Consider the following 69,127-nt stretch of genomic DNA (forward strand, 5'->3'; position numbering starts at 1 on the left):
AAGATGGGGACAAAATCCCCATGCAGACCATAGCTTATGTAGGACCCACTCCGATTGCTGACTCCTCTTATCCCAGATATTCGTCCGGAATACGAAACTCCACCCAGCAGAAAGGTAACTGGTACGATCCTATATCTTTAGATACTAACCGTGTTCCCATGCAGGATTCAGGTATCAACCAGGCCATGGCCAAGGAGCTACAGAAGCTGAAGGATATGATATCCAGTGTCCCGGGAGTGATACGTCCAATTCCTGAGATACCGGAGGGGAGTCACAAATTATCCAGATTCGCTCCGCCCATATGTGATGCAGAAATTCCGAAGAGGTTCCAAACTCCCAACATGAAGACTTATGACGGGAGCACTGATCCTGAGGAACACGTTGCCCAATATAGGGAAAGGATGGAAATTAATCATGTTCCTGAAAGACTCAAGGAGGCTTGCCTTTGCAAAGGATTTGGAGCCACACTAACGGGAACTGCACTGAAATGGCTGCTAAGTCTCCCCCCTTTCTTGATTACATCTTTCTCTCATTTAGTTAATTTGTTTAACACTCAATTTTCATGTAGTCGGAAATTTGAGAGGTTAACCAGTGATTTATATCGTGTTATCCAGCCTAGTGATGAATCCCTTAGGGATTTCGTTACCAGGTTTAGCAAGGAAGCTCTAGAAATCCCAAACCTTGATATGACTACTGTTGTTGAAGCATTCAATATGGGAATTCAAAAGAGCTCCCCTTTTTATGATGATTTAGTGATGACTCCGTGCAGGACATTAGATGAAGTCAGAAACAGGGCATTAAGATACATCCAATTAGAGGAAGATAAAAAGATCCAGGATCATCTCGGGGGACAAACGAAACAAGAAACTCCCGAAAAGAATAAAGGATCCTGGAATAGGAACAACAATTCGAGGCCTTACACCAAGTTCAACAATCAGAACGTACGGGCAGTTGAAGAAGGAGATGACGATGAAGACTGTCCTTGCATCTCCGACTATTGTTTCTCTGTGGATACTCATGGCTTGATCTGTGCCATGAAGGATCTGGGAGAAAAAGCAAGGTGGCCCCGAAAGAATGAGAGGGTTGTCGGCTTCAAGGACAAGTCCAAGTGGTGCGCCATCCACGAAGATTTTGGCCACGCGACAGACGAGTGCATCGGCTTAAGGAAAGAAATTGGATACCTCCTGAGCAAGGGTCACTTTAAAGAACTCTTGGGAAGGAAGAAATCCAAGATCCAGGATCCTGAAGATCTTCCACAGAAAGCAACACTACCACCGCCAGATGCTCATGTGATCAACTTTGTCTCCAGAGACTACGAATAATTTAGAGATTCTTGTGCCATAGGAGAAAGTCCCATGGAAGAATTCAAGTTGGATAATGAGAGAAGACCGCTCATCCCCACTACTCGAGTGACTGATCAGAAAATCTTTTTTAATTCAAGGATCCAGGATCCTCATCAAGACAAGCTAGATGTGCAAGCGGTCAATTTCATCTCTGGAGGTTCAGACATATGTGGAAATTCTTTCTCCGCGGCGAAAAGACTTGCCAAAGAGATCAAGATGAATAACGGGGATCATCCAATAGTGTCAACCACATTAACAACAGACAAGAGAATCTTCTTCGATGAGGAGGACAAGCTGAACATTCAGGATCCTCATCATGACGGTTTGATTATTACTTTATTTATCTCTAACCATTATGTACGCAAGATCCTAGAGGACGGTGGCAGCTCGGTCAACATTATCCAACATGATGTCCTCAAGAAGATGAACATCCCGGATTCAGAAATCATTCCTAGAACATCGGTGCTAGTCGGTTTCAGTGGTGAAAACAAGAAAACATTGGGGGACATCAACCTCCCAAATTACATCGAAGGGTTAATTCATACCAAAAATTTTGTGTTATAGATAACCTTTCCTATTGCAATGTTATTTTAGGTAGGCCCTGGCTCCATGGGATGAAGCAGTAGCTTCAACTTATCACCAATGCATCAAGCTACCTACTCCTTAGGGAGTTGTAAAGATAGTTGGTGATCAAGCGGAGGCCAAGAATTATTATTCTTCATCAATGAAGCCAACAGCCAAGCAAACTATAGCATAGCAACTACAGCAACATCCTAGGGACGTGCTGGAAGCTCGGGAGTAAGACCTCAAAGAAGTATCATTGGACCCCGAGGATCCAGAGATAAAGGTGTTCCTAGGATCCACTATCCCCAGTAAGATTGAGGAGGATATAATATCCTTCTTAGGGCGAAGAATATCTACTTTTGCCTTCAAGCATTCTGACATGACAGGTATTTCAAAAGAGGTAATCACTCATAAACTCGACCTTGATTTATCTGTTAAACCTGTCCATCAGAAGCGAAGGAAATTTGCTCCTGAGAGGAACAAGATCATACAAGAAGAAGTGGAAAAACTCTTATGGCCAGTATGATAAGAGAGGTTCAGTATCCTCGATGGCTAGCTAATGTGGTCGTTGTTTCAAAAAAGAATGGAAAGTGGAGGGTGTGTGTCGATTTTACCGATTTAAACAAGGCATGCCCCAAGGATCCTTTCCCATTACCACATATAGACTCCATGGTGGATGCAACGGCAGGACATGAATGCTTACCTTTATGGATGCTTCCTCTGGATTTCAACAAATTCAGATGGAACCATATGATCAAGAAGATACAACATTTATGACTCCTACCGGCATATACTGTTATACTGCTATGCCGTTTGGACTAAAAAATGCAGGGGCAACATACCAAAGACTGGTCAACATGATGTTCAAGGATCAGTTGGGCAAGACTATGGAAGTATATATAGACGATATGGTGGTAAAGTCAAAGAAAGCTGAGGATCACCTCAGAGATCTCGAGGAAGCATTCAATATCCTTGACCATTATAACATGAAATTGAATCCGTCAAAATGCCACTTTGGTGTTAAGGCTGGAAAATTTCTGGGATATATGGTGACTAAAATAGGAATTGAAGCAAGCCCCGAGCATATTGAAGCCATCCTCAACCTGAAATCTCCGGCAAACGCGAAGGTTGTCCAAAGGCTTACAGGAAGGATAGCCGCTCTTAATAGGTTCATCTCAAGATCATCCGAGAAGTGCAAGGACTTCTATGATATTCTTAGAAAGAACAAGAAATTTGAGTGGACTGAAAGGCATGAGGTTGCACTCAAGGCCTTGAAGGATTACTTATCCTCAGCACCAGCCTTGATGAAACCTATAGATGGAGAACCTTTATTTCTCTACATTGCAGTGTCAGGTAATGCGGTAAGTGTCGTCTTGGTAAAGGACCATGAAGGTGAACAACACCCTGTGTATTATGTAAGTAAGAGTCTTTTTGGATGCAGAATCCAGGTACTCCCATTTAGAGAAATTAATTCTTGCATTAATTATGGCCTCCACTAAGTTAAGGCATTATTTTGAAACTCACACTATTATCTTAAGAACTAATTACCCTGTTAAGAATGTACTCAGAAAACCAGAGTTATCAGGGAGAATGGCTAAGTGGACTGTTAAATTAAGTGCATATGATATCTAGTACGAGCCAAGAACAGCAATCAAGTCTCAAGCACTAGCAGACTTTGTGGCTGATTTCACTAGTGATCTACAAAAAGAAGCTGACTTGGAAGTCCAGCAACTGAAAAAGACCAAGGATCCTTGGATACTCTTCACAGATGGAGCATCCAACGTGAGAGGAACAAGATTATGGATCCTACTGAAAACGCCAAAGGGGGACATACTACCCCCGTCCATAGCTTGTGAATTCCAAGCAACAAACAATAAAGCAGAGTACGAGGCTCTAATCGCAGGTTTGCAATTAGCCAAAAGCATGAGGATCAGGTATTTTCAAGTTTATGTAGATTCTTTATTGATAACTAACCACTTTAATGGATCGTATGCTGTTAAAGGTGAGAAACTAATGAAATATTTAGATGTTGTGAAGGAGTTATTGAAATCCTTCAAAATATTTAGTATTACACAGGTACCGAGGGAAGAAAACGCTAGGGCAGACGCCTTGGCAAACTTAGCCTCATCTCTGAAGATTCCTGAGAATTTGAAAATCCCAATAATCCACATTCTCTCGCCAGCAATAGGAGAACAGGAAGTTGGAGAGATAACGAATGATAAAGAAATCGTGCTCTGGGATCCTTTATCCTCGAATAACAAGGGATCATGAATCCATCCTATCAAGAACTACATTCAGACTGGAGAAATTCTAGCCACAGAAAATCCCAAGTCCTTCAAACTCAAGGTATCCCAATATATTTTGTTAAATGATATGGTATATAGAAAATCTCTTGTAGGTCCATATTTGAGATGCATTGAGGATCCTGAGATCCAAGAAGTACTCAAGGATTTTCATGAAGGAGATTGCGGCAATCACACTGGTGGAAGAGCATTATTTTCCAAGATACTTAGAACTGAATACTTCTAGCCAACAATGAAGAAGGATGCAGTGGAGTATTCAAGGAAATGTGATGCTTGTCAAAGACACGTGAACATCCTTCATCAGCCAGCGGAGCCTCTATATCCTATATCCTCCTCATGGTCTTTCATGTGATGGGGTATGGATATTGTAGGCAAGCTACCAAAAGCACCCGGTGGAAAGGTTTTTATGCTTGCTATAACTAACTACTTCTCCAAATGGATTGAGGCGGAAGCATTCGTACAAGTCCGAGAAAGGGAAATAATATCATTTATTAAACGAAATATTATAACTAGATTTGGTATTCCCGCTGAAATTGTTTGTGACAATGGTTCCCAGTTTATCGGGAATAGAACCACTAACTTTTGTGATAGTTTGGGGATCAAAATGATTACTTCCACTCTGGTTCACCCTCAAGCCAATGGTCAATCAGAGTCTAGTAACAAGATCATCATCAACAATCAAAAGAAGAAGTTAGGATCCAAGAAGGGAAAATGGGCCGAAGAACTTCCTTATGTTCTTTGGGCAGACAAAACTACACCCAAAAACGCAACATGCCAGACACCATTCTCTTTGGTGTTTGGATCAGAAGCAGTAATTCCCACAGAAATGGTGGTTCCTACATCAAGAACGAGCATCCATGATCCTGAAGCCAATAAAGAAATCCTTCTTGAAGACTTGGATACTAGCAAAAATCAGAATGGCAGCTTATCAACAAAGGGTAGCTGGGGCATATAACAAAAATATCAGAATCCGAAGGTTTCAGGAAAGAGACCTAGTATTGAGGAAAGCCTTCCAAAACACAACAAATCCGGCCGATGGGAAGCTAGCGCCCAAATGGGAAGGACCTTATCAAATTGATTCGGAAGCAGGAAAGGGGGCATATCATTTGCTCACAATGGAAGGCAACTAGTTACCAAGAGCATGGAATGCCATCCACCTCAAGAAATATTTTTTCTGATCAGGATCCACTATCCTGAGAGGATATATTATCCAGAAAAAAGGATCTAGGATCCTTAAATCGGTAACATCTTTCTGATCAGTTATTCTATTTAAATTGTTGTTAATTTAAGGATAATATATTCTTAACATTTTATTTTTTCCAAGTTTTGAGTAACCATGCAGGATTATAATAAATCATTTGATGCTCAAGAGGTTGGTCACATCTCCTATACATTTGAGGTATTATCTTATTTCTCTTGTCCTAGCCCACGTTTGGATATGACCCCCGATGGTCATATCCCCTACGGTTTAAAGGTTTTCACCTTTCTCACGATCGCCAGTTGCGCACGCTATCCGACGTATAGTTCGGGGTAGCGGGACCAGTACACGCTTAGTGGCTGACAATTTCGTTGTCTCCGAGGATCCTACAATTTATGGTAGACGTACCATACCACCGGTTTATAACGTTTTCACGTAATCTCACGTTTGGGCTAAATCCCGGTTTGGGCGAGTCCCCAGTTAACATCCGTATCTTTGGGCCAGTCCCCAGTTTGGGCTTGTCCCCAGTTTGTTGGGCTTGTCCCCAGTTACACGGGCTTGTCCCCAGAATATTTATTGGGCTTGTCCCCAGTTTAATGGGTTTGATCCCAGTTAATAATATGAATTATTTGCAGCGGAATTCCTGAGTTCTTTCTGAAGATCGAGAAGCTAAGGATCCCGGATCCTAAAGCTATTCCTTTAAGGATCATTAAGAGTTCGATACTTCTGGTAACTTAGGTCTATTTAGATCTTCTGGTATGATCTTTGCTAGTTAACTTATGTATGATATTTGTTGCAATAAATTTAGGTATTTCAGTTTAAAAGGCTATTTGCTTAAAGTTATTTGATTACTTAAATTTTTATCTATTTTTAAGGATACTTTATCCTAAAATTTGCCCTTTGAGGGAATTCTCTTATATAAATTTTATCAACTAATAAAGATGTTTTATCCTAATATTTGTTATTTAAGGATATCTTATCCTGAGTTATTTTCTTAAGGATCTTTTATCTTGTAAATCTTTTACTTGAAATTATTTTTCGAAACTAGTAAAAATGCTAAAGTTATATCTAACAAATATTTGAAAATAAACGACAAGTAAATAGTCAAAAGTTTTCAATTATTATTAATCATAAGTCACCTGGACTTAACCAAAAGTTTTAACCCGAACTTCACCGTTCAAGATATGAACCATCCACCCGGGTTAAACAAATGTTACTAGCTATTCATGATTTGCAGGGAGAATAAGAAGTTTTGGATATATAACTTGAAGGGAAGTTCTCGAAATCTATAGATATATGATAATTATATCTAGCTTGTCAATCTCATCTGTTTTTGCAGGAAGTCTGAATTCAAAGGCAAAATGACAGCTGTGATCTTATTACAACCGCCATTTTGGGGGCAATTTTTAGGGCACGGAAATTTGACTCTGTGGATACGTTATCCTGACATATGTTCTAGGATCAGTTATCCTTAGACAGATCCTGTTAGGATCAAGGATCCTCAGTAGTTGGTATTACTAACGATTGTTTCTCATGTGTAGGTTAATATTTGATAGGTATAACGGCTATAGGACGTGGTCTACCTAATATTTCGCTACAAGGCACCTGCAACACGTGGTCAAATGGTTGTAACACGTTTAGTGGGGATAATGGCGGATTTATAGGATTTCTTGTTGACTCACAAATAGCTGAGTACTGAGGATATGTTATTCTTGAAGACATGTCTGGATCAATTATCCTTCTGAAGAGTTCCAGAGCTATGTATAACGGCTGTATGACCAAGTCTGCCTAAACTTTCGCTACAAGACTCCTTTATGCACGTGGTCAAAGTTATGGGAGCAGCTAGTGGAGTAGTTCCTTAAAAATAGGACTTATAGTTATTATTTCTTTTCTTTATATACTGAGATTATGATCGAGTAGGTTATCATTCATCACATGTACTATCACACACACTAAGAGCAGAAACAAGCATTCTCTCTACACACTAGCTTACTTTGTAATCTCGATCATATATTCCACAACACTTGTAACCACCTTTTATCATCAATATAATCGACGGTGATAGTTTTCACCGTCCGGGGTTTTTTGTGCCGAGACCACGATAATCACATACTCATCGACCAAAGGTTACCTTGTTGATCATTGACTAAAGTAATTCGACCAAAGATTATCTTATTAATCGTTGACCGAAGTTATTTTACCAAAGATTACCTTGATAAGTTTTGACCGAAGTAAGACTATCTTGCTTAAGGGCTTTTTCCCTCGTGATCAAACCTTTGTGTTCACCAATATTACGCTTATACACTTGCCATTATCGAGTTAGCACCTTACCTCACATAACAGATTTGGATACTTGATCCTTAGCTGATTTTTGTCCAAAACAAGATTGATGATTAGTTGCATGTTTGAACCTTGGGTGTGGCTTACTTTTATTACTGTTTACAATTTTGTTAAGTACTCGCTTATTATAAAACTGTAGCTAGTGTGATCAACACTTTAAATTGCATCCTCATAAATTGATAAACTTCATAATGTTTAGAATCAGTTATACTGCACGCTGACCACTTACTCCTCGTGGTTCAACACCTTACTAACCTGTGCTTGTATATATAGGTATTTAAGACTCCTTGTTACTTTATTTTTATTAGACCACGACATCTAGATCAATATATTATACCAAGCGTAGGAACGATATTGGTATCGTGGTGAGTCGAATCGATATGAACCGATAAACATACATATTGACGTTGATATTATTGGGACCAGTGTAAGTATTTGCTTTGGTAGTTTTCTATCAATGTAAAACATGTATAAAATTTTTATTTGTTTACTACTGGTACCGGAGCGGTAACTCGCAACCGCATTTTTGTAATTTTTATTTATTATGTATGATATTACTGTAAGTATTATTTTACATTTTATACATATACTAAGTACCCTCGGAAATCTCACTAGTTATTCATAATAATGAACTAATTATTATTTATATTTTGATAAATTACAAACCTAAATATTTATGGTTTAATCCACTAATTATTTAAAATAACATAAAAAGATAAAAATAATAGAAATTTTCTTATTGGCTACGGTTTCCCACCAACCCCATTCGTTGAATTGTTAGTGTTACCCTTCTTTCTCCTGGTTTCTTTTCGATTTTCCTATTTGTTTTCGTCTTCAATTTATTCACAAACCAAAACAAATAAAATAAAACCCCAGATAACCCACCCCATCCATCCAAGCTCGTCCCTTGCCACGAGTGCGAGCCTCACGAATATTGATAGATCCCTCACAACCACCAACCCCCAATGCAGGCGAACACCCACAACCCTAAAAGGACATCATGAATGCCCTTCACGACTCCATTGAAAATGTTCTTGTGCATATATATTTGCATATGCAATACCATGTAACATGATATTGAGATGATTACTCATGATTATGGGTTTGTTGAGTGTCTCGCGTATATCTTTTTTAGTTTTTCAAACTCTGTATATTTTACCAACACACTATTCTATTAAGACATAAACATGAAGCTGGTTATTTTTGTAGTGTTGTTTATCGTGTAAAATATAAAAGTTCACTTGAAATTAAATCTCAAATCTCTCAACATGCTATAAAATATTAATATTTTAAAAGTATACGGTGAGCACTGCGCACAAAACTATTTTTAGTTTTTTACAAACTCAAACTTAAATTTCATTTTCGTTTATAACAATATTCAGAATTTTAAATTTAAATCTTTGAATGTTATAATAGATTAATAGTAGGAAAAAATGGAAAAAACATTTGAGGATGTACGTGAAAATTAATACCGTACACAAGTGTCTATTTGAAGTTACGTTAAGTATGATAAAACGCATGACACAAGTAATTTATTGATGGTGTATCATATGTTTATTTACTATCAGTTGACTTGGTATAAAACTTATATGCGGACTTTTGTTTGGTAAAACATGAGCGTATTCATACAAAGTTATTTTAACATGACCATATAAATATATATCACGTATTTTCTCAAACAATAACACATAAATCAATTAATAAAATATTCTCTTTAAATCTGGTCTATGGTGAGTGAAAACCAACATTTAAAAACTTGTTTTTATACCGTATCTATTCGGGTTCAAAAATGGTATAATTGATTATACCAGCCGGTTAGAATCGGGTTTTTTTTTCTTAAACACACTTCAACTCAAAAAATAAATCAAAACTACATGATTCCAATAATCAATTTCCAACAAAAAATTTTCTTAATATAAAAGTCTAAAATAAGTTTATGGCATTTGAGTGTTGACTGTATCCAGTTTATGATCGCTTAAAAGATGAATTTCTTTGTCATTGTCATCCTTAATAACAATAATATAGAAACATGATCAAATACATTTTACTCTTAACATGAAAACGGTGAGAACCAATTTGCTGTTATTATTAAGTTTACTTTTATAGGTGTTTGTTGTTATTTTTTGTTCGTATTTGCTAATTTTCGATTATAAGACGTTATAAGTATTTGCTTATTTATATTTTGTTGTTATTATTAGATGTTTTATTTTGCTGTTATTTGTTGTTATTATTTTGTTCTTGATTTTGATTCTTTTGTTGTAATTTTTAGGTTCTTTTCTATGTTATTATAAATCATTGAGTTGGTATTAGGGGTGTACACGGACCGGACCGGACGAGAGCATGTCCGTGTCCGTCCGTTAAGCTTTTGACGGACAAGCGGACGGTTCACGAACACTCTACCGAACAAAAATTCATGTCTGTGTCCGTCCATTAAGAAATTGAGTTTGTCCGTGTCCGTCCATGTCCGTCCATTAATATTTTAAACGGACGTTAACGGACAATAATGTACAATCAGACACTAATGGACAAACAAACATGTGAACATTAATGGACAACGAACACTAATGGACAAATATAAATGGTTACATATTAACACCAAGCGTAAATCTAAACAACTTCACATACAAATTAGGAATTACACCATATAACATCCAAATTTACTTAACACTTAATATATTAACATAAAGTAGATCACTATAATATAAGAGACATCAAACATGTGTAATAATATAAAAGTGTTATTAATAACACTAGAAATTCCACAGTTAAATTACAATACTGGATAGATATAAACACTAACGATACCGGACGGACATTACCGAACGTAATCAGACGAACGTTACCGGACGTTCACGAACACTATCGAACGGACTTGGCCCTTGTCCGTGTTCGTCCGTTAAGCTTACCGAACGAAATTTTTGTGTCCATGTCCGGTTCGTTTATTAAACGGCCGAACATAAACGAACTTCTTGCCGAACGGACGCCCGGACGTCCGCCGAACGTCCGGTTCGCTTACAGCCCTAGTTGGTATTGTTTCTTACGTTCTCATTTTTTAATAAATTTGTATTATTTCTTACGTTCTCATGTTAAGATTAAAATGTACATGAACCTTCCCTCGTAATTATTTTTGTTTCCTATAATATAAAATAAGAAGTTTTACTTACTAAGAATTATATTATACTTGATTTTAGCGATAAAAATTGAAAAGCAACTAGGTTATAATGAGAGTTTAAAAATTAAAACTCAAAATTGAACATTAGTATAAACCTGTTCATCGTTATCCATTGGTAATACCGATTTTCTGACAGATGTACTGGTGACGTCTTCGATAAATTAGAAGCAGTTATACCGGTCGGTTTGAACTAACTTTAAAAACATTAAGTGAAACCACCCTTGGATATATTCCAAAGTCCAAACTACTTCCTACCACCAACCAACCATGATCATGGGTACGTCACATGTGTCTTACTTGCCATTCCTATTATTCACTCCCACACGCTCTCCCAACCCATAATTGTAACTCCTTATTTTTTTAATTTCCACTATATGCTCCGGGATAAAAATTATTAAACTAGTCCTTCACTATTCACCCATCAGACAATGATAACCGGACATCGTATAAGTCTATACAACGGCATGACTCATATAGGTGTTATACGTGTTTGACTGTCTGAAAAATATGCGACTCATATAAACTGCATACATCTCGTTTTGGCATACAAACTCGTATTGGTTATATATACATTTCTTTTAAAATTATCAAATTGTATAATATTTATAATTATTTTTTTTGGTCATACTATACCCCCAAGCAAATGCAAGCATTTTTTTGTATCTAATAATAATTATATTTTATATGTAAAACTCGTAGGTGCTGACGTAGATGAATTGCCAACAACTTTTTTTTTTATACTGTCGACATTAATACTCCATTACATTTGGCATTCAAATTGTAAAAAAAAATACATGAAAAGTTTTTGAATGGTTGGTCAATTATCATGTTGCTTACTTTGTTTTTGATAATGTGATTGATATGAAAATTTTACTACTTACAACGCTTATACCTCGATTTTCTTATGTATCCAAGTTAAAATAATATGTCACATGTGTATGTATTTAGAGGATTCTTCTCTATATATAAATTTAATTTTGTACAAATTGATCTAATAATAAGGAGAGAAAAAAAATATTTTACTTTGAATCAAACGAAAGATATATTATAAGTAGATTTTGAGAAGAAAAACTACACATTTGAAGTAAAAACTTAATAATCACTTGTATAACTAAAAAAAACTTATAATCACTTATATAACCACACGATTCCTATATAACTCACTATAGAGTAATAAAACTATTAAGATATAACAAAAAGGAAAAAGTGAAAAGTGAAAGGGAAAATAACTAAAATGAATGAAGGGAAAAAGTCAAAATCAGAGGATTCTTGGATTTAACCTAGGTTCTTTGGCACATTTACCAATAGCTTATGCTTCTAGATTCTTTAAACCTTTTATAGTTTCTATTTTACAATCACTTATACGATTAGTAGTCAAAACTCTTTTGAGTGTCTTATAATGTGTGCGTCCCAATTAATAATTGAGCATTTGACAAAATATGATGTAGTGATAAAATAACCACAACCTCCTTTCAAGCATTACACAATTTTATGATTGTTAATATACATAAAAATATAAATGTGAAGACAGAAAAGTTTAACTGGCCAAACTATCCCCACCCAACGTTTTGTAAGAAACGTTCTAGACTAAAAATAAATAAATAAATAAATCGATTGGCCAGACTATTCCCCCACCATTTGAACGAACACACAACACATTAGTGCCACTAGTCGGAGAATAAGGTCATATGAGACTTGAACCACGTTAAATAGAAAAACCATTAACCAAGTCCATCGATTCAAGTCTAAGATAGTGCATTATAGTTCACCTTGTCTAAATCTTTTACGTGCCCTGCACGAGCTTGCAAGAGAAGCGGACAATGTTATATAGGTGGCAATCATTAAAAAAAACCTTTTATGCTGATTAAACGAACTTTTTTGGTGATTAAACAAAATTTCATATCTTAATATTGTGGTGGTAATCACCAATGCCTCTCACTAAAATAGTCCATTATAATTTTTCGCATCTCTGTTGTCAAAACAAAATAATATTATCTTATGAGGAATTCAAGACAAGAAATAAATTAGCCACATTGTTTATTGTGTATCACTTTAAAAGCGACTTGTTGCTAAATGCAGTTGAGTGTGGGACCCACAGAGATTGATTGGATAAGGAATCATCCAGCTCCGTTCCAGCGCGTCTTCACCTTAATTCTTTCGGTGGAATGCCCTACACAGAATCTTTTATTTATTTATATATTTACTTACATATTTTAACCCTTGTCTTTCGGGTTCTTTTACTTTTAAACAACATTTTAACCAACCATTTTATACCAAGTCACAATCAAATCTTTTTTCATCACAATATCCTAACATCCTTGGGAGAGAAGACCATGGAGCACATGGCTGTCACATGCTCAGATTTTGTGATATAAGCATGCACTAGTTATTATTTATTATATATAAAACAATTCTAAAGTACAATATCATGATATATTATAAAGTTATAAACTATAAGCTCGTTTATTTAAATAGGAAAGAATAGCAATTACCAAGATTCATACCCTGCCATGTTTTGATGGATATACCCTATAATATAATATGCATCTATATATGATTATGAACAACATCAACATGATGGCTGTTTAAAGTTTATTATTATGTGTTAGAGCATTTACAATGTTGTACATCAGTTTCTGTTTCAAACCGCCAACTTAGCATGTCACATCAGATTTTAAACAAACATACAAAAAACCTTTATTTCTTCTCCGGTGGTTATTACCTAGTTTGTATTTCAAACCGCCAACTCATCACCTACTTTTCTCTTTATTTAAACTAAATCAATCTATATCTTTCATAATTAATAATTTTATATTTCATATATATTAAATCATTAAATAAATAAAAACAATTACTAAAAAAAACAACACTTTAAAATTAAACTTAAAACATACAATATTTTTAGAAAACACACCTTAAAAACATACTTGAACCTAAATGTGGTTGAAAAAGGGTCCATTGAATTACTGCATTGAATTATTGTATGCATATAAACATGCATAAATGTGGTTATTGTGGTGGTTGGGCCCATATTCAAATAGATGAATCAGTTTGTGAATCCAATACCCATACATTCTGACACACTCATACAATGCTTTAACTCATAAGTTTGTAATTCAAAACTACTCCATGTGGCATTCCAATACACCCATTGGAGATGCCCTTAGGAGGAGAACATATGGCTTTGCCCGTGAGAAGGTGTCTCATGATCGGTGCGGAGGTGCCCTCAAAACCATCCTTTGACAACATGTTTGTATTAGAGTTATAGAGTGGTCGGGTGTGAGGGGAGATGATTGTAGTCTTTTTATGAAAATAAGATAAGAGCTTTCATAGAGGGTTGTTGTCACACCCCGACCAAAGGCGGCGGAACATGCCGGGGTGCAACGATTGCTCATAAGCGCATGACACTATTTAAAGCGACAATATTTAACAAACTCATTTCATTTCACAACATCGAAAATGTCACATAACCAAATATTCATAAGTCAAATACAACAAAATATAACAAAATATAGCAAATCAAATATTGCTCATTTTATATCCTAACGGTATTTGTGACGTTTTCTTCACCGAACTCCAAAATCAACCTAGATGCAAACCTGTAACATTTCATAAAATAAAGTTTATCAACACAAAGGTTGGTGAGCAATTCATAAGTTTGAACAATAGATATATAGTATGAAAAGCCACAAAACTAGTATACAAAACCATAAATAATAGCTATAAACTTGGATAAATAGTTATCGCTAACAAGTTAGCGACACCCAACTATAAGGGGTTGCCAAATAGTTTAGGATTTTATAGTTATCGTTAATTGCATTACGTTAACGACACCTTGCCATGAGGGGTTGCCAAATGGTCTAGGATTTATAGTTCCACCATCCAAAACCGATAAACAAATAGGCAAATAAGCATAGAACACCAAATCGAGCAATTATTCAAGTAAAGTATACAACAAAGTTTGTGGTTTAAGACCCAAGTATAAAACATTTAGTTTAGATAAGATGAAATGTCACCCCCAAAATAAAAGATAGAAAACGGGGTATGAAGTTACTCACGTTCAAGTATAAAACTTGATCGGTAAAAGATGAATAACCGGATGGATGAAGTTTAACGAGCAATGCCTAAATGACAATAAAATCTTGGATTTAGAATTGTTGTCTTGAAGATCTTTAAATAAAATAATTGTTGCAAAAAGTAAACAATTAAAGTTCAAGGTTTAAAATGTAACTATTTAAGAATTTATAATAACAATCATTTAAAAACGGAAGTTTGCTCGAAACCGGGTTAAAGTATCTAACCTTAATATTTACTTAACCAATGTTAAGTAATAAGGTGAGAAAAATGCTAAAATGCAAGTTCCTTTGGGACAAAGATACTAAAACGGGTCTTTAACGAGTGTTCGGGTTGTCGGTTCGGGTCTTGACAAATGGTCAAACCCAAAGTCAACTTTCCAACATATTAATTGTTATGAGATAACTCATTAAAATATACTAACACTTAACCAAGTATGTAGATCTATTGTTTAGAACTAATAACGCACGTTAAGCGAGTGTTCGGTTTTGTCGGTCCAAACTACGTGATGAGATCAAGTTGGATCCAACAATCCAAGTACTTAAGAAAATAATTAAAATCAGTTTGTAACTATTTTAAAAGAAATATACAAGTCTTGATAAGCTAAAAACATACTTGTGTGTCTTAAGCGAGTAAAAGTCGGTATAGTTCGGTTTGGTTCGGTCTCCATCTCACAAATAGTTCAAAGATGGTTTCTACATGCCCAAATATCATAGAACTTGTATATTGGTTTATAAATGAAGAAAACTTAAATTTTACAACTAAAAAGTTAACTACAAGTCTTTTAAGCAAAAGTTTCGGTTTAGTTCGGTTTCCATCTCCCAACGAGTTCATAGATGGATTCCATATGCTTAATATCAAAGAACTTGTAAAAATGATTTTTGAAACTCAAATCTAGCAATAAACATGTTTAAACAACTATTTTAACAAAACTAGTAAACAAAAGTTCGGTTTCCGGTTTGGACTAGTTTCGGTTAAACCGAGGTTAGTCTTATACAAACCCACACCATGGAACTTGTAAATAAGATGAACAAACTAAAAAGGGTTAGAAGTTAGTCATAAGTGATATGTATAATAAGTTATGTGTGTGTAAATATATATCAAGAACACGAAGTCCTCCATGAAGCCTTGCCTTATGACATTCGAAACTTAACCAACCGGAGTCGGTGAAGTAACAAATAAAGGAAACGATGGGTGTGTATTATATATATGTCGTACCACCATATTCAAGTGTTAGTAATATTAGATGAACAAATTAAAATGAAAGACTATAGTTAGTTGACCTTAAGAAATCAAAATAACAAAATGTTGAAGATGAATACTTGGATTTGAGAGAGATTTGGAGAAGATGAACAACCAAAATGGTGTATGGAGCCTTGCTTTTATAATGGTAAGAGTATGGTTCATACAAATAGGGTAAAGATGCATGTGATGGTTGAAATGGTCAAACAAGTTTTTGGTAAATGGCAATAATGGTCCCCAAAGTTTGGTTTAAGTCATTTTTAAAGAGTTTTAAGGACCAAAAAGAATGTTTTCAAGACCCAACAAGTGTAAAACAATATTGTAACATAAAATCCATCATTTTGATTATATCATAAGCTTTGGTTTACAAAATGGGTCGGTTTACATGATAAACGAATACAAACGAGATCTGAAATTGACGAATGTCACAGTATATCTACTACTTTAGGAAATTTCGTCCCGAAATTAAGATGAAGATGATGATGCAAACAAATGTGGATACTTCTCTTTCATTGCGTCTTCTCGTTCCCAAGTAAACTTTGCGCCACGCCGTGATTCCCATCGAATTTTTACTAACCGAATACGACTACGCTTGGTTTTCTTCTCGTTGCGATGCAAAATCTCAACGGGTCATTCAACCATAATCATAGACTTATCAACATGAACTTCGTCGAGAGGTATATGGAGATTACCCTCGGCTAGGCACTTTTTAAGATTCGAAACATGAAATGTCGGATGAACACCGGTAAGTTCTTGCGGTAGTTCAAGTCGATATGCTACTTTCTCAACACGCTCAAGAATTTTGAAAGGACCAACGAAACGAGGAGCTAGTTTACCCTTTTTTTTCCAAAACGGACTACCCCCTTCCTAGGGGATACTTTTAGAAGGACAAGATCGTCAACATTAAATTCGATCGGTTTTCGCCGTTTGTCGGCTTAACTCTTCTGACGTTCTCTAGCGGCTAGGAGATTCTTACGGATTTGATTAATGACATCGGTGGCTTCTTGGACCATCTCGGGTCCCGTGATTTGAGCTTCACCGATTTCGTTCCAACAAATCGGGGAACGACATTTACGACCGTAAAGAGCTTGAAAAGGAGCCACATCAATGCTAGAGTGGTAGCTATTGTTGTAGGAGAACTCGATGAACGGAAGATGAGAATCCCAATTCCCACCGAAATCAAGAACACATGCTCGTAGCATATCCTCGAGTGTTTGGATTGTACGTTCGGATTGACCGTCCGTTTGAGGATGATAAGCGGTGCTAAGATCGAGACGTGTTCCCAAAGCTTCTTGAAGTGAACACCAAAAATGAGAGGTAAAACGGGCATCGCGGTTGAAGATGATAGACAATGGCAACCGTGTCAGCATAAGAATTTCCCGAACATAGATTTGAGCAAGCTGCTCGACAGAATACTTCTCGCAGATCGGAATGAAATGAGCAGATTTGGTTAATCGATCGATGATCACCCAAATGCTATCGTTGCCTTTTTTGGTTTTGGGTAATTTGGTAATAAAGTCCATAGCAATGTCTTCCCATTTCCAAACGGGAATCGGTGGTTGCTCGAGTAGACCAAAAGGTCTTTGATGTTCGGCTTTGACTTTCGAGCAAGTAAGACATTTAGATACAAACAACGCTACGTCGTTTTTCATACCCGGCCACCAAAAGGTAGCACGAAGATCGAAATACATCTTATCCGCACCGGGATGAATGGAATAATGCGAATTATGACCTTCGTCGAGAATACAAGTACGAAGGTCATCGCGATCGGGAACCCACAAACGATTGAGAAAATACAAAAGTCCATCGGGTTTGGTTTCGAGTTGAAGTTCGGCTCCACATGACATTTCATCGTACATATTACCTTCTTCGACGGAGGTGTGTTGAGCTTGAAAGATACGAATTTGAAGATCGGTTTGAACAATGACGCTTAGAAGCAGAACGGATTTAACATTAACCTTTCGACTTAGGGCATCGGCGACAACATTCGCTTTACCGGGGTGGTAGCGAATCTCGCAATGGTAATCACTAAGTAATTCGGCCCATCGTCGTTGTCTCATGTTGAGATCTTTTTGGTCAAAAATGTGTTGAAGGCTTTTATGATCGGTAAAACCCACACATTTTGTTCCATAAAGGTAATGTCTCCATATTTTGACAGCGAAAACGACGGCACCAAGTTCGAGATCGTGAGTCGTATAGTTCTTCTCGTTGACCTTAAGTTGCCTTGATGCGTATGCGATTACCTGACCTCGTTGCATGAGAACACAACCAAGGCCTTGATGGGAGGCATCGCAAAATACAACAAAATCGTCGTTTCCATCGGAAGGGTTAGAACGGGAGCATTGCAAAGCATGTCCTTGAGAGTACAAAAGGCTTCATATTGCTTTGAACCCCAATCGAAGGGTTGTCCCTTATGGGTGAGAGAGGTAAGAGGCAAAGAGATTTTGGAAAAATTCCGAATGAAACGACGATAATATCCGGTCAAACCGAGGAAGGATAGAATTTCCGTGGGAGTCGTTGGAGTTTTCCAATCCTTAACGGCCTCAATTTTAGCGGGATCAACATGAATACCTTTGTCGTTTACGATATGTCCCAAAAATTGAACTTCCTCGAGCCAAAATTCACATTTGGAGAATTTGGCATAGAGTTGTTCGTTTCTAAGGAGCTCGAGAATGGAACGCAAATGATGTTCATGTTCGGCTTTGGATTTAGAAAAGATAAGGATGTCATCAATTAAGACAATAACGAATTTATCAAGGAATGGTTTGCAAACGCGGTTCATGAGGTCCATAAATACCGCGGGTGCATTTGTTAACCCGAAGGGCATAACCAAATATTCGAAATGTCCATATCGAGTACGGAAAGCGGTTTTAGGAATGTCTTCTTCGCGAACACGCAATTGATGATAACCCGATCGAAGATCAATTTTGGAGAAACACGTTGCGCCTTGAAGTTGATCGAATAAGTCGTCAATACGTGGCAATGGATAACGATTTTTAATAGTAAGCTTGTTAAGTTCACGATAATCAATGCACATACAAAACGAACCATCCTTATTTATCACGAAGAGAACCGGAGCACCCCAAGGAGAAGAGCTTGGATGAATGAAGCCTTTATCGGAAAGTTCTTCGAGTTGGTTTGATAGTTTTTGCATTTTCGACGGGGCTAGACGATAAGGAGCCTTGGCCACGGGCATCGCGCCGGGCACAAGATCGATTTGGAATTCAATCGGACCAACGGGAGGAAGAACGGTAACATCATCGGGAAAGACATCAAGGAAATCACGAACAATAGGAATATCTTGGATCTTCCTTTCCTTTTTGTCCTTTGTCACCGAGAGAGCTAGAAATGGAACGTACTTTTGGCGTAACTACTTTTGCGATTGAGCACACGACATAAGGTTTAGCCTTCGTGACGTTGTGTTTCCAAAGACCTTAAGAATTTTACCGTTGATGAGCGGGATGCGAATGAATTTATCAAAACAAACGACTTCGGCACGGAGCAAAGATAACCAATCTATGCCTACTATGACATCGAAGCTACCCATTTGTATCGGGATGAGATCGATGGATAATTTATGCTTAGAAAGAATAAGAGAACAATCGCGGATGACGGAATTGATGGTAATAGAATTGTCATTGGCGACTTCAACAGAGAACGATCGGGAAAGCTTAGTTCGAGGCATCGCAAGTTTTGACTCAAATTTCAAAGAAATAAAACTTCTATCGGCACCGGTATTAAATAAAATAGAAGCCAAATGATAATTCACAAAAAACATACCGTTCACAACATCGTTTGCCACTTGAGCTTGATTTGCATTCATCATAAAAGCTCGCCCTTGATTACCATGGTTGACTTAAGGTGCTTGTTGTGGAGGTGGAGGTGGTGCTTGGATTGCTTGGATGGGTTGGATGAGTGGTGCATTGAGTTGGGAATTTGGGGTTGATAGGTTTGGACTTGGTGAGCTTGGGTTTGGTAGTAAGGTACGGTAATGGTTTGGTTAGCAAAGGTGAGGCGAGGGCAATTGTTGTGGAAATGGTTTGGATCTCCACAATTGTAACAAGCTCGGGGTGGTTGGGGTTGGTTTGGTGGGTAGGGTGCATATCGGTTTTGGGAATTTTGGGGAAAAGTTCTTGGTTGGTTTGGTTGGTTAGGTTGGTTGGGTTGGGTTCGTTGGGCAGATTGGCAAGTGGTGTTGAGATGGCCAAGTCGGTTACAAATGGTACATTGGCGACAAGGCGAGTTTGTTGGGTGGTGAAATTGGCAAGCGTTACATAGCGGGTAAGGACCGGTATAAAGTCTTCGGTTTTGGGGAGCTTGGGTTTGTTGTTGAGGTTGGGTAACGGCAAAGTTTCGGTAGTTGTTTTTGGGTTTCTTGTTGTTGTTGTTGTTGTTGTTGTTGTTATTGTTGTGTCGGGAGGAGTTTGAGTAGTTTATGGCTTGTGGTGCGGGTTCAACCTTGGCTTGCGGTGCGGGCTCGGGCTTGTCTTTCTCACTTGCTTTCTTGAGGGTTAGGGTACCCGCCTTCACGTGATTTTCCGATAGCCAACCGGCTAACGTGATGGCTTCCTCAAGGTTCGCGGGTTTATTACTCATGACCGAGTCCCGGATTTTCATCGGTAAACCCCCAATATATTTGTCAATTTCACGTTCGGGTGGGGTAACCAAGTGAGGTACAAGAACGCTTAGCTCATGGAAACTGAGCGAGTAAGCGGCTTTATCACCACTTTCTTGTTTTAGGTTCCAAAATTCTTCCTCAAGCTTTTGGAGCTCGTGTTTGGGACAAAATTTCTTCTTCATAAGTGCCTTGAGCTCGGCCCATGGAAGAGTCATGGCCACATCCGTACCTTGGATGTTCATAACACTACCCCCACCATGTTAGGGCGGTTCCCCTAAACATGCTTGAAGCGAAGTTTGTCTTTTTCGCTTCGGGGCATTCGCTGTGTAAAAACATACTCTCCACAGATTCGAACTATTGCAACAAGGTAGTCGCACAGTTGGTTCCAAAGAATTCGGATGGGTTGGCACTAGTAAATTGTTTAAGCAGGTAGGATGCGGGTTTGGGTTCAATAGGTGCAACAATGGGTGCGGGTTGGTTTGCTTGCATTTGGGTTATAAGTTCAGGAATCACCGCGGCCATTTGCTTGGCGACGAGAGCGGCCATACGTCGGGTGGAGTCATATCGCGGTTGGCGTCTTAGCGGAGGCATGCAAACATTTATAAAGAAAATGTGATAAGTTTTGGATAAAAGGAAATGAATATAAAGGTGTATAAAATAAAATGAGATTTCGATTTTTGATTTGTGAATCCTAGAGTTAGAATGGAGAAGATGTTAGTGTTAGATAAAATATAAAACTTTGTTTATAAATAACAAAACCGTAAACAAAACGTAAATGATTTTTTTTTGAGATAGTTAAGGCTTGAAAATTTGAGATTTTGAGATTTATAGAGTCGGAAGAATCGCGCATGAAATCACCATGACTTGATATTCCAACACTAAATAAAAGGTTTTATAAAACACCACGTTGGAGTCCAAACATGTGCACGTAGCCACCGCGACTTTTTCATGTTTTAGACTCAAATAACAATGATAACACAATAAATCGAGATACAACGTCATGCCAAAACACTAGTCCACGAAATCACCGTAGCCCTATTGTTTTAACACCGAAAAATTAGGATGGCGACCGGAACGCTCGCATTCGAATACTTAAAGAATTAACATTTATAACACGGTTTATGGCCTAGAAAACGAGCATTATAACTCAACCATCCCAGGTAAGTAAATCACATTCGATCCTTGGAATCTTTTTGTCAAATGGTCATTTTATAATGTCTCGTTTTCTATGATGGCTACAAACCCGATATAAACGCAACCTTTAAGGAATTTGAAACAACGGGATCCAAGTTAATCTTGTAATCCATAAAACACAATAAAAATGTACTTTTTTGCGTTTTAAGGTAAGGATACTTTGGAAATACTATGAAAGTGTGTGTATGTGAACATATAGGATATTGGTGAATTTTAAACAAGTTCATAAATAAACATGCGATATGAACAATAAAATAGAGTAAACACGTATGAACACACGTATATGTCACACCCTCAAAATCCGCTAACGGAGTTTTACCGTCAGAGGGTGTGAACTAACAGGATCGGAATCATTAGTTATAATCAAACACCATGTTTAAAGTTTTTAAACCAACAAGACATTAAGTCTTAAATAAAAATACGGAAGCGTAAATTGTAAACCAAAAAGTTTGCGCCACACAGGACGACTTAAAAACCCAAGTTATTAAGATAAAAATTAAAAGAAGTTTTCAAAGCGATGGTGTTTAGCGAATGCATGTTCCTATACCGCGCGCCCGCCTCGGCTACCTGAGAATAACATACTAAAAGTGTCAACACAGGGTTGGTGAGTTCACAGGTTTATATAAATAAATTGTTTGCGTTTGCGTTTGCGTTTGCGTTTGCGTTTGCGTTTACGTTTTGCGTTTGCGTTTGCGTTTGCGTTTGTGTTACCAGATAGTGTTAAGTCAATTATATATCAATAGGTAGCTAACCTATCAAGCATGTATTACTAAGTGTTCGACACCAAAGCTGACTGTTTATCAATTTCCTTGCCACCATGTCAACCACGACCATGGTAATGTGTTAGCCAAGATTACACCCACTCGACCTACAGTCAAGTTTAGAGTTGGGTGGGGTTTGTCAAACCCAGTAGTACTACTCAACAGTGACTCGCTATTGTCCAAATATTAACCGGTTCGATGTTATGAAGGACTTTGGTTGGTTTGCTTGCCACTTATCCTTACAAGTGATATATAAAAACTAAACAAAATCTACAGCGTTGGAGTATGTTATCTCCCTCAAATAAAAGCGTTTAAAAAGAGTAAAAAGGGGACGTGAAACTCACTGTTTGCAAAGATAACCAAAAAGATCCGAGAAAAGGTGTGTGTCACAGAAAATCCTCACTAGTGTTCTAAAAACAAAAACAAGATTTTCTAAGTATTTAAACTACGAGTGAGTCCCTAGACTCGACACATACAACTTATGCATGAGATGCGTTTCGTGTTCCATTTGTGAAATAAGTGCGACTCGACAAACACGTTGGTGATACGTTACATGTGTGAACAACTACTTAAGTGTCAAGTATTTACATTGTACATTACTAGGAAATATCCCCCAAAAGGGCAGTTTGGTCAAAACATAGCAAACATCGATCGGTTATGCACTTTTCATGATAATTTAAATAATACAACAGCTAAATTATCCATGCAGATTTTCACTCGACAAGATTACTCTTATTAATAAATTCTAACAAGTCAAATAAATCACCAAAAATCATCACAGAAGCACACGTGAGTTAGGTTTCTAAACCTATTTTTATTATATTTTTATCATATATGGTTTTATCACAAAGATCAAAACATCACAACAAACACACAACAATCATTATCATGCACAACAGAATGTTATTTGTTATTCCCATTAAATGACAAATCCAATTAATGCAAGACCAATTGAGTTAGGTTCCTAACTCAATGTATTTTCTTCCAGAAGTGGAACCAACCCATTTGGTCTTGTAGTTTATGAGATATCTTAGTCGCAAAACAGCCTAACAGCAGGTCTCCCAAATCAGCCTTGCACAACAGTTTTGTAAAACAATAAAAACAAACTTTTATACGTCCAAAAATTACAAACTCGGACTTTTCAGAAACTAGACTCGACCTAGTATATTGTAGAATCAACAATCGCATCAAAACATCAAAATTAACATCAAGTTACAGTCGTCCAAACACGAAATCAATAATCTGTCCAGCATCAGTTTTCATTAAAACTCAACAAACAATCATTCTATGAACCATTAACCATGCAAGCAACCCTCTAGATTCATAATATATCAACAATCAATGATTTTTAACATCTAGGGTTTATGTATATTAAGCTTAATCATGCAATTAACTCAATGGAATAAACTAGGGAAGATGTAATTTACCTGGCTAGCACTTTAATTCTTCAAACAAGCTTGCAAGGAGATTGAATGTGTGTGTGTGGGTGTTCACGGCTGCCAAGAGGAGAGGGGGAGGAGAGATCGATCGATTATGGGGGTGGGGGATTAGGGTTGGATAATATTTTGTTTATATATTTAATTAGGTTACACTTAACCCCCTAAGCTTCTAGTTAACTTAGTTCTAGCACAAACAAGTCTATTTCTTCCATAATAAAATTATTATTCATGCAAACATGAAGTCACATAACAAATATTATCACACATAATACATATTATACTAAGTACTTGTTTATATTAATTGTTGTTTGTTCACCAACGGTTTAAGTCGACTCGTGTGTGTTTCGGTGAAATTCCGAAAGACTACTTGTGTAGTGATTGTCATGCGTCATCTAAACCTTAGTTTAAATGTAATGAGATATGCGTCACAGTTCGTGTGATCTTAAGTTTGAATTAACGGAGTTAACCTGAAATTGACGAGTGTCACATAGGACCCTAAGCATAACAATTCTAGGTCGTTACGTTTAACCACCTATCTTAATTGTCATGGCTCTAATACCAATCTGTCACACCCCGACCAAAGACGGCGGAACATGCCGGGGTGTAACGATTGCTCATAAGCGCATGACACTATTTAAAGCGACAATATTTAACAAACTCATTTCATTTCACAACATCGAAAATGTCACATAACCAAATATTCATAAGTCAAATACAACAAAATATAACAAAATATAGAAAATCAAATATTGTTCATTTTTGCTAATATCCTAACGGTATTTGTGACGTTTTCTTCACCGAACTCCAAAATCAACCTAGATGCAAACCTGTAACATTTCATAAAATAAAGTTTATCAACACAAAGGTTGGTGAGCAATTCATAAGTTTGAACAATAGATATATAGTATGAAAAGCCACAAAACTAGTATACAAAACCATAAATAATAGCTATAAACTTGGATAAATAGTTATCGCTAACAAGTTAGCGACACCCAACTATAAGGGGTTGCCAAATAGTTTAGGATTTTATAGTTATCGTTAATTGCATTACGTTAACGACACCTTGCCATGAGGGGTTGCCAAATGGTCTAGGATTTATAGTTCCACCATCCAAAAGCGATAAACACATAGGCAAATAAGCATAGAACACCAAATCGAGCAATTATTCAAGTAAAGTATACGACAACGTTTGTGGTTTAAGACCCAAGTATAAAACATTTAGTTTAAATAAGATGAAATGTCACCCCCAAAATAAAAGATAGAAAACGGGGTATGAAGTTATTCACGTTCAAGTATAAAACTTGATCGGTAAAAGATGAATAACCGAATGGATGAAGTTTAACGAGCAAGGCCTAAATGACAATAAAATCTTGGATTTAGAATGATTGCCTTGAAGATCTTTAAATAAAATAATTGTTGCAAAAAGTAAACAATTAAAGTTCAAGGTTTAAAATGTAACTATTTAAGAATTTATAATAACAATCCTTTAAAAACGGAAGTTTGCTCGAAACCGGGTTAAAGTATCTAACCTTAATATTTACTTAACCAATGTTAAGTAATAAGGTGAGAAAAATGCTAAAATGCAAGTTCCTTTGGGACAAAGATACTAAAACGGGTCTTTAACGAGTGTTCGGGTTGTCGGTTCGGGTCTTGACAAATGGTCAAACCCAAAGTCAACTTTCCAACATATTAATTGTTATGAGATAACTCATTAAAATATACTAACACTTAACCAAGTATGTAGATCTATTGTTTAGAACTAACAACGCACGTTAAGCGAGAGTTCGGTTTTGTCGGTCCAAACTATGTGATGAGATCAAGTTGGATCCAATAATTCCAAGTACTTAAGAAAATAATTAAATTCAGTTTGTAACTATTTTTGAAGAAATATACAAGTCTTGATAAGCTAAAAACATACTTGTGTGTCTTAAGAGAGTAAAAGTCGGTATAGTTCGGTTTGGTTCGGTCTCCATCTCACAAATAGTTCATAGATGGTTTCTACATGCCCAAATATCATAGAACTTGTATATTGGTTTATAAATGAAGAAAACTTAAATTTTACAACTAAAAAGTTAACTACAAGTCTTTTAAGCAAAAGTTTCGGTTTAGTTCGGTTTCCATCTCCCAACGAGTTCATAGATGGATTCCATATGCTTAATATCAAAGAACTTGTAAAATTGATTTTTGAAACTCAAATCTAGCAATAAAAATGTTTAAACAACTATTTTAACAAAACCAGTAAACAAAAGTTCGGTTTCCGGTTTGGACTAGTTTCGGTTAAACCGAGGTTAGTCTTATACAAACCCACACCATGGAACTTGTAAATAAGATGAACAAACTAAAAAGGGTTAGAAGTTAGTCATAAGTGATATGTATAATAAGTTATGTGTGTGTAAATATATATCAAGAACACGAAGTCCTCCATGAAGCCTTGCCTTATGACATTCGAAACTTAACCGACCGGAGTCGGTGAAGTAACAAATAAAGGAAACGAGGGGTGTGTATTATATATATGTCGTACCACCATATTCAAGTGTTAGTAATATTAGATGAACAAATTAAAATGAAAGACTATAGTTAGTTGACCTTAAGAAATCAAAATAACAAAATGTTGAAGATGAATACTTGGATTTGAGAGAGATTTGGAGAAGATGAACAACCAAAATGGTGTATGGAGCCTTTCTTTTATAATGGTAAGAGTATGGTTCATACAAATAGGGTAAAGATGCATGTGATGGTTGAAATGGTCAAACAAGTTTTTGGTAAATGACAATAATGGTCCCCAAAGTTTGGTTTAAGTCATTTTTAAAGAGTTTTAAGGACCAAAAAGAATGTTTTCAAGACCCAACAAGTGTAAAACAATATTGTAACATAAAATCCATCATTTTGATTATATCATAAGCTTTGGTTTACAAAATGGGTCGGTTTACATGATAAACGAATACAAAAACGAATACAAACGAGACCCGAAATTGACGAATGTTACAATTGCCCCCACTTTTACATAGGTGGAGGGGCGTTCGGGCTAATCCTAATAGGCTGAACGAGAGTTTGCCCATACTTAATAACTGGACCTATGTTACGGGTAGGTGATACCTCTACAACTCGTTATATTATTCACTGCGTTTTTATAGTTGGATAAGAACGCTTAACCATGAGACAACCCCATTAATCATTTTACGCTTTTATTTTCACATCCCTATAAATCCCACACTTTGAGAAACTAATTACTTAGTCTGTAATACAACTAGTTGGTAACATACCTCATTATTAGTTTGATATTTATCGTCTTACTTGATTGTAAACTTGTAATCACTTTATGTATGGGTGATCGCTAATGTTATCTTAATAAGACTAGACGAGTAGATTATTATGACCCACATTTAAAGAATTAGTGATTGAGATGTATTCATTGGTGATTGGCACCACATTAATAAGTTAGTACATTAATATCTTTCGAAAACCATTAATGAGACGAGGCATTGATTGTTGACATGACACAAGAAGCGAAGATTACCATCTTATTAACGAGACATAGTGATGGAGACCTATACCAGACTTGTTTAAAGAGAGAATAACAATGAATAAAAAGTATATGAAAATTGAGGACAATATCTATCAAAACCATTATACTATAGGTTGCAATCATAAGTAATTTATTAAACTGTGGGTTAATTTGGGTAAAGTTAAATTACATATATTATATAGGTTTAGAGCATTCTCATTCAACCCTTCATATTATATGGAGGGGTGTTTTTATATTTTAGAGAGTGATTTAAGGTGTTGTGAGTAAATAGTTTTTATATTTTAAAAAACGTAGTGATTTTTCTGTATATTTGAAAAGCTACTGTTCACCCCCCTATAATTTTTTTTAATATATTTTGAAAGTGGTTGTGAGTGAAAGAAATAGAAATGGTAATGATAAAAGTAGAAAAATGTATTACTGTATTTAATTGAAAATGAGAGAGAAAATATAGTGTGTTTTTGTGTAATTTTGAATTTAGGGATAGGAGGTTGGATGAGAATGCTCTTATATGAGTCATCTCAAATGAGTCAACAGGTTAAAAAAATAACTATAAAAAATTTGTTAATTTAAAACGGCTCAAATGTGCTAGCATCATCAACAACCATTGTTTTTCTCCATCACCTACTTGTTGTCACTAAACCGGCGCCGCTGCCTCCACCGCCCACTTCTCCACTCCCCCCTCCAACACAACCTCTTATTAATTTGTCCCCACCACTATTGCCATCGCAACCACAACCCCTAGAAAATATAACGAATGAACCTATACTAAATATAATCATTATTAGGACCACCGTGATTAATGGGTCAACATAGATATATATGGAATGTATTTATTTAGTCTATAACAGTTTTATAATTCCCTAATCTTCTCCTGTAATTATTCTTGTTACCATATTGTAATTAGCCTATATAATGGCTTGTAATATTCATAGTAAAAGACACAAATCTCATATCAATTCTTCTGTCCTATTATGGTATCTAGAGCCACATTGCTCCTCTGAGCACAGATCCTAGAAAGCTTCTTTTTCTTTCTTTTTTCTTTATCTCCTTCCTTACTTTCAGACAATGTCTGACACAATTATAGAGATCAATTCCCATACCCATCTTAATGTCAAACTTACTCCAACCAACTTCCCGGTTTGGAGAAAACATGTCTTGTCTACCCTAATTGGCCTTGACCTTGATAAATATGTTGATGGTCTAACCGAACCCCCACCGAAATACCTTCCCACTAATGTCACCACGCCCAATCCGAAATACCTTACTTGGTACCGCCAACACCAGATCCTCCTTAGTGCCATTATTGGAAGTTGTTCGGAAAGCATCCAACCCATCCTCACCTCAGCAGACACATCTCGTCAAGCATTCAAGTGTTTGACCGATACATACGCGAGTGTCTCACGGTCTCGAATCATCTCATTAAAATCGAGACTTGCAAAAAATCCAAGGGGTACAAGACCCATTGCTTATTACCTTCATGAGATGAAGGCAGTTGCCGACGAATTGTTGTTAACAGACAAACCTGTTGACGAAGAAGACCTAATTGTCCACATTTTAGGTCAATTAGGTGACGATTACAACAACATTGTAGCAGCCGCACAGTTCCACACAACCAAAATCACATTTCCAGATTTATTTTCCAAACTTGTGGATCATGAGCGATCTTTGAGTGAGCTTCAGCGGGCACCGGTGATTACGGTTAACACCACCCAGAGACAAAACGGAAGGTTTTCCCTGGGCCAAAGATATGGAAATAATTCTCGAGCCCACAACAGGCCTAACAACGGCTCTGGCCCAAAACAAAACTCCTTTCAAAATTACAATAATGGTCCTGGCAACAATTCCAATTACCGTGGTAATCGTAACAATTTTTGTTGTCAATTTTGTAATATTCCAGGACACGATACAAAAGATTGCAGGAAGCTAGCACGCTTTCTCAAGGACAACAAAATCACCATGTCTACACCATCAAACCCATTGATTAACACTACTTCGGCTGCACCAATACCGCCATGGATGCTTGATACTGGAGCGTCTCATCATGTCACCGCCGATCGCTCATCTTTACACACCTTATCATAATATGGCGGGCCCGATGAGATCGTGCTAGGAAACGGTAAAACTTTATCCATTTCCCACACCGGTCACACCACACTTCCCACTCGTTCACATTTATTAAACTTATACAATGTCCTTCTCGTTCCTAAACTAAAAAATAATCTTATTTCCATTGCAAAATTATGCAAATCTAACAATGTGTCTGTTGAATTTTTTCCCTATCATTTTTTGGTTAAGGATCTTCGCACGGGGGCGCATCTCATGCGGGGAGCGAACGTCAATGATGTCTACTATGCAGCTATCACTTCCCTCCGTTGTCTTCCTCACATCAACTCCACCACTAAATCTACCGACTCAATTACCGCATGGCATCACAAGCTTGGCCATCCATCTATTAAAGTCTTTAAATTTCTACTTAAGCATTTAGAACTTAAATCAAAAAAATTGCCAGCTGTCTTATTTCATTGTGATGCTTGTTCAATTAATAAAAGTCATAAAATACCTTTTGGCGAAAATTCGTTTAAAGTTTTCAAACCTTTACAACTTGTGTACTCGGATGTTTGGGGCCCGGTTCAAACCTCCAATGATGGCTACAAATACTATGTCATCTTTGTCGATTTTTATTCCAAATACACTTGGTTATACCCAAAGAAACAAAAATTTGATGTTTCCATTCTTTTTCCCCAATTCAAAACATTGGTTGAAAATTTTTTCCAAACACCTCTTGTTTCATTGTTTTCGGACAATGGTGGAGAATATATAGGACTTATTCCATATCTTCAAAAAAATGGAATCTCTCATTTTACCACTCCCTCGCATACTCTGGAACAAAATGGTGTTGCCGAAAGACGTCATCGACACATTGTAGAAACTGGTTTATCCCTTCTACATCATGCCAACTTACCGCTCACATTTTGGTCTCATGCATTCCAAACCGCGGTTTACCTCATAAATCGGCTCCCTACACAAATTCTAGATCTCAAATCACCATATGATCGGCTCTACAACTCTTCGCCAAGTTATATGAAACTAAAACCGTTTGGTTGTTTGTGTTTTCCATGGTTGCGACCCTATGCTCAATCCAAACTTGATGCCCGATCTATCAAGTGCATCTTTCTTGGCTACTCCTCATCCAAATCCGCTTATAAGTGTTATGACCCAGCATCCCGACGCTTATACCATTCTCGTCATGTCCAATTTATGGAACATATATTGCCTTTTAAAACAGAGTCTCCTACAAATGAACCCCTCCCTACCGCCACTACATTTCTATCTGTACCAAAACCATTCCTTAACCCACCACCACCTTCTAGTAATGGCCCACCTAGTGTCCACCCAAATGCTCCTAATATCCCCATGCAACGTAACCCTACCTCAACTAACCCACCACCAAGTGACTCTCCAGATCAGAACCTCTCAATTGCTTCACCCTTAACTAGCACTAATACCAATCAATCTTTCTCTCTACCACAGTCCACTTCTAGTCCTGCCACAATCACACCACTCTCTCCTACCCACTCTCTCTCTTCATCAGAACCCACTAACTCCTCTCCACCTCCCTCTAACCCCACTCCCGTCACTAACACATCATCCCCTACACCTGAAACCCACTTAAAACGTACCAGAAAGCCAAATCCTAAATACTTTAACCCCAATCTCATAAACTCCACCACCCTTCATCCGTTACCCATCACTCTTGAAACCAGTACTCATACTTAAGCCTTGAAAGATCCTAAGTCGAGACATGCTATGGACTCGGAATACAACGCTCTTTTCCAAAATCAAACATGGGAGCTAGTTCCCTCCACACCCAAACTCCAATTGGTTGCAAATGGGTGTTTCGCATTAAAAGAAATCCTAACGGTTCCATTGAAAAATACAAAGCACGCCTTGTAGCTAAAGGCTTCCATCAGCAATATGGAAAGGATTATTTTGATAACTTTAGCCCTGTCACAAAACCCGTTACAATCCGTACCATTCTATCGGTCGCCCTATCGAAAAATTGGCCATTACGTCAACTAGACGTCAACAATGCCTTTCTTCATGGTACCCTTCATGAGGACGTCTACATGACCCAACCACCGGGATTTGTTAATTCCAAATTCCCAAATCACATTTGCAAGCTCAAAAAATCCTTATACGGCTTAAACAAGCTCCCCGAGCTTGGTACATTGAGTTAACCACCTTCCTTCTCAGTTTTGGATTCCAAAAATCCTTGACAGATGCCTCTCTCTTCATTTACAAAAACCATCATGTCACTTGCTACTTTATTGTTTACGTTGATGACATCGTGCTCACGGGCAATGACCCCAAATTCCTTGATCATTTTGTCAATGCCCTAAGCAACAAATTTTCTGTGAAGGATCTTGGTATGCTTCATCACTTTCTAGGAGTACATGTTATTCCCACACCCAAAGGCCTCTTCTTATCTCAACATCACCATATTAGAGATATCCTTAACCAATTTCACATGGAAGGTGCAAAAGATGTCACTACTCCTCTTAGTGCCACAGAACCATTATGTCTCAATGATTCTTCCCCCTCTGTTGATGCCACTCCATACCGTAAGCTTGTTGGCTCTCTCCAATACCTAGCCTTCACCCGTCCCGATATATCCTTTGCCATAAATAAACTTTCTCAATTCATGCATGCTCCTCGCCACACTCATTGGCAAGCTCTCAAACGTGTCCTCCGTTACTTAAAAGGAACCATTCACCATGGTCTCTTTTTAAACCGTGACTCTCCTCTCACACTGACTGCCTTTTCTGACTCTGATTGAGGTGGTGTAAATGATGTTGGTCGGTCTACTACAGCATATATTCTTTACCTTGGCACCAATATTGTTTCATGGAAGTCAACAAGACAGAAGTCCGTTTCCCAGTTCTCAACTGAAGCCGAATACAAGGCCTTGGCAAATGCATCAGCTGAACTTACATGGCTTAAAAACCTACTCAAGGAACTGGGTGTCCCTGTTACCAACACACCTACTCTATTTTGTGACAACACTGGTGCGACGTATCTATGCACAAATCCGGTCTACCATTCACGAATGAAACATGTAGCACTTGACTATCATTTTGTACGGGAATAGGTCACAGCTGGTCTACTACGAGTCTTCCACGTCAATTCTCAGGATCAACTTGCTGATATGCTTACCAAGCCCCTACCACGAGCACCGTTTCTGCGTAATCAATCCAAGATTGGAGTTTCTGACGGATCCTCCATCTTGCGGGGGGTATTAGGACCACCGTGATTAATGGGTCAACATAGATATATATGGAATGTATTTATTTAGTCTATTACAGTTTTATAATTCCCTAATCTTCTCCTGTAATTATTCTTGTTACCATATTGTAATTAGCCTATATAATGGCTTGTAATATTCATAGTAAAAGACACAAATCTCATATCAATTCTTCTGTCCTATTAATCATTTCAACCAAACTCCCAATTTAACCCAAACCCAATTAACGCTATTTAAACAATCCGTTTTTAACTCAGCCTCATATTTCTCCGTCCAATTTCCCAAGCCTAAAATACACGTTTGACACATTTAATAAACCCACATCCCAAATAAAATCTGGTTCACCTACAAACTCACACACCTTAATCAACGACTACCATCACGCCACGTGGCAAGAACCCACAGCAGTCTTTATGGACTCTCTTTCCTACAAATTGACACCCAATTGAACACCAAGTGACCATAAACCATCAAAACCCACATCCCAAATGCGCTGTATTTCAATTCCCAACAACAATTACAAATTCATAACCAACCAAACTCTACAACCCCAAAAATCCCACCTTTTTGGAACAACAAATTAGGGCCTTCTTGTTACCAAGAAGGCTCTGTTTCTTCAACATAATAATGTTTAGGGTTTCTGTACTTGCTCTTCAATTGATTGAGCTATGTGTTAGTGCCATCGTTCATATGCTATATGGGCTTTACATTTTCAGCTCTGCTGTTGCTGGTGATCTTTCATTGGCTGTCAATGATTTCTTGTTCAATTCAAGTGTCCAATCATCAATTAGAGATGAAAACCCATGTGGGTCTGTTGATATTCATCATAATCTGCCACCCATTGTGCTTGTTCATGGGATTTTTGGATTTGGCAAAGGGGTAATTTAATTTAGTTTTTTTTTTTTTTTTTTTTTTATGTTAAATTTGGGATTTTTGTGACAGAGATTAGGTGGGTTGTCTTATTTTGCTGGTGCAGAGAAGAAAGATGAGAGGGTTTTGGTGCCGGATCTCGGTTCGTTAACTAGTATTTATGATAGGTTTGTAAATGTTGTTAATTTATTAATTTGTGCTTAATTTGTGGTTTTCTTGATTTGATAGTGTTGGTGTTGATGAACAAATTATGGGGTTTTTTTTTGTTTTAATTAGGGCTAGAGAATTGTTTTATTATTTGAAAGGCGGGCGGGTTGATTACGGTGAAGAACATAGTAAAGCTTGCGGGCATTCGCAGTTTGGAAGGGTGTATGAACAAGGTTAGTTCAAAGTTCAAACTTCAAAGCTTAAAGTTGTAATCTTTTTCTTATGTTTTGACTTTTGAGTCAATATTGATAGTAATGTGTTTAATGTTTATTAGGGCATTATCCTCAATGGGATGAAGATCATCCGATTCACTTTGTTGGGCATTCGGCCGGTGCCCAGGTGGTTCGGGTTTTGCAGCAGATGTTGGCTGACAAGGTTTGTTTTTTTGCGTCAGGTTGATGTCAAGTTTTGTGTTTTTTTGGCTTTTTAGGTGTAGAATATGCATATGATTTGTGGTTATTAATGAAACATGAATGTGGTGTAAATTTGCAGGCATTTAGGGGATATGAAGACACTTCTGAAAATTGGGTGCTGAGTGTAACAGCTTTGTCGGGTGCGTTTAATGGGACCACTCGAGCTTATGCTGATGGAATGCAGTAAGTTTGATCTTTTTGTTTCTTAAAATCTTTACTTATCGACATCAAACACTTCAAGATTTCGAAAGTATGTGTCAATATCTGTGTTTATCATGGAAATATATAAACTTCAGATGTCAAAGTTGGTTACCATAAATTAAAGCTATGGGTGTTATCTGCTCTAAAAAGAGTTTGTTACAAATATTTTGAAATAATGTCAAAAGTTGCTTACCGGATATGATTATTGGGTGGCTTTTTAATGAAGTTAGCTGTGCAAATTATTGTTGAGTTCAATGCACCCTTTTCAAGATTTTAAAATTATCATTCAAAATATTTTTTTAAGGCAATAACAAGGGAAATCTGTAAAACTTAATATTATTAAATCCTGATCCAAACACTTAAACTCAAGATTAAAAACCATTCTTTTTCAAGATTTAATAATTATGTATCAAAATCTGATCTTTTAACTCCTGATCCAAACACTCAAGATTTAAAAACCATTCCTTTTCAAGATTTTAAAGTTATGCATAAAAATCTGTTCTTTTTTAAATGCAAGAACAAGAGAAATATAGGAAACTTAAGTTCACTTTACTTTTCAGGCCAGAAGACGGGAAATCCATGAAACCCATAAGCCTTATCCAATTACTACGCATCGGTGTTATTGTTTACGATTGGTTAGACATTCCTTTATTAAAAAATTACTACAGTTTTGGGTTCGATCATTACAACATGTCATGGAAGAAAGTTGGCGTTTGGGGTCTTGCTGATCTTCTACTTGGAAACTCGGGCCCGTTTGCTTCCAGTGACTGGATCCTTCCGGATCTAACGATCCAAGGTTCATCACGTCTCAATAGCCATCTAACCACATTTCCTAGTACATATTACTTTAGTTATGCAACCAAACGTACTAGAAACTTCATGAGTTGGACGGTTCCGTCAAATATACTAGGAATCCACCCGTTGCTATTTATCAGAGTCTTGCAGATGTGTCAATGGAGGCACCCTCCTGATATCTCTCCACCTTTCAAGGGCTATAGGTTGGTTTTAAGATTTTATAAAATGTTGTTATAAAAGGTTGTGTGTTAGATGTTATAAAGTTTGGTTTTTTAGGGATGAAGAATGGTGGGATAATGATGGTGCGTTAAATACCGTTTCGATGACTCACCCAAGGCTCCCGGTTGAACACCCAAGTCGATTTGTGGTTGAAGATTCTGAATGCCAACCGTTGCAACCGGGCATTTGGTAAGATTATATTTGAGGAATAATTTCATAGAAAAGGGTTCAAATAAAAATAAATAGTTTCCTAAGAATGGCAAGAACCAATAGATTTTTGACATGTGGCATTACAACCTATGGTTAAAGAATAATTCTAGTAAACTATGTTGGTTATAATGATAAAAGAGTAATTCTAGGAAACTATGTCGGTTTTTTGTAATTTTAAATCTCAACCATTGATTAACATGATCCAATTGTTGTGATTTATTCCTAGTCTTCCTAGGAAACTACTTCTTTTTAGAATAACTAAGGATCTAAGAGAACCCTTTGCAAATTGAGAACTTTGAGAACCATTTTGGACCACTAAAAACACCTTTAAAATAATATTTAAAAAAATCATAAAACAAAAAATAACAAAAATTTTTAAAAAGTAAAAAAACCATAATTCTTATATTTCATTCCCGGTTTCATTAAAAAAATAAAAAAAAACATTGTATTATACACATATGTATAATTTTATTTAATATTTAGTTACGTAATATACACATATGTACACTATCATTTATCTTAAATTATACACATGTGTATAAAAAAATCATGTAAATGTACATATATGTATATATTATACATATGTGTATATAATTTGGCTAAACCGAGTTTTTTTTTATGAAACCGGGATGTTAAAATAAGAATTTTGGTTTTTTTTACTTTTTTTATTTTTGTTTTTTTTTTATTTTATGATTTTTTTTTATTTTTGGGTTTTTTGTAGTCCAAAATGGTTCTCATAGTTCTCAATTTCAAAAAAGTTCTCTCATGATCCTCATGATCCTGATCCTATATATATATATATATATCCCTACAAAACATAACATATATCATATAGGATGAGTTTCATTACAGAACTCTTAAATTATTTAAGAACTTGAAGGAACCCTTGAAAACTAACGTTTTTTATAAAAGTTTTTGTATGTTAACGTTCTTTGAGTGTAGCTTCATCATATTTTATATCTATACTTACGAGTTCAGTTTTGAAAATTAGTTTTTATACATATCTATGTTTTGTTTTACACTTATGTAAATTTGTTTGTACATTAATTTTACACATATGTAAACTTGTGATTAATATATGTAATCAAATTTTTTTATATAAAATATGATAAAACTATTCTTATATAATGTTACTATATAAAAAAAATTAAAAAAATGTTTGGTTGTATAGAGTTCCTAGTAGTTCTTAACTTTTTTAGAGTTCTTAAATGATACTAACCCTATATGTGGGATGATACTTAAACTTGGTTTAGATATATGATATTTGGCAAGTTTTGCAGGGATATATATGATATGGGTTAGTATCATTTAAGAACTCTAAAAAAGTTAAGAACTACTAGGAACTCTATACAACCAAACATTTTTTTAATTTTTTTTATATAGTAACATTATATAAGAGTAGTTTTATCATATTTTATATAAAAAAATTTGATTACATATATTAATCACAAGTTTACATATGTGTAAAATTAATGTACAAACAAATTTACATAAGTGTAAAACAAAACATAGATATGTATAAAAACCATTTTACCCTTAGTTTTCTTAAAAAATTAAATTTTAAACTATTTTTTTAAAATCATCTTTTTCACTGCTTTTCTTTTCCTTCTTTCTTTTTCTTTTTTTTTTTACTTTTCACATTTAAAAAAAAATTTTACAAGGGTTTTCTTTTGTATTTCCAATCGACTTGATCGTTTCAGCGATGTTTACCAGTTTTTTATTTTATTTTCAATTGACTCGATTTTTTCATATTCCCGGTTTCGGCCTGGTTCGTTGTAGAAAAAAGAGTCAATTGGGGAAGCAATAAAAAAAGCCGCTCTAAAAATGAACAGTTAAAATTGTTTAAAATTTTTTTGGGGGGAAAGTAGTCATATTATTGTTTTTAAGTAGTATGTTAAAATGGTTATATATATGATATTTTGGTTATTTTACAGGAATATATATATGATATTTAGAATTTGGTTTGAATATATATGATTTTTGGCAAGTTTTATAGAGATATACACTATATTCAGAATTTAATCTTGGATGTATATGATATATACCTATATTATACCTTATATATAGTTGAGGGGTTGTTTGGATGTGCAGTTTTGAATATGATTATTATGGGTTTGCAGGTATTACAAGATAGTAGAAGGGGATCACATACTTTTCATAGTGAACCGGGAAAGAGCAGGAGTACAGTTTGATATTATTTATGACAGTATTTTTGAGCGGTGTAGAAAACACGCGTTTAGAAAGGTTCCGACATTGCCAGATCATGTTCATTGATGACCGAGGTTAGCTGCCACACAATATTATTTATATACATACATTTGACATCTGTAACTGAATCGTGTAGTTCTCATGTAATATCTGTCTCATAGAATGAATGATGCATATATGCGTCAATCAATTGTTGTGCGACGCTCACGATTTATTATATGTGTTCCATTGATTACAATGTGTCAATACATATGCTTCATTTCAAGTTGAATATATTACAGTACATAATGTAATGTCAAAAAAATGTTCATTATCATTACACTTTCACTGCATCATACAAGCTAAAACTGGCTTACACATGAAAGAAAAATGACTAACAATAGCCATCCAAACAAGCTTTCAGCGGCCATCAAAAACACCGCTGAAAACCTCGCTACTCCCTCCCAATGATGCTTCCCACTCGACTGATGACATCACTATTCGAGCTAAAGACTCAACTACCTCTCGCATTTCTGGCCTGTTATTCGGATCTTCACTTAGACACCAATATGCAATTTCAGCCATCTGCAAACCATACATGCATGACCAAATGTTTTACACGGCTTATAAATATAGACATATAGTAATGACTAATGAGAGTCACCTTGTATAGCGCATCAATAGGATAACTGTCCCTGAGGCTACCGTCTCTAATGGATACTAGTGCACCTTCGGGATCTTCTTCTTCGAAAACTTTGGTTATCTGAACACATCAAATTTGGTTACTATGGTTTAGATCAACTTGTTTTTTGCTAACAATCACGACGAATATGTTGAACTTGATTTACAACAAACTTACAACTGTTATGAGTGATTTCATTTTATTTGGCTCTCGATTGTCACGCATAAGCGCACGTTTCCCAGTTATGAGCTCTGTTAGAACCACACCAAATGCAAAAACATCGGTTTTTGTTGTTATATGCAGTTCTTTGACGGATCTGTCAAACCATTTATTTTTTTGGAATTAGGCGTGTTTTCATGAAGCAGAATTTATACAACGATTATATGACATGAAAGACTTAGAAACTTACTCTGGAGGAAGATATCCTGGCGTTCCAACTAGGCGAGTTGCGATGAAATCCTCATCATTTGTTCTTCCAACAAGTTTCGCTTAAACCAAAATCTGCAACCTTGCGGACGTATCTCTTTACTTCAGTCTCATTATTATTGTTTTATTGCTTTTTAGATGATATAAAAAGTAGATGTGACAGTTTTAAAAAAAGTATTTAGTAGGTGGTACCTTTGCTCGTAAGCGGTCATCAAGTAAGATGTTACTTGTCTTAATATCACGGTGTACATACCGCTCCTTCGTGTGGTCATGAATATACTCGATGCCCTTTGCAGCATCCAATGCAATATGTGCTCTTGCGGTCCAAGAAAGTGGCTGATGACCTGATTTCTCTTCTGATCAGTAACTTTCTTTCCTCTTTCTATATTAACGCGTTTATTTTTAATTTTCCTTAAAAGATAGTACCTTTGAGTAAAGGGTCATGCAGATGCTCACTTAAAGATCCATTTGAAATGAACTCGTAAACCAGGTACAAATGGTCATCTCCACTAGCAAATCCCAGTAACTCCACCTGTTAGTTATTCGAGCACGTTTAATTATCGATAAGTTTTGTGAAGCTAGAAAATTTGGTTACATAACTTGGAATAATAATATAACTTACCACATTAATATGATGAATCTTGCATAAGACTTTGAGTTCTGCTAGAAATTCTTTTGACTTGTTGGATCTCATTTTCTTTATGGCAACCTCCTAAAAACATAATATCACTGATCATAAATATTTTGGGAAAATAAGGCCAACTCTCACAAATCTTTCTTAAATAAAAAATAATATTTTTGTACCTTTTCTCCTAATATACCGAAATATACACTCCCATATCCACCTTCACCAATTTTCCTAGCGTCATCAAAATTGTTTGTAGCCTCAGCTATCTCGTTAAAGTCATATATTAACGGTCTTTCTGTATCAAAACCTGTTATTCCTGTATATATTTTTGCACCCGAGTAAAATTCGTGTGTATCAATATTTGATCTATTTGAGATAAAACACAACTAAAATCAACCCATCTATAAGTAAACGTAGGGGTGTGCATGGGTCGGTTTGGGGCGGTTTTTTGTCAAACCCATAACCGTAACCGATATAGCGGTTAATAGATAACCATAACCATAACCGATCCGTCATGGCGGTTGTGGTTAATCGGTTTTAACGGTTATAGCGAGTCGGTTAACTGTGACCGCATAATAAACAATCCTTCCATATGATTGCGAACACTGAATAGTCGCTAACTATATTGTGGAATTCAAATATATGTTCTTTTTTAACTGCAATTTGTGGAAATTTTTTTTTTACTGCAATTTGTGGAATATATGTTCTTTTTTTTTTACTGCAATTTTTGAAATATACATATCAAATTGACATATTAAATATTTGAAATGACAATTTGGATGAAAATTTAGAAGGACAATTTTGAAACATTGGAACGAATATCGTAACCAATATCACCAATATTAATGGCCTAAATCCTAGTTGGTGTGGAGAATGTTTAATATGTAACGGCAATAAGTGTAAAAATGTCCTATTCATGCACTAATTCTAATTTCCAAACCCTTATTTCTCGATTACTAGTTACATAAACGGGGCGGTTCGGTTATGGCGGGTTTAGAATTAACATTAACCAAAACCGACCCACATATGGCGGTTTTCAAAAATTCATTAAACCGACCCACTGGTTATATCGGTTATCGGTTCGGTTGTGTCGGTTATGGTTCGGGTTTGCGGTTATGACGGTTAATTTGCTCACCCCTAAGTAAATGTATCAATATTGTCCAGCTAGGAATAACTATGTATCGAAAGCTGGACTGAAATGACTAACCGACCTTCCATACTTTCTCTACTGAGGTATCGAGTGTGTGTGGAAGCTGATTTATTAAAGCTCATGATTTTAGATTCAGCCTTTACGTTTTGTTCGTCGTGTTCTTTGGATCTTTTCCGCTTCATGAACATTAATATGGTCGTCAGACATAATAAAAGCGCGATGATGGATAAAAGTATGCCAAGTATAATTACCCACTTTTTTTCCTGACAAAACAAAATTAGTAAACTTTGTTATCATATTGTTATCATATCTAATGCAAATTAAAAGTACATATTCATAATAAAAAACTTACCTTTCTTTACTTTTACTGATGGAACTCCATTCTTATACATAGGAACAAACAACACCCAACCGACTTCAATGAACCCCGACTTCTGAACCAAAGCGCTATTCACACTCTCGATCTCATTAACCTCAGCCGAGAGCCGGTTAGCAATATCTGAAAGTGTATCATGCGGCTCAACGGTATACGTAACCATAACTTGAGAGTCAGTTTCAGCACACCCACACAATAAATGCATGGTGGCATTTGTGTTAGCTTTAAAGTTTCTACCTTCATCTCCAATCGGCCAAACCTGCGAGCTATATAACTGATCAGAAACATTCAAGAACGTTTCGTGTTGTTTTACTGGATAGACGATGTCGTAGAAGTATGCAATGGTGTTGTTCACATTTTGACAAGAACATGGGACCGTTACAAGATAATGGTTCTCGTCTCCTTGGGAAAGTGTCTGGATTTGCGATATGTCAACCGAATAAAGCGATGAAATATTGTGTTCCGTAAGATTATTGTGTTGGTAGAGTATAGAGTTGCAAGGTTTAGAATCCTGAGAGCAAGTGAACGGGAACCCGTTTGGTTGATTTACATGAAGACCGACGATTATGTGGATCAAAGACGAGACGATAATAACAATAAGCAGAAAACCGCGGTTATGAGAAGCCATGGTTTGTATGCAAGAAAAGAAGTATAGGAAATGCAATGGAATGAGGTTGAAGGTTAGTATATTATGTATTTGTCACTATGTGTTTGTATGTTAATGAATTTAAGGATGTTTTTGTTGTTTCCAGCTTTGTTAGTAAACAAAACTTTGTCGATGAAAACAATTCGTTTGTGAAGTAGACAAGAGATTGATTACATGTGTAGTATGCTAATAATTTGTTGTTTTACTTCATTTTATAAGCTGTTAACGCGAAAAATCTATAATTTATTAATGTAAACAAGTTGCAGCCATTTTATGGGTATATTCCATTTAGCATTGCGCAATTCGTCGATTAATAAATAGAGTCAAATTAAACTCAAGTGTGGACAATAGAAGATGCCAAAGATTGAGGCCGGCAAGATTAGTGTCTTAAACATTGCTATCTTAACTTAAAAGCTAATAAAAATACCTTATGTAATAATAACTATTGTAGTACTAAAGTATTCTAGTGTAATATTTATGTTTATGTAATATACATAGACTCTTGAGTAATGTTTATGTTTAGGCTTGCGAGACTAGTCAAGCTTGGTATATGAAACTCGGACTCTCTATTATATGAGCTATATGATGTGAGCCCAAGTATAGAAGACCGGGCCATTATGTTTCTGGAGGCTAAAGAGCGCGCTTCCAGAGGTGCTGCACGAAAATGGGCATAACTTGGGCTACGGGCCTCCGTTTCAAGCGTGCTACCAGTCAAAACGACCGTTGGAACATGGGCCACGTTGTCGTAACCAGCTATAGGCGGGTTATCCCGTTTATTTTTCCGACATAAGCCCTCTAGATACACTTTTGGGCTACTTTTATGTTTTTTGTCTACTTTTTGGGTTTTCTTTTGGGCTGTTGTTGGGCATGCGGTTGTTTGTGTCGGCCCAATCCCATTTTGGATGTTTATTTAATATGTTAACTTACTTTGTGACTGATCATTGATCAGAATTTAATAAAAATACTTTGGCTTTTCAAATTTCTGCATTTTGGGGTCGAATTTGGGGGTTTGAGAAGGATCATCACGGGTAATCACAGAATCAACGTGATTAGCCTTCGTTCTCTATTAGTACGCTGCATCACTATAAGTTAGGCTTGAGCTTGTTTAAGATCAGCTCAGTTTGAGCTTTTAATAAGCCGCTCTCGAGTAAATCACCAACGGCCGGACTCGTTTACACCCTACAAACATCCAATGCAAAAACCTGGCCCGTTTCAACTCCATATTAATGAGCTTTTAATAAGCCGCTCTCGAGTAAATCACCAACGACCAGACTCGTTTACACCCTACAAACATCCAATGTAAAAAGCTGGCCCGTTTCAACTCCATATTAACCTGACAAGTTTGTTTCTTGTCCTGCCAGATAATATGTGTTGTTCAATGTTCACAGTGACTCGCATATTTAGTAGAATAAGCTTTGCGATTCAAAAGGGGATATCGGCGCAGCTTGTTGCTCGCTTACCCATTATCCAGATGCAGCTTGGTTTGTGTTATTATTATTAAAAGTTTCTTTAAAAAAAAAGTTGATACTGTTAAATATGTTCAACTATTTGTCAAGACTAGCATAGAAACATATACTTGTGTAATTGTGTTAGAAGAAATTAGAAATCATTACACCAACATACAAGAAAAAATTATGTAATTATATTATTGTATTTGATGTTTTATAACGTTACATTTGATGCAAATGAATATACAAAAAAATTTCTGCAAAATTCTTTTTGTAAACCACTAAACTAGTTTGATCTTCACATTAAATTGAAATAACATAAAACTCAAAATCGGATATAACTCATATCTTGTATTCATTTTCATCACGATTCATCAACCAACAACATACTCAACGTCGTCCTCATCCTATCAGGCCGAGAAGGAATCAAACAATCTTGTTTTACCCTTGAACTATCAACACTCGGGTTTTGTGACCCGGGACATTTATCATGTGGTCTTGTTGTGTGTGTGGTGGTTGCAGTACCTTCGGCTTTTGATGCCTTGATGTTCCTTGGCAGCCTGGTTCTACCAGCCATTGCAGCTCGGGTTTGTTCAGAGAAAATAACTTGCACCACGACACGTAATGGCAGCGACTCGTTTTGTGCTGCATGTATGCATGCTTCTAAAGATAGTTTTGTGCAGTCGAGTGCCCGACAAAGATCCTTCCTTTCTCTTTTGTTTAGCTCCGGATGTGACTGGTTGACCAAACGTCAAAAGTCAAATTTTCAAAATAAAAAAAATTAACTTAAGAAGTGCATATATTTAAAAAATTTGATTACCTTAAGATATAAGTCAATTGATTTGTAAAGATCATCATGTTTCAGTCTTGCAGATTCGGGAACCGCTTTGGTCAAAGCAATGAACTTTGACAACGGTACATTCACATCTCTAGCAATCTCTTGCAAATATCCATCAACAAGCTTCGATACTTTAATCACGGAACTCGTCTCTTGACTTTGACTTTGCAACATGTACTGCTCCAAAATGTTCAAAACAATGTCAACATCATATATCGTTTCACTATCACTCGACACAGACGGAATCATCAAGTCACAAACTTTAGCTTCGTCCAACTGAAGTGCAACCCGTCTTGCCAATTCCAACTTTGAAGAACCCGAAGCTTGAAATAAGTTGACCGCCTTTAATAAATTAAGCAAAAAGCTACAAGAAACCGCATTTCTTTCAACTGGGAGTAGACTAATTATAGATTCTAAAACCAGTATGCTTTTTGAAATCGAAAGATCCGATACACTATTCAAACCCGACCCGTTTTCAATTTTTCTTGAAATTTTAGGAAGCCATTTCGAAGTGTAGAGTTTTAACGAATCACCGATAAGCTTAGGTGGCACTTTCCCGCCGGATTTAAGGCCCGCCATTATTCTCCAATAAAGTTCAATCCTTAATTCTGAAATATAATCACCCCACCATTTTTTTACTGTTTGACTTTCTTCTATATCCTTCTTCATAGGATTCGAGTTGACTTTCAACACGAGTGATTCGATGCACCGGCTTGTGATTCCCAATTCATCTGACCATAACTGGAATGGCTTTGTGGTTTGAAGAGTTACAATGCAATCTTTAAAACCATTGAGAATGCAAGAGTTGAAGAATATTTCTAGCTTATTGACCAAATTGCCCTTTTCAACTTCTTCTGTCATTTGAAGGTATTTGGCTGCACATCGTGCTGACACAATATTGTATGCGCTTAGAGTGATCGTTATTCCGTAACAGAACTTTGCACATAATTCAAAAGCCTTTATTCCACCAGGGAAATCCGAAAGTTCGATTCTTTGAGGTTGTAAAGATTTAGTAGTCTCAGAACAGAGTCTTTGCAACTTCAAGCTTTTTGATAATAACGGAAACTGAAGGTGAAAAACAGAATATCAACCATCAAGAATCATGACAATAAACCCTTTCGTGTAATCAAGCTTAGGGCCGTAAAAGAACTGAACGTTTGGCGGGAAGCTCGTTTATGTTCGTTCATTTGATAAATGAACGAACATGAACAAGGAATTTTGTTCAATTAACAAAATGAACGAACACGAATGCAGGCCATGCTCGTTCATTGTGTTCGCAACCGTTCAATAGTGTATTCGCTACATTCGTTTAAGTTTGTTAGTGCTAGTTTGTTTACGTTTGTTCATTTAAGGTTTTTAATATTTTTTAATGTTATATAGATTTAAGCAAAACTATTAACTATAGAACAAAAAATAGTATTATGTGATTAATTTATATGTTAATTAATATATGAATATATGAATGTTAAAAAAAACACCAACACAAACTTGGTAGCCGGACCAAACCGTTGACACTGACTATTCTTGGTCAGCCAAATCAAATAAAACATTGTGTGCGTACATTTGTGTTCGTGAACCGTTCACAAACAAGTTTAAACCGTTATTGAACAAACACAGACAAAAAATTTCGTTCGGTTAGGTGCTCATGAACCGTTCCATTCACTCGTTCATAAAAGCTTAAAAGCTTAACGGACAAACATCAGCAAGGCGCTGCTCGGTTCGGTTCGTTTACAGCCCTTTATTCAAGCAGCAATTTATTTAAAAAAAATAACATAAAAGTGATGAATTTTATATAAAAACATCACCTTGTGAAGCAAAAATCTTGTTTCATTCACTTGGATTATAAGATCAGTTCGAACCTCCAATGAAACTGACCTGCTATCACACGATCATATCATCTTTTGTTAATGATTCAACAAAAAGTTTAAATCTTCATTAAATTATAATAAATAATAAAAAAAAACATAAAAAAATCTTAATTCTGTTTACCTTACTCCATTTAAAGTGTAGAAAGTATCAGGTCTAGAACCAAGCTTCATAAACTTCATCACTGAGTCTTTATAATTCTTGATTTCACCTTCTGAATATTATATATATGTATATATATATATATAAGCTTTTATTCACAAAATCCAACCAGGGTTCTTCTCAACCAACAAAAAAGAACCAAACCCTTGAATCTTTTTGGTCAACAAATAATAAAGCTTCAATCTTTTAAGGTAAAAGATTAAAAATGCAACTTTCTTGATGACTGAATAATATTAATATTCTTTCCATGGGTGTTAGTGTTTATATATGAAAGCCACAACTGTAACTGCTTGTTAGATGGTCCTTGAATTCTGGGTCTTACCTCTTTCTTGTCATCATGGCAATGAGGGGACAAGGGTGAGTAGATGAGTGTAAAATTGTCCATTTTATTCATATGGATGTGGACTTTTTATTTCTTTCATAAATTTTAGATAAAGTTTTGTTTTGAGGTTGTCTTGAAATTGTATTATTTGTAGGTGTTTTTGTCAATGTATTTATTACCATGAGTTTCTTTCCTACCAACATAAAGATATGTCAATTTATTTGGACAGACAAGAAAAGGTTGTTATTAATGGTTTTGTAACTTTGTTGTGTAACAGTTACACCACATATGAACATATGAGTTGTATCAAATATTGTCTAATAAATGTGATTTATATCAAATATTAATGTGATTTATTATTTTTCTATGTGTACATATTTAGTCATTTATTCACTTTCTTAGCTAAAGCTGGTGTATATGGAAAGCACATTCAAGGTGCCTTAATTATATTTGTTGTTTTAGTATAAGTGTTGCTAAACGTAATCTTCTCCATACCATTTTTAGTGAATGTACATCCTTCTTGAACTTATTAAATCAATTATCATTAACCTTTAACATTATTTACATACCTATTAATCCCTTCAACATTTTTTTCAGTTAATGGTCTCCGCTAAATATATTACATTAAAAAACTATTAAGCTATTATTATAAATTTATTTTTATTAGAATTAATATTGTAATATTTAATATAGAATATAGTTTTTAATTTTTTTAGTGTGTGTATATATATATAATGTATCGAAATTAATAATAATAAATATTATTATTATTATGATCAAGGACAATAAACGCAAAATAAGATAAAATAAAATAAAAATAAAAACTTTATAGTTTTTTATTTAATATTTTAAAGGAAGAACATAAAGCGCAAAAAATGTTACACGAGTGTAATATGTCAAATAAAATTGTTAAAGAAAATAAAAGTACAGAAGAGAGTGTATGATAAGTAGAAGAGGGAGGTGCGTTTACTCTAGCCCTGTAAAATGTACATATTTGATGATAATAGTATTTAAATGTATCTAAGTTACTTTTGTTACTATGATTGTTCGTTTATCGGTATAAGACCTAGTGGAGAAAATGTTAGAACCGAAAAATTAAACATGCATGTAGCATTTGCACTTAAGGCAGTTTAGTCATCAATGGATAGAACATACAACTTTTAGCAATGACAATGAGGTGTTCAATGTAAGCAACTTTATTGTATTTGCATTTACTCTATTTTTCCGTAACCGGTCTCATTTTCAGTATTTGGTCATTGTAAGCAACTTTATTATACTTGTATTTACTTTTTTTTGGTAACCGCTCTTATTTTCAGTGTTTTGTCATTCTTAGCAACTTTGTTGTATTTGTATTTACTATTTTTGTCCATAACTGTTCTCATTATCAATAAATAACGGCTATCATTATCAAAAAGTAACATCGTGTGAATCAACTTCATGATCCATTTTATGTAAGTCTAGTTCACAATGACGATTTTGTAAAAATATTCGTTCTCATGGTCACTCCACTTGAAGATCATAGTTTTCAAAACCAAATGTGAGAACAAAAATTCACAACTGTAATTGTAGGTTCACTGGGATTTTTCACTTCACTTGCAAAGTTGCAAGTGTTCTTGACAAACAATTATTTTTTACCATGTCAAGTGTAGTTTAAGCACCTTTAATTAACACCAAAATTGTATGATTGTGCTTTAAGAGCACAATTTGCATATATTTGATTAGTTGATTCTTTAGAACAATTTTTACATTAACTCTATTATAAAATAACGTCTTTAAAGCAATTTCTACATTAACTCTATTATAAAATAACGTCTTATAAAGTCATGTTAATTATAAAATCACCAAACTGGAGTTTGACAACCTTCTTCTAATTTCAATAGTTGCAATTTATCTGTGGGGGTCCTCTAATATATTAACATCCCTTTCTTTCAACGTACTATATTAAAAATCAGTTATGAATACAGTTGTGAACCTACAAATACAGTTGCGATATATGTAATTATATTTAAAATCTATAAATAAAACATTAATTATATTAAAATCAATTGCAATATATGTAGTTATATATGCAAATATATGTAATTATATAAAACGTTTAATTTAATTTTTTAAATATAACTACAAAAATCAATTGCAATATATGTAGTTATATTTGAAAAAGAATGTTTATTATATTAAAAATCAAAAATAAAATCCAGGTCATTACTCCACGTCAATACTAAAAAAAAGATTAGAAAAAACTATCCATTGAAACCAAAACAAAACATATAATTTAATAAATATAAAAGCTCAGACTTAATTAAACACTTTTTAAACTTAAGTAACTTAAATGAAACATTTTTAAAATTTAGTTACTAGTTCACTCAATTGACTTTTGACAAGTTTACTATGTTCTACATTATAACTACTTTTGTTTCTTTTGAATAATAAAATTTGTGTTGGCTCTATGATTATGACTGTACTTGATATGTCCAAGGTCGTTGATTAATTCTGGCTAACCTACCATTTTTTCGACCGTTTCATTCTCTTTACCCTGCTTTTAAAATTGCCACACAAACCAAACGTCACACCTCTCAAAACCCACGCCACCTCCATTTCTTACCCACAAAAAAAAATGACTCTAAATAGTAATCCCAACCCCTTTTGTCCAAATTAATACGATGTAAATGTAATGTGCCAATTTTTTTTAACGACAAAGATATTGTAAATCACAAGCAAACGAGTCAAGTGGTTCGGGAATCATTTGTGATACGTTTATTAGAAGCTTTTAGTTGTGCTGAGTTTAAGGGTGGTTGAGTTTTACTTGAATTTAAATTGAAACTTATTAAATTAATAAGATTGATCCCGAGATTCATGCATTATTTTAAATGGACTCGCAAAGATAAACGAGTTTACTGTAATATGGTATAAAAGTTTCATGAGGTAATATGTCAAATTGTAAATATACACATATAAAATATTAAAATCCTCGTCACAACACGCAAGCTACCCACTAAATATAACATATAACGTATAAATCGGTGAATACACACCAAAAAGGTAGTTGATCACTGATCAGTACCATTGTACCAACACAGGAGTCGTGAGTCGTGACATGGCTATAAAAATTTTTTTAAAAAAATGAGAAGTTTTGAATTGAATTTTAGTTATGGGCTTGCTAAAGCTTTTGTTGGGCTCAAACATAAGATAAATGGGTCAAAGTCTGTCGAACCGACAAATCGGTCTGGGACCAAAGAAAAAATATCAAAATTTATAACTTACCAAGCAAACAATCTCCATATAAATATCCTCGAAGAAACATAATTTTCAAATCAATATCTGCAAAAATACGAATAGTTGTAGGGACAGTTGATGAAGTTTATTTATCTCCTAAAGATAGAATATATTGCTTAAAGTATAATATTATAGTTTAGCCCGATTACACCTTCTTATGTGACACAACTCCTGTATTGTCATGATAGTAGAAACCAAGATTTATCTTGAAATGGTATTGTCACCCATCTGTTTCTTGCTTCTTCTCGGCCACCGCCACCAAACCATGTTTCATGCTTGGTGAATGCCACACTTCTTCCTCATGTCGTATTCGTAGTCTATTGTTATTGGGTTTTATATAATTCAAGTCTTTTTACATATTCAAGATTGACTACTATTCTTAAGCCGGCATCTTAATGTTTTCAGCTTCAATCCAAACATCATATCTTTTCCAGCCTTCAATCACTAAATAGTATTGCATTTGAGATATTAACTCGTGTTTAACATAATTTCTCCAACCCGAATAATAAATAGGTAAAGACTCTTTAACAAAAGACTTCTAGCCTTGTGATATAAAGGCATGTATTTATCGTTGTCCATCTCTATAAGGTTGATGGTTCGAGTCTTACTGCACACACTAATGTAGGTTTAGGACTCGGAAGTAGGATTACTGGATGTGTGAGTTAGTTCTAAAAAATATAAATATAATTAATACATCCTCTCAGTTTATAATATGTTAAAATCATATCGACCACAACATTATTAATACTATCACAATACCGAGATTAATGTTTTGTCACCTTCATATAGTATATGAATTTCATATTTTCATGTATTACGTATCATATTATTTTTTGTAAAATAATGTAATTAATAATTAGATTTCTTTATAATAAAAAAAGTTTGGTTCACATAAATTGTGGAATAATTGAACAAGAGAGAAAATAGTGAATGATTGGGCGACCCATGTGCGTGATTCTCTTTTCACTTGACATTTTCCAAATGTTAGCAATCGTTTTCTTTTTCCACATTTAATTTGCTATCGCTAAAGGTTTCATACTTTCATATTCTAGTCTAGTGGCTTTGGAACCACGGTAACTAGGCCACCTATAGGTGCACAGGACCAAATTTTGGGTCAAACCGGATCAATTTAGAATCGGTTTGAATCAAGTCGAAGAAAATCAAAGCCGATCGGTTTGAATGGATTGAATCATGAATTGGTTTATAAGGGGGGAACCATATTAGTTTGAAACTGGATGGGTCTGTTTAACTGGTTTCAATCGATATATATTCTAACTGACGAATCGGATAGAGCCGGTTTCACTTGTTTCAGATCCCGAGCGGGTTGAATGTAGTAATTTACACATTTATTATGTTACTCACCAAAGATTTGAGTGTTTCATCTTTATCTAAGCAACACTTCCCGTCTTTTAGTATGCTATACACTAACATACATGCTTATATTTTGAGCTAAATTTATAGGTCCCGCTCCGTGAATCTTTTAACAGGTTTTTGTATTTGCAACATCTCTTCTTATTTTTGTTACTTTTAACTGAAACTCGAAATCCAACTCATGAAAACCTAAACCCAAACCCAGACTAACCCGATCGAAAAACCTAAATCCTAAAAAAGACTAACCTGAACCTAAACCGAAGTAATTCGGGTTGGTTCTTGGGTCTGATTTATGGGTTTCAGATCAATATGGAAAACCAGAATAAACCTTTTGTTTTAAAGCATGATATTATTAGTAGGTCAAGTCGAGTTCAATTATGGTATTATGTGTTTAATCGATTATGATTTTTTAGGTTGATTCAATAACAAGTTTGATATCGCATATTCTACCTGTCAATCAAGTTTGAGTTATATTATGGTATATTATACTTGAATCAACTGTTTAATCAAGTAAGGTTTAATCGATTATGGTATATTCAGTTTATTCGAGTATGGTTTGAATGATTATGGTATATTTTGTTTGATCGATTACAATATTTTAGTTACAAATCTAAGTTGTTATTCAGTTAATCAAATTGTTATTTTTCTTAGATACTCGAAATCCGATTTACCAACCTAAAAATACCCAAATCTGAATAACCCAAGCCCTAAAAGAACCGTGAGAATTTTGGGTTGTGTTGCTGGTTTAGATTTAAAACTTTAACTTGAAGAGCCCGAACCAAAAAATAAAACTAAAGAACATCCCTTCTAACTCGGATAAATGAAAGACACTAGACAATAACCTAGACGACATTAAATCAGATAAGTTTCTTCCTTCAAGTTGTTGCTCAAGTCTCAATATCCATGAATTTTTGTAAAAACAGTGTTGGCATGTACAAGATATACACTTTTTTTATAGATTGTTTTTTTGTTACTTACGATTGCATAAACATGAGAAATAGTAGTTTTGTTACTTATAAAGAAATAATCCTTTTCTTTTTCTTTTACTTTATAAAAGCAGTTTGGTTTTCGATAAGCAATCTGCCTGAACTGATGGACCGAAACAAGTCTTTTATGCATTCCACGTGACCCTCAAAGTTTTGCAAAGTGAGAATCTTACCATTAATATTCGCATATTATATTTGATTTTGAACTATAACCACATATATTTAGATACATACACTAGTGCTTCACATGATTCTATGTTATAACCTTAAAAGCTATTTTGAGTTAAAAGTTAAAATACACAAGTAGGTTAAAAGACTAAAATACCTCTGATTTAACTTTAAAATATAAAGGAGTTAGTCAAATGAAAGATATTGACAATAAATGGAAACATCAACAATCCAATTGCAATAACAAAAAATATATATAGAAAAAATAACTTTATGAACAAAAGTTGTAAAGTTAACCAAACTTCACAGAAGATATTGCGGTTTACTCAAGTTAAAATCTGAAGAGGTAGGTCCCAGCAGAGCCCAGTTGGACCCGCAAGACTCACCTTAAACAGGGACGTCTGCGCAGAGACCAACTGGATCCGCAGGACCAACCATGCTCAGATACGTGACGTCCTTACGCGCAGTACGCAAGCTGGTCCCGCAGGAAATGCCTCCCAATGGTGAAGGACTCCGCCTGTCCCCGCAGCCTCGGATACAAGCCATTAGGGAAGGCCACCCGCGCAGCATGGCTACACGCACAAGGCACTTAGCTCTCGATCATTCAGTGTCACCTGAAGGAATGAGCCAAGCCGGGAGCAATCCCGCACAGAGGCGGGAGGGGGAATACTCCCGCCCAAATAAGCCAGTCCGTATACTGAAGGATCTTTTACTGTACCTGACGAGGTATGGGCGAAAGATCTGATCAGAGATACGACAGCTCACTGATACAGTATGGCGAGCAGCATGCTCCTGTACTGTATCACTATTAGCCGCTGCCTACTCACCAACTACTGCCATACCACGTGCGTAGCCGTCAGTTGGTGGAACAGGAATAGTATACAGCAGGCCTGGTCACTATCAGCCGCTACCTACCCACCAACTACCAGCAGGGCACGTGCGTAGGCTACTGTTGGTGGAACAGGAACACTGTTGCAGCCGGCCATACCTCTTTGGAAACCTACCTTCGGCTATAAATACCACAAATGGTATGACCATCTCATCTTATCATATCTTATTACATTATCATCATATTATACCTGATATCTGTTCTAGCAATCTCTTAATATACTTTTATATTTAAAGAGCAATCTAGTCTGATTCTCACGCCGGAGGGTGGTCACAAGGAGGAACCCCCCCTTCTCAGTGACGAGCTCACGGTGTCTGTTTTGCAGGTTATCAGAAGAACCATCTTCCAAGGGTCTAACCCCTCGTGGGAAACATCTCTCCAACCCCCAGGTTACCAGTAATCTGTCCGGGGTCCGGTTAGTGTTTCTTCATTGGCGCCATCCGTGCATAAAGCTAGAACTACAATTTTCTCCAGTTTTTTCAAACTTCTACAAAGATGGTTAGAGAAATTCCGGTAACCACAACCCCAGCTACTAGGGGGAATACCGGCAACACAGTTTTTACGAACACTACCCCGGCTACCGAAGCCGGGGCAAGTGAAGTAAATTTTACGAACACTACCCCACTTACCAAAGCTGGGGCAAGTGCAGTAAATGATCGCCTACTGGGATCCACCGATACCCAGTTTGAGAAACGAAGACTCCCCCGCCAGACTCTCGATGAAGTTAAGGCATGGGCGGAGGCACGACAAAAGGAATTCCAGGCTGAGTTGGACGAACGCTTGCGTTCCGTGCAACAGGCCGACGAATTCGAGTACTGGGAGGATGACTCGGAGGAATCCGACTCCGACGCGAACCCTCGCCATAGGGCAAAAGGGAAGCGTAAGGAAACGGAATCCCAACCGAAAAGGCATTTTGGACAAGCCTTCAAACCAAAAAGCACAGGTGGAAGTCCACGAGACTTCTCCAAAACGTTCAGACCAAACATTGCAAATGCAGGAATGTCCAAGTTTGCAAGGGACATTGCGGAAGCAATCGCCCCAAAGAGTGCCAAACAAATGCCTAACATAGGCACATATGACGGTTTATCTGATCCAGACGATCATTTGAACAGGTTCATAGCGGGGGCAACCGTCAGCAATTGGACGGAACCCACGTGGTGCTACATGTTCCAAATGACGCTTGTTGGGGCTGCTAGAGCTTGGTTTGATCGTCTACCGGTCAACCACATCTACGACTGGGCAGACTTCCAACAGAAGTTTAGCCAACACTTCAGCCAGCAACGGAAGTATACCGAGGAGCAATGGACAATCCTCAAATGCATACGAGAGGAAGATGAATCTCTGCCAAACTTCATCACTCGCTTCAACTCAAAGAAGCTAAGTTTGGGCAATATCAGCGAAGATCTTGTTCGCGCTGCCTTCATCCAGGGCGCACATGACCCAGAGCTCATCCGCACCCTAACGGGTAAAGATGGCATGCCATCCACATGGGATGGCATCATGACAGCAGCAAAACGCTATGCGGAAACGGAGAAGCAACTGGGTAAAGATCTCCCACAGAGCACAAACCTCTACACCCAGAGGACGAGAGAGGACAACGTCCTCACCGCCAGACTAAATAAAAAGCGAAAGCTAGGCATTTGGCAGTCAAGGGTAAACTTTGACACCTCATCCGGCTTGCAACATAGAGTGGGCGGAAGGGATAATGTACAGCAGCACCGAAACTCCAGATGGACGCCACTCACCAAAAGCGTCACTGAGATATTCGCCACTGAAGAGCTCCCGTGGCCAAAACCTCCGATAATCCGACATCGTCACGATGCTGATCGGAGCAAATACTGTGACTTTCACAAGACAAAGGGCCACAACACTGAAGAATGCATAGATGTAAAAGACAGGGTCGAAGCATTTGTCAGAGATGGGACGCTCGCGCACCTCGTGGCACAATAAAGGCTGAGCAGGCGGATGCGTGTAGAACCCCAGCTGGGGAAAACGAATAAAAATTCCAGCTTCAACATTGAGACTACATGCTGCGTAAAGAACGAGATCCCGAACCAGGTGCGTATCGGCTCGATGGCGCTCCCATCCCAACATGGAAGGGAGCTCATTTACACAGTTTGCATGTAAATCAATTCCAATTTGTAAAGAAAAGGCCAAGAGCCACTTCTAATGGAAATGATTCTCTTTTAAGAACATCGAAGCTGATGATTTTACATTTATACTTTTCTGAACACTAATATGCCGGTTTTCACCGCATAATTACGTGAGGTCATTGCATGGGAAGGCGGTCCTACCCGCACGAACCCAAAAAACGTGACAAACCTTCACGCAACCGCGCGTCGAACGGTTAAACTATGCAACACTGGTGACGGCATTCACATTACGTGAAGTCGTTGCGTGGGAAGGCGGTCCTACCCGCACGAACCCAATAACGTGGCAAACCTTCACGCAGGTCAGTTGAAGGAAAAGTTCAATTCTCCCATTAAATGAAAGTGCCGGTCTATCCGCATGAATCATGAAAGGAAACTGAACACTAACCTATCGACAACCGCGCGTCGAATGGTCAAAAACAAAATTCTTAAAAGGATAAGGAAAACCTACACGCAGGTCAGATAAGGGTAAAGTTTTGCCATCCTACTAAGTGCAAGTGACGGTTCTACCCGCACAATCACGAAAGAGGAAACAAAACTTCACACCTATTATCAACCACGTCCAAAGGTTAACTTATCCTCAAAGGATGAGGAAAACCTACACGCAGGTCAGATAAGGGTAAAGTTTTGCCATCCTACTAAGTGCAAGTGACGGTTCTACCCGCACAATCACGAAAGAGGAAACAAAACTTCACACCTATTATCAACCACGTTCAAAGGTTAACTTATCCTCAAAGGATGAGGAAAACCTACACGCAGGTCAGATAAGGGTAAAGTTCTGCCATCCTACTAAGTGCAAGTGACGGTTCTACCCGCACAATCACGAAAGAGGAAGCAAAACTTCACACCTATTATCAACCACGTTCAAAGGTTAACTTATCCTCAAAAGATGAGGAAAACCTACACGCAGGTCAGATGAAGGTTAAAGTTTTGCCATCCTACTAAGTGCAAGTGACGGTTCTACCCGCACAATCACGAAAGAGGAAACAAAACTTCACACCTATTATCAACCACGTTCAAAGGTTAACTTATCTTAATGCCTTAGAAATTTCGAAAAGGAAAACCTACACGCAGGTCAGATGAAGGCTAAAGTTTAGCCATCCTACCAAGTGCAAGTGACGGTTCTACCCGCACAATCACGAAGGAGGAAGCGAAACTTTAACCCATTATCAACCACGTTCAAAGGTTCTTATTCTAAACACTTGGAAAATTGCTAATTTAAACTAAGTATGCAAGTCATAAGTTTATAAAGCAAGGAACCCAAAGAAGGAAATAACAATCTTATACGCAAAAAGATTTATATTTCACAAATTAACTATTACAAGAATGGCCGAGTAACTACCCGCCCAAAAGAATAAAACTATACAAGTCTATCTTAGCAATGGGAAGGGATCTTCAGGATCAAGCTTCAGGGCCGCTTCCACTTGGACCCGCTCCGTCAGAAGAACGGGGTGGTTCGAGGAACGCTTTGAGGACAGCTAACCCATCATCAGCAGCAGCTACTTCGTCCACCTTCTCCACCACTGGATGCGGGAAGGCGGCGTATTGGTTCAATGCTTGGTCATAAATGGCTTCGGTATCCACATCGAACAAAGGGAAGTTGGAAGGCGGGACGCCTTTCTCAACAAACCCTAGACCAAGCAGGAAGCCGGCCTTTTCCCCATCCTCATGAGAAGCGTTGAGGGCTGCGGTCATAGCATCATCGTAAGAGGTCTCTGAAAAGACCCGACGCACAACCTACAAAGAAAACACAAGTATTAGAACCTTTTCTTACAAAAGAAAAGCGTGAAGATAAAACTAAACATACCTGAGGCAACGCTTCTCGAAGAAGCCATTGGAGGGCAGCTTGAGCTTCGTTATGGGCGCGTTCGGCTTCGCTCTTGTTAAGGTTGGCAAGTAAAACTTCCTTTGCGGCAGCCTCTTCGACGCCCTTAAGCTTCCGCTCGGTGTGATCAAGCACCCCCCTCTGGTCCAGGATTTCCTGGAGTTTCTTGGCATCTTCCATTGCCAAGGCATCATGAGCGCGTTGGAGAGCCTCTAATTTGGCCTTGAGCTCCTCATTCTCCACACGCAAAGGCTAAGCAACGGCTTCAGCCTTGGCAGCCCTCTCGGTTGCGTTTCGCGCAGTCTCCCTGGCCAGCCGAAGCTGTTCATACACAGCTTGGGCAGCCTTGGAGCGGGCCTCGAGTCGCGCCTGAACTTCAACCTCGAGGGCCTTGAAGGCCTTCTCCTTGTCGGCGGCAGCTGCCGCCAGCTGTTGGTTCTCCTCCCGAAGAGCACGCGCCTCAGATATGTCCTTGGCGCGAGCTGCTTTCAACTTGTCGTTTTCACGACAAAGCAGCTCGACGCGCGGCTGCATCCGGGCCTGGAGAACCCGAAGCTCATTAGTTAGCCTACCCTCCTGGTAGCTAACCATGGCTTCCCCCAACGCACCCGGAGGAGCAGCGTGGCGAGCCCAGTCCACGCACTCCACAGGTGTGCGAAGGGTTGTTCCTCGGCGTATGTTCCATCGTGGAACATACACTTCATTGGAATCCGACACTGCAAAAGAAACAAAGGCAGTAAGGAAAAGATGATAAAAAACATAAGAAAAGAAAGGAACCCTACGCACCTGTAGGGTCAATGACAGGCCGATAGCCGCCAAACCCATCACCTGAACATAAAGGAAATCCATCCAACAGGTCAGGCAGACGGGAAGGTGGCAATGATCGGCGGGAAGCCCTGCGCGTACCTGATGGTCCGGCCATCGGTGCCGGTGGCGCGGGCATGGTGGCAGCCGCCGAGGTCGCCGTTGTGGTCGCCGCCGCGGTCGCCGCCTCGTAGGCAGCAGCAGTAACCGCCGGCTCTGTGAAGGATGCTGTAAAAATCGCACTCACAGCCGGCGGTGACGTCATCTCATGTGGAACAGTCTGCTCAGAGGGAGCAACTGAACCAGCGGAAGCAGGCGCAGGCACCTGGGTCGACGCCTCAGGTAGGCTGACCAAGCCTACCGTCATTGGCGGAAGGGTACTCCTCTGCGCTTCACCCCGGAATGCGTCAACATCCACGCCTGCACAAAGAAGAAAGTGTTAGATAAAGTTATGAAGCAATAAATCTGCAAAGACATTATGATTGTACTTACGGGTTTTCTTGACCCTGAACGTACGGACGGGCGGGGAGGAACCCGATGGAGCCGGCCTCTTGGTACCGGTCACCGTCGTCTTCGTTGGTTCTCCGGAGGTAACGGTCGTAGCCTCCGGAGCAGTGGTCTCCTCACCACCGGGGTTCCCCGCCACCTCTTCACTATCTGACTCCGAGTCAGATAGAACCACCGGACCAGCCGTGAAGGCCTTCTCCTTCCCTTTCCCGCCGGCAGCAGCTTTCTTCTTCCGCACCAGTGGAGGAGCATCTGAGGATTCCTCAGAAGAAGACAGGTCAAGAATTCCAACAGCGGGTACAGCATTAAGGGGTTGAGGAAAGAATATCGCCTTACCTGGCCGCCGGTGGCTCAGGATCTCGTGGCCCAGCGGATAGACCTCCATAAACCGATCCGCCGTTTGCTCCAGGATGGGCAACTCGCCCTCGTCCAGAGCACGAGTACCCATCCGCGCGGGACCGTCGGTTTCCCGCGGGTACAGAAGCGACTCCAAATCATTTCCCTCTGAAAGAATAAACAGTTAGAAGACAAACGCGTATCAAAAAGATAGACAAGACATACCATAGGGAATAGAGTTCAAACCGTATTCGAGAAGGATGGGAACCTGAGACGCATCCTTCCACACCCGGCTCATCCCTAACATGACCATCCCGGACTCCGCAAACCGGTAAACCGGAGATTGGATCCGGGATATCTTCGAAAACCATTCCGCCTCCTGGTAGTTGGGGGCGTGAAGGCTCGGTATCGCTTGGCCATTTTTAAACTTCATGGCAAGGGGGATGGCGCGGGCAGAAATGTAGAAGAATTCCTGCTTCCACGCGCGAAGACTGCGCTCGGTGTCGCAAATCTTCAGACCCTTAATACGGGTCGTCAAGGTGTACCACCCCTGGATGCACCTCCAGGTATAGAAGGTCATCAGGCGGTCCACATGGGGCTCGATGCCCAAAATCCGGCACACCCACTCAAAATGGCGAATCTTGGCGATCGCCATGGGGTGCAGCTCGGTCAAATGAACACCGTGCCTCTCAAGGACACGGTAAACAAATTTAGTCAATGGAAATCTAAGATTCACATAGACAAAAAATGCAGCATAAACCCCGATCTTGCCTCTGGGGGCATCGTACACGGTCTAGTGGGATTCAGGAAACTCAGGCTCGAGATGATCGAGCATGAACTTCCTGACAACATACCGGTACTGATCGCCGGGCAGAGCACACTGGCACTCGCCAGCGGTACCCCTGTCATCGGCTATAGCTTCAGCATCACGAGAAGACATCTTGCAGAGAGAAGAAAACGATTTCGAGAGAATGCTCGATTGAATAAAGGAGTATTCGCCGGAAATCGCCTTAAAGATGAAGAGAAGAGTTAAAAGTGTGAATTGCAAATAACCCTCTCCCCCTTTATATAGTAATCGCAATTAATGCGGTGAATTTAATGCGGAGGAGAGAGAAATCGAATGTGCAATGAAACTATGACACGTGGCAAAAAGCAAGCTGGCAACAGCTGTTGAAAGGACGTATGCCAGTAATTTCGCGGCCACGCGCCCGAAAAATCGCGCCCACGCGCCTGAAAAAGCGACTGGAATGACCATGTTCTGTCACGTCACCATAACTTCCTGCACGTCCTGACACAGTCAGAAGAAACCGTCGCACGACGTTTCAGAGGTTTGGACTGTTATCTTTTCACCAACTCTTCGAATTTCAAAATTCAAAATTCGAAAATATTAAAAAGTAAGCGGGAAAATACCCCTTACCCCTTGGCAAACAAGTAACCGTAAGACGGCTGCGGGTACAGTGTTAAGGCAAAACCCTTCACATACCTAGCACCCGCAGGGAATTAAAGCCAAGAAAACCTTGGTGAACAAGTAACCGTAAGACGGATGCGGGTACAGTGTTAAGGCAAAACCCTTCACATACCTAGCACCCGCAGGGAATTGAAGCCAAGTACCTCGGCAACCAAGTAACTATAAGACGGGTGCGGGTACAGTGTAAAGGCAAAACCCTTCACATACCTAGCACCCGCAGGGAATTGACGCCAGGAATACCTTGGAAGTAAAGTAACCGTAAGACGAGCGCAGGTACAGTGTTAAGGCAAAACCCTTCACATACCTAGCGCTCCGCTGGGAATTGAAACCAAGAAGGATCTTCTGGGCAATGCTTGCGGAAACGGAAATAACATCCCCGCATAGCGGGAACGTCGAGAACTACGTTGTTTAAAGCTCCAGGATGGAATTGGTGGTCTTAACATAATTGATCACTATGTTCAAAACTACCAAAACCTCATGGAAAATACATACAACTGGGACTCAATGCTCCTGACTTGCGAGGAGGTTACAGACCTACCCGCATCATACCCAAAGACCAAGCAGGAAACTCGGGCATTTCTGCAAGTGACAAGGACTTCCGCGGAAAGAATCCCCATGGAAAACCTTACAAAACCCTTTTCAAAACCCTTTGCTCAAGTCCAAAAGTTCACCTCACTTTATTAAACACTCATGAGAAGAACATTGGACTGGGGGGACTTGAAGAGGTAGGTCCCAGCAGAGCCCAGTTGGACCCGCAAGACTCACCTTAAACAGGGACGTCTGCGCAGAGACCAACTGGATCCGCAGGACCAACCATGCTCAGAGACGTGACGTCCTTACGCGCAGTACGCAAGCTGGTCCCGCAGGAAATGCCTCCCAATGGTGAAGGACTCCGCCTGTCCCCGCAGCCTCGGATACAAGCCATTAGGGAAGGCCACCCGCGCAGCATGGCTACACGCACAAGGCACTTAGCTCTCGATCATTCAGTGTCACCTGAAGGAATGAGCCAAGCCGGGAGCAATCCCGCACAGAGGCGGGAGGGGGAATACTCCCGCCCAAATAAGCCAGTCCGTATACTGAAGGATCTTTTACTGTACCTGACGAGGTATGGGCGAAAGATCTGATCAGAGATACGACAGCTCACTGATACAGTATGGCGAGCAGCATGCTCCTGTACTGTATCACTATTAGCCGCTGCCTACTCACCAACTACTGCCATACCACGTGCGTAGCCGTCAGTTGGTGGAACAGGAATAGTATACAGCAGGCCTGGTCACTATCAGCCGCTACCTACCCACCAACTACCAGCAGGGCACGTGCGTAGGCTACTGTTGGTGGAACAGGAACACTGTTGCAGCCGGCCATACCTCTTTGGAAACCTACCTTCGGCTATAAATACCACAAATGGTATGACCATCTCATCTTATCATATCTTATTACATTATCATCATATTATACCTGATATCTGTTCTAGCAATCTCTTAATATACTTTTATATTTAAAGAGCAATCTAGTCTGATTCTCACGCCGGAGGGTGGTCACAAGGAGGAACCCCCCCCCTTCTCAGTGACGAGCTCACGGTGTCTGTTTTGCAGGTTATCAGAAGAACCATCTTCCAAGGGTCTAACCCCTCGTGGGAAACATCTCTCCAACCCCCAGGTTACCAGTAATCTGTCCGGGGTCCGGTTAGTGTTTCTTCAAAATCATTTAGCATTTTAGAAACAAAGATAACAAGGATTCAAATTAGTTTTTCATGAAGCACTGGATGAGTAGGTGTATCTAATAATGAGTTTACCGTATTTGCTTACAAGAGAAACTCCACTTATTGTAAGAAAAAGGTGATTATGTTCCACTAGCAACCAAACTCTTGCCGAAGACCTAGATGTGAGGTGAGTTAGCTAAGCTCTCTTGAAAAATTACAGAAATACAAGAGTGTGTTAGCATCCGTAATCAATGATTACTATCGAATAGCAAGGACAGATGAGTATGGATGGGCGATGACCTAGAAGAGTTTTCGACCCCTTCTCTCATGTGTGAATCGAGTGTAGAACTCCCTTTCAAAACGGTACATCATTTGGTTGGTCAAGATAGGTGTTGTTGTCAATTCAACATTTGCTTAAGAAGGTGATTCAATCAATTATTGTGATGTGTTGGTTCATTTGGAGAACCGTAACGACAAAGTGTTCAATAAGAATAAATCTCTATCTCAAGAATATGTGAAAAGATTAATATGTTACGCTTCATGTGGGTAGATTCGTTAGACTGGAAAAACTAGTGTAACTTCTCCTTTGTATAATTCACTTCATTGTGAGGTAGATATACTCTCTTGTTTTGTTTGGTTGTAACGACATACTAGAATCCTTACAATAAAATATACCCGACATTAAAAACAAAGTTATCACCTACTCGAACCACGATAAATATTGTTCAGGATGATCCAACTACATAATAACTATAACGTAGAGCTTCCATTGTAGTTGGGAAAAAAGATCATGTTTCGTCTATTGATTTCTCTCACTTTAAACTAGTTTGTAGTCATTTTTCAGTACAAGTGCTTCAACAAACAAAGATTTTATATAAAAAAAAGTTATAAATTACGAAGTTAATGCGTTCTTTAGTTCTACATCTTTTAACACTCATCTAGCTTCAATACTATGAGTTTCATCTTGTATCATCAAGAACACACGATCTAAAAATAAATTTTATGTACTATGTGAAGATGTGGACCCCTCTTTCTTTGGTTTCCATAATTTTATAAATTTCAAAATGTCACCTTAGCTCTAAACTTAAGTTTAACATGAGGGCACCAACTTTTTAAATGTTTTGCATTTAAGTTCATATTTGACATTTATTTTAAATTGGAAATTACCAATTCGTCATCACAGGCTTTATAATATAAAGTTAAAGAATTTATAATATTAATACACCCAAGATTAGAGATGATCAAATAAACCGGTTCCTGGAACCGAACCGGTGGACCCGAACCGGTTCCTACCCGTTTTTTGTAGGAACCGGACCCTATCTGATTCAACCCGATGATCCGTGACCGGTTCTTGCATTTCTGAGTGGGGGCGGGTAGGAACCGGAACCGAACCGGAACCGGTTCCTAACCGGTTCTAGCTGTTGGATCGAGTATAGCCGTTAGAAATCGTTTTTTTGGCCGTTTTTTGACCGTTGGGGTCAAAAATAGCCGTTTTTTGGCTCCCCCAAGCACCCCACTACTAGTATAAATAGGTATTTGGTGTCATGGGTTCATCACAACACTCAAAACGCAAACCCGAACGCAAAAAATACAAAAAAACGCTATTACAACGTTTTGAGTTCTCTAATCTCTTGTTTTCTCTTCTTCTATATTCATATTTGTTGTTATGGCTGCCTCACAATCATCGGTTGGTCAAGGTTCCAACGCCGAACCAAGTTTCGTTCGTATTGTACCTCATAATCGTAATCAAGAGATTTGGTGCAATTGGGATTTGGTTGAATTAAGTGACCATTCATTGAAGGCTCGGTGCAAGTTTTGTGGGGTTTATTTAAACCCACTTTCGAATTCAAATTTGAAGAAATACATCGAAAAACCGTATTGCAAGGCGTTGAAAAAGAACGTCGATTCGCAACAAACGCAAATGGATAGTGAAGGCGGAATATTTACATACCAAATTGATCGAGTTCAAGATCGTATGGCGAAGTTTGTGATTCAAGAAGCTTTGCCGTTTAGCCACTTCGACAACCCTCGCTTAACCGCCATGATTCGAGATACGCTTCAACCACAATACACTCACGTAAGTCGTCATACTCTTAAACGTTATTGTTTAAAATTGTGGAAGAAGGCCAAAGAGGTACTAATTGCATATATTGAAAATATAAATACGGGAATAAACTTAACTAGTGATGTTTGGTCGGCTCCACATGGTCTACCCGAATCTTATCTTTGTGTCACCGCTCATTGGGTAGACCCGTCATCGTGGGAAATGATGAAACGCACCATTGCTTTCGAACTCTTTGAGTATCCACATACGGGAGATAATTTGTTTGAAATTTTAGATTATGTTATAAAAACTTATAAACTAAAAATAAAATATTTTCAATGGCATTTGATAACGCGTCGAATAATACATCGGCGGTTGATAAATTAAAATTAAAATATACGCCGATTTGCAATGGTGTATTTTTTCACTCAAGGTGTGTTGCACATATCATTAATTTAATCGTGCAAGACGGACTTGCTTCGGATGAGGTTACATCGGTTATAAACGATTTTAGACTAATGATACATGAAGTTTTTAAGAAAAGTAAAAAAAGACAAATGGAATATAGAAAATTTTGTAAAGATACGGGAAGAAAAACTTTGGGAGCTAATTGGGATGTACCTCAACGATGGAATTCCACTTGCATAATGTTTCAAAGTGCTTTAGAACAAAGAGAAACTTTACAAATGTTTCATTCTAGTCTTGCCGAGAATGATTTGGCAATCCCCTTTTCAAATGAGAAATGGGAAATTATCAATGACTTATCGACTTTTCTTGAAGTTTTTAAAACATCAACTACGAAACTATCGGGAACGTATTATCCGACAAGTCCCTTGGTTCTTTCGGAGTTATTTTTAATGGTTAACAATCTTAAAGAATTTGAAAATAAAAGTCCAATGTTTTCAAACATCATATTACCAATGAAGTTTAAATTAAAAAAATACTTTCTTGAATTGCCACCGGTTTTTACTTGCGCCGCCGCTTTAAACCCAATGTTAAATGTTACGGGGGTTGAATGCGTGATAGACGAAATTTTTTCAGCCTTAAATATGCATGAAGTTGACCCAAACTTTTCAACAGAGGCAAAAAATTATTTTAACTTGAATTTTAAATTTATGTATGACTTTTATTTAAATAAATATGGGTCAAACATACACATGCCTATGCCGGGGGGGTCTTCATTAAGTTCAAGTGCTACTAGAGTACGAGATCCCATGATTAGCCTTATGAACACCGTTCGCAACGTAACGGCTAAAAAACAAATGGGTAACACCCCTTCAAGCGAACTAGGAAGGTATAGTGCAAATGATTACTCTACCGGTTTATCCGAAGAGGAATATGGCACTTTTGATGTTTTGGCTTGGTGGAAGGTAAAGGAAACCGAGTTTCCGATTCTTGCCACCATGGCCCGTGATTTACTAACCGTCCAAGCTTCTACGGTAGCTTCGGAATCCGCTTTTTCTCTTAGTGGCAGGGTAATATCGGTGAGAAGAACAAGACTAAATTCGGAGTCGGTGGAGATGTGCATTTGCTTAAAGGATCACTTGGACTCAATCGATCGTATTCAACACGTAACCACTCTCGAAGATGAAACACCACTTGATGTTCGAGTGCACGACGAACAAGAAGGCATTTCTACAAGTAATTCCGAGGAAGAAGTCGCCGCTCAATAATTACGACGAACAAGAACGCTTTTCTAGAAATAATATGTCACAACTTTATATTTATAAGTTTAATGTTTTGTTAGTTTGTTTTTGAAGATTTTAAAACATGTAACCTTTTTTTTTGAACTTCTTAAAGTAAATAAAATGAATTTTATGTTAATTGTTTTTTTTATTTTTCATGTTATACAAATACGAATCGTAGTTTAGAATCCAAATCGCAAACGAAAAAAGAAAAAAAAAATTTTACACTGTAACCGGTTGGAACCGGTTACAGTACAGGAACCGGTTTAGGAACCGGTAAGAACCGGTTAGATAGGTTAGGGGTCCGAGGGTGGGAGAACCGGTTCGGTTCCCTAACCGGTTCGAGCCTGGAACCGGTTTAAAATGGGGTTTTGAATATAGAAACCGGTTAGGAACCGGTTCCGGTTCCTAGTCCCAAACCGTTTTGAACATCTCTACCCAAGATGTTTATGTTTTAGACATTAAAATATTTATTTAATTTTTATAGTTTTATATAATTTAGGAAATGGAAAGAGAAGGAACACTCGACTAAAGCAAAATCGAAGAAATTCCATGACTTCTTAAGTCAACTTTCATAAAGTCTTTTGAGATCCTTAATTTTACTTTCCAATCAAGATATGACTGAATTTTAGATTTAATTTCTTTCAACAAAAATATTTTCAACTAAAATTAATCATAGTTTGAATATTTACTTCCTTTTTCTTTCACGACCAATTAATAATGTCTGGCTACCCGGAGTAACCCAATTGCAAAAGATGATCCCATACGCCCACGATCATCGACATCACTGGGTAGCAGAAGTCCACCATCATCTGTTCCGTGACACAATGCATTTAGCTCATTGGGATTAAATTCGAACTTGAGACCTTGCGGGTTTCAGCACAAATTTTCATTCCTCTTTCAATACCAGTTGAGCTCAAGCTCTTTAGCAAATAAATTATACGAACCAAAGAGTTTATTAGCTAGTTCTATCAATTGTATAGCCTAGAATTCTTGTAAGTATCATACAAAACGACAATACACAAGCTTTAATAACAAGATAGATAAGTTAATCTAACAACATTGCATCGTAATTGACAATGTCAACTCTCAAACAAGAATTTAAATATATTAAATTAAATTAAAGAACAAAGCCGAAAAGTGGAGGTGCTGCTTATGTGTCGTTATCAACTCCCCTTTTGACAAACTCATCGATGAATAAAACCACTATGTTGACCTCATAAAAAACAAGTGGTTGACTTTAGGTTAATTTATTCTATGATTATAAAGGATATTATTGTCATTCTCTCAAAGATAAGACCCTTAAGCCAGCCCGGTCAATCAATTTACTCCTTAAAACGACGCGGTTCCTGGACTCGGTTACTTTCAACATTCTCATTTTGACCTTTGTACCCATCACTTAATTTTATTCCTAGTAAAAAGCGAGTAATATTATACATAATAAGAACACTTATGGGTAGTAATTAAATATTAAAATCAACACATCAAAATACTATATCAAACATCTTAGAACCTAAGACCATCTCCAATTAGATGGAGGAGATAAGGAGTAATGAAATTATTGAGTCATGGGTATTTAGTATGTTCAAACTCAAGGATAATACAATCCATGATAAAGTCTCTCGTGATATTCAAATCATAGGAGGGTAAAAACACATACATGTTATTCCCACACCATATAGTATATTTGGACACCATGCGCACCTATACGACTCGTATAAGAGCTATACGGGTCGTATAGGTTTAGAATTATGTCAGTTTTTGTCGGAGTGTATCAGGTGTTGTTTCCTTGTGTCGTATAACTATATACGAGTGGTATAGGGCTATATGACTTGTATAGCACCTATTTGACTCGTATATGTTGTTTTTTTATTTTAATTTAAAAATACAAAATATCGGAAATAACCGCCGAGTTGGTTATAAAACAAAAACACGTAATTTAAAAAAGCATATTTTGCTCCATACTGATTAAACAACATGAGCGTTTTGGGGTATCAGCTTTTTAAATGTCGACATGTGATCCGTTCCGGTTGACACGTATATGAGTTAGTTAACTTTTGAATTGTAGTTATAAAGATAGTTTTGTTTGATAATGTAGATGTTTTAACTCGTGTTAATAAGCCTTTGAAATGTAGTTGTTGTATAAGTGTATTCGTTCGATACCTTATACATATACCTTATACATACATGATGAATTAAATAGAAGTTGTAGGGTGATGAATTATTTAGCGTGTTTAATGCTTTTATCTTCAATTAATTTAATTTTTGATACAATTAATGATGTTTGAAAAAAAAATAAAACGGAAAACAACTTCTGAGCACATAAATAAGTAAAGTTATAATAACCAACAAGTTTATGTTCAATATTGCCAAAAGCCAAGGAGCGTAGGAGGCAAGATCTAAGAGTCGAGAAGTTTATAAAGGCAGAGGATGGATGGGTTTTTTTCCCAATGAACCGGGCATCAAGTCGAGATGATAAACACGAGGGCTTGCTGGGAAGAAAATGACAAACACATTGCTCAATGGAGACAGATGAATAACTACTACTATCCTAGTATACACACGAGGATGTGAGAAATAACTGCAAACCAAACAATAAACTGTTGTTTGAAATTTTTGAAACTGACCTACCAGTAGTTAAGAAAAAAAATCAACCATGAAACCTAACCGATTGCCGATTTAGATGGTTCACGGTTTTAAACCGAACCGTGAACACCATAAATACACTTACTAAGGAGATTAGAAAATACATGGAGAAGAAGCGAGATTTGTATATGGTGTTCGTTAACCTTGAAAAAGCATACGACAACGTTGAGTGATTTGGCATAATCTCGAGGATAGAGGGGTCTTTAGGAAATATATATATAATCAAGGATAGAGTTGCTATCATTTAAGAACTCTAAAAAGTTAAGAACTCTTAGAAATCTTTAACAACCAAACATTTTTTTAATATTTTTATTTATTAACATTATTTAAGAGTAGTTTTATCATATTTTATATAAAAAATTTTGATTACATATATTAATCACAAGTTTACATATAAATAAAATTTATGTACTAACAGATTTACATAGGTGTAAAATAAAACATAGATACGTATAAAAACTAATTTTCAAAATTGTAATATAGATATAAAAAAATGATAAAACTACTCTCAAAGAACATTAACATACAAAAAAATATATAAAAAACGTTAG

At 37.3% G+C, this 69,127-nt stretch overlaps 2 protein-coding genes and 1 pseudogene across 3 annotated transcripts; 1 reads left to right on the forward strand and 2 right to left on the reverse strand.

Moving 5' to 3' along the window:
• Nucleotides 1-33,614: 33,614 nt before the first annotated feature.
• LOC143540077 (uncharacterized) lies at nt 33,615-38,451 on the forward strand. Its single transcript, XM_077033229.1, has 8 exons — nt 33,615-33,955; nt 34,019-34,113; nt 34,223-34,326; nt 34,428-34,528; nt 34,646-34,749; nt 35,328-35,765; nt 35,839-35,970; nt 38,112-38,451. The coding sequence occupies exons 1-8, from the start codon at nt 33,704-33,706 to the stop codon at nt 38,263-38,265; spliced, it is 1,380 nt and encodes a 459-aa protein (XP_076889344.1). The 5' UTR covers nt 33,615-33,703; the 3' UTR covers nt 38,266-38,451.
• Nucleotides 38,452-38,483: 32 nt separating this feature from the next.
• On the reverse strand, nt 38,484-42,275 carry LOC143540078 (lysM domain receptor-like kinase 3; annotated as a pseudogene). Its single transcript, XR_013136541.1, has 10 exons — nt 41,413-42,275; nt 41,126-41,349; nt 40,091-40,230; nt 39,909-39,998; nt 39,713-39,818; nt 39,479-39,630; nt 39,270-39,368; nt 39,038-39,176; nt 38,843-38,941; nt 38,484-38,763 (listed from the first exon to the last, which is right to left on the reverse strand). The product of XR_013136541.1 is annotated as a lysM domain receptor-like kinase 3 (transcript).
• Nucleotides 42,276-43,720: 1,445 nt separating this feature from the next.
• Nucleotides 43,721-46,915, reverse strand: LOC143540053 (BTB/POZ domain-containing protein At1g67900-like). The gene is made up of 4 exons (XM_077033212.1): nt 46,362-46,915; nt 46,178-46,247; nt 44,355-45,437; nt 43,721-44,270 (listed from the first exon to the last, which is right to left on the reverse strand). Exons 1-4 carry the CDS (start codon nt 46,418-46,420, stop codon nt 43,899-43,901), a joined length of 1,584 nt encoding a protein of 527 aa, XP_076889327.1. The 5' UTR covers nt 46,421-46,915; the 3' UTR covers nt 43,721-43,898.
• Nucleotides 46,916-69,127: the final 22,212 nt, after the last annotated feature.

The sequence above is a fragment of the Bidens hawaiensis genome, unplaced genomic scaffold (assembly GCF_021521415.1).
Source record: "Bidens hawaiensis isolate Kalapana, Puna unplaced genomic scaffold, B.hawaiensis_p1.1 tig00012136_1, whole genome shotgun sequence".
NCBI lineage: Eukaryota > Viridiplantae > Streptophyta > Magnoliopsida > Asterales > Asteraceae > Bidens > Bidens hawaiensis.

Coding starts and splice junctions, on each gene's coding strand:
- LOC143540053 (XM_077033212.1), bottom strand. CDS start 46,420: ATGAAGTTTATGAAGCTTGGTTCTAGACCTGATACTTTCTACACTTTA. Junction 46,248..46,361: donor TACACTTTAAATGGAGTAAG/GTAAACAGAATT, acceptor GTGTGATAGCAG/GTCAGTTTCATTGGAGGTTC. Junction 45,438..46,177: donor CAAGATTTTTGCTTCACAAG/GTGATGTTTTTA, acceptor TTTCACCTTCAG/TTTCCGTTATTATCAAAAAG.
- LOC143540077 (XM_077033229.1), top strand. CDS start 33,704: ATGTTTAGGGTTTCTGTACTTGCTCTTCAATTGATTGAGCTATGTGTT. Junction 34,114..34,222: donor TTAACTAGTATTTATGATAG/GTTTGTAAATGT, acceptor TGTTTTAATTAG/GGCTAGAGAATTGTTTTATT. Junction 34,529..34,645: donor AGCAGATGTTGGCTGACAAG/GTTTGTTTTTTT, acceptor GTAAATTTGCAG/GCATTTAGGGGATATGAAGA.